General features: G+C 41.0%; 3 protein-coding genes across 6 annotated transcripts; 2 read left to right on the top strand and 1 right to left on the bottom strand.

Moving 5' to 3' along the window:
* The first annotated feature begins 14,624 nt into the window (after nt 1-14,624).
* LOC121972977 lies at nt 14,625-31,010 on the top strand. Its single transcript, XM_042524583.1, has 3 exons — nt 14,625-14,801; nt 29,326-29,529; nt 29,635-31,010. Exons 1-3 carry the CDS (start codon nt 14,625-14,627, stop codon nt 30,778-30,780), a joined length of 1,527 nt encoding a protein of 508 aa, XP_042380517.1. The 3' UTR covers nt 30,781-31,010.
* Nucleotides 31,011-33,062: 2,052 nt separating this feature from the next.
* On the top strand, nt 33,063-41,163 carry LOC121971907. Of its 4 annotated transcripts, none has more exons than XM_042523420.1 (19): nt 33,063-33,377; nt 33,445-33,510; nt 33,612-33,785; nt 36,450-36,524; nt 36,591-36,717; nt 36,810-36,874; nt 36,978-37,048; nt 37,196-37,305; nt 37,442-37,479; nt 37,942-38,092; nt 38,167-38,364; nt 38,519-38,599; nt 38,685-38,749; nt 39,070-39,157; nt 39,251-39,297; nt 39,997-40,071; nt 40,150-40,327; nt 40,596-40,647; nt 40,951-41,163. In XM_042523420.1, the coding sequence occupies exons 1-17, from the start codon at nt 33,165-33,167 to the stop codon at nt 40,285-40,287; spliced, it is 1,782 nt and encodes a 593-aa protein (XP_042379354.1). In that variant the 5' UTR covers nt 33,063-33,164; the 3' UTR covers nt 40,288-40,327; nt 40,596-40,647; nt 40,951-41,163. The 4 variants fall into 4 exon arrangements, with proteins under 4 accessions (XP_042379354.1, XP_042379357.1, XP_042379358.1 ...); XM_042523423.1 differs by having other exon boundaries at nt 38,519-38,584; XM_042523424.1 differs by having other exon boundaries at nt 33,612-33,764.
* Nucleotides 41,164-41,821: 658 nt separating this feature from the next.
* On the bottom strand, nt 41,822-43,941 carry LOC121971906 (DELLA protein RHT-1-like). The gene has a single exon (XM_042523419.1). The coding sequence runs from the start codon at nt 43,924-43,926 to the stop codon at nt 42,055-42,057; it is 1,872 nt and encodes a 623-aa protein (XP_042379353.1). The 5' UTR covers nt 43,927-43,941; the 3' UTR covers nt 41,822-42,054.
* Nucleotides 43,942-71,807: the final 27,866 nt, after the last annotated feature.

The following is a 71,807-nucleotide window of genomic DNA, read 5'->3' on the forward strand; positions in this document are numbered from 1 at the left end:
CAGAACAGATAATCACTTTATTTCTTTTAATAACTACATCGTTACTGAAAGAAACTGAATATCCATCTAAAAACAGTTTAGAAACTGAAATTAAATTCTTTCTAAAACTGGGTACATAAAGACAATTTCTTAAAATCAAATTTCTATTTCTATTAAAAGATAAGTAGACGTCTCCCACTGCAACAGCTGCCACCTTAGTAGCATTGCCCATGTAGACGGTAATTTCTCCTTCAAATAGTCGTCGGGTTTCCTGGAACCCCTGCAAGGAATTGCAGACATGATCAGTGGCTCCCGTATCTACACACCAGGTGCTGGTAGATAACACCGCTAAACATGTTTCAACAACTAGAGTATGAGATATACCTTTGTTTTGGTTCCTACGAGGACAGTCCGCCTTCCAATGTCCTGCCTGCTTACAGATGAAGCACTTGCCCTTCGGCTTATTCAGCTTTAAATCCCGTACTCTGAGATTTATTCACTTTCTTTCTGAACCAGATTGTTTCTTCTTCTTCTTTCCTTTCGGTTTAGAAGTAGAACCATTTTCAGATAGTGAATTTGAGCATTGTGACGAAATAATCCTTCTTGAAGTTCCGTCAGGAGTTCCGCTAATGAATAAACCCTCATATTCATATTATAGTTCAGGCGAACTGCTCAAAACTTCTAGGTAGCGTTTGGAGGATCATATCGATCTGGTTTCCCATCAATTTCTCCTCCAAGGATCTGTATCTCGTTTAGATAAGCCATCATCTTTAGGATATGATCCCTCACAGGAGTACCCTCTTGCATGGTGGCTGTCATTATCTTTCTCATGGCTTCTTGCCTAGAAGCCTTATCCTGATGACCAAAGAGTTCCTTGAGATTGTTCATAATATCATAGGTTGTTGGTAAATCTTGATGCTGATGTTGCAATACATTTGACATTGAAGCCAAAATGTAACACCGCGTCATCTCATCTGCTTTTACCCATTTCCTATGATATTCAATCTCCTCTTAGGTAGATTCACCAGTAGGTGCATCTCAGTCAGTACAAATTTATAGCTTTCAGCAGTAAGAACAATGTCCAGGTTTCTTTTCCAATCTATGTAGTTTGGTCCAGTAAGTCTATTCTGTTGTAGTATGATGGACAGTGGGTTGAAAGACATCATAAGAATCAAAAATAACTTTTGGTCAGAACTCTAAATTTAGAATAATATTGATTCCTCAAACAATACTATTTTAAATTAACCAACACCTCAAAACACCGTGAATATTGTATGCCACGTTAGTGTGGACGTATACAAATTCAACATTTGTAAAAGGAGGGTTTTAACCCATTAATTTTATTATCTTGTCAACCTAACTTTTTGACAAATAAAATTAATAGTTGGTATCTTTTGGTCACACAAATAATAGCAGTGACTCCGATGGGGAGGATACTATTAGGTGTGTCTAAGTGTATACCATTACTTGACACTAAGTCCATTAATAAGATTATGCCTCTTCCGTTGGGGAAGATCACACGCTCTTAATTAACTTCCTATAGTCCTCCAAAATGGAAGTTTTCTAGTGATACACAAACAAGCTCATCCGTTATGGAGGAAGGCACTCAGAGCCAACGCGCAAGCTTGTTTGCATCACTTACAAACCAGTAATGGAGACCATGGGATTTATTTAAAAATCCCTCTCCCACTTAGTTATTTATAAATGAGGAATTTTAACTATGCTAGCCTACTAAGCATGTAAACTAACACATACACACAGCACAATATAAAAGCAATAAATAGAAAATCTAATTTTCAACTATTATGGCTTTTATCTCTAGTTGTCCTCCGTGTGTTGTCATCCCAAGCTGCTGCCATATTTGGCCACCGCTAAGCTGTCGCATCCATCTTGCTTCTAGTTTCGCTGCGCCTCTGGTCCTTAGAAGGTTCCACGCTTTGCAAGATTCGATCCGCGACATAAATAGAATTTTACATTTTGATCCTATATTCCATAAAAGGAATGTACATGTATCTAGATCAAAAATAAAACCCTAATAAAACTAAATACAGCTTCTGCTGTATTTTAATACAATCATGCACACACATATAAATGCCCTTGACATGTCCAAGGGTCCAATCACACACATAATAACTAAAAGCCATAATAGTTGGATCCTGCATCCACAAAGTTAGCACATCCTACTATTAACCTGCCTAAATTATGTATGACATGTGCATAATTAAACTAATACCAAATACTCAGAGGCAAAACCCTAGCTCTGATACCAATTGTTGGTTGCTACTCGGAAAACCTATAGGTTCCACTGTACAAAAATTTTGTACAAAGGTCTGAACCTTTTCCTAGCTACCATGTGTTCTTTTAAATTAAATTTTGGATCGCCTGCGGAACTTAACACATTTGATCCAAAACTTAATCTATTTGTTCTTTTAGGTTTTGACTTGGATCTCCTGCGGAACTTTACACGTTCGACCCAAGTCTCCTTCAGTTATTAATTCCATTAAATATTAATTTCCATAATTGGTTCCCAGTACTGACGTGGCGAGGCACATGACCTTCTTGGATATAGGAGCAACCACCACCGACTAGACAAAACCTTTTATAGAAAGCTAATATTTAATTTCCTAAAATAACTTTAGGTTAACCAAAGAGAACAATCAAATCACAAGGAAAAGAAAAAACAAAAGAACACAGCATCGAAAAAACATATTCGAAATTCTAGAACGTAAGCCTCTTGTATTTGGTATTATTTCCATAAATAACTAGTATGATGCGGAAATAAAAATTACTAGTTATACCTTGTAGAAAAATCTCTTGATCTTCTATCGTATTCCTCTTCTAACCTCGGACGTTGTGTGGGCAACGATCTACCGAGATGAGAAACCACCAACCACCTTCTTCTCCTCCAAGCAAGGTTCGGCCACAAAGGAAAAACTTCACCAAAGAAGAAAACCAAAATACTAACCAAGCTCCAAGAGATGCTAGCTTTCTCTCCTTCTTCTTCTTCTTCTCCAAGTAGTATCCGGCCACCACAAGAACTCCAAGAGGGATGAAGTATTCGGCCACCACAAGAGGAAGAGAGGGAGAGGATGATGGCCGGCCACAACACCAAGGAAAAGAGGGAGAGAAAATAATAGAGGTTGTGTCTCATGAAGGCACCCTCACCCCTTCTTTTATATTCCTTGGCCTAGGCAATTTAGGAAATTTAATTACAATAAAATTTCCTTAATTTTCCTTTACACGAATTAATTGAGAAAAATAAAATAAAATTTCCCAATCAACTTGTGATGGCCGGCCACAATCAAAAGAGCAAATTAGGAGAGTTTCAATCAACAAATTAAAACTTCCTAATTTGTTTCCGGAAATTTTAAAAAATAAAATTTCTCTTTAAAAATCTCTTCATGGTTAATAAAAAGAATTTTCTATAATTTTAATTTTATTATCATGTGAATAATTTTAAAGAGAAAATAAAATATCTCACCAATCTACAAATAAGGAAAGAGATCTAATCTCTTTCTTTAATCTTTTGTAGATCTTTTATAAGAGAGATATTTTTAATTTAAATTCTCTTTAATAAATTATTTCTTTCACATAATAAAAATTAAAATTAAAATTCCTTTTTAATTTAATTTGGCCGGCCCCCACTAGCTTGGGTTCAAGCTAGGGCCGACCACCCAAATTCATACCTAGGCCGGCCCTAGCTTGTTCCCAAGCTAGCTTGGCCGGCCCCAATTGGGTGGGTATAGAAGGTGGGTATAGAACTCTATAAATAAGAGGCTACGATAGGGACCGAGAGGAGGAATTGGTTTTGGTCTCCCGATAAAATTAAGCATCCCGTGTTCGCCCCGAACACACAACTTAATTCTATCAATGACAATTCATTCCACTAGAGAACTATCATTGAACTACCGCACCAATCCCAAATTACATTTTTGGGCTCCTTCTTATTATGAGTGTGTTAGTCTCCCTGTGTTTAAGATATCGAATGTCCACTAATTAAGTGAGTTACTGACAACTCATTTAATTAATATCTAAGTCCAAGAGTAGTACCACTCAACCTTATCATCATGTCGGACTAAGTCCACCTGCAGGGTTTAACATGACAATCCTTATGAGCTCCTCTTGAGGACATTATCAACCTAGTATCTCTAGGACATAGTTTCCTTCTATAATCAACAACACACACTATAAGTGCTATCATTTCCCAATTTATCGGGCTTATTGATTTATCGAACTAAATCTCACCCATTGATAAATTAAAGAAATAAATATCAAATATATGTGCTTGTTATTATATTAGGATTAAGAGCACACACTTCCATAATAACCGAGGTCTTTGTTTCTTTATAAAGTCAGTACAAAAGAAACGACCTCAAATGGTCCTACTCAATACACTCTGAGTGTACTAGTGTAATTATACAGTCAAGATAAACTGATACCTAATTACACTACGACCTTCTAATGGTTTGTTCCTTTCCATTTTGGTCGTGAGCTACTGTTTATAATTTATAAGGTACTGATAATATCATCTTCTGTATGTGACACCACATACTATATTATCTACAATATAAATTAATTGAACAACTACAACTAATTGTAGAAAATTTGACCAAATGTGATCCTTTATTCATAATGAATGTTTACAAAGCTTAGGCTTTCAGTATACACTCCAACAGCAGCTGCTAAGGCTTCAGGGGCATCCTGAGTCCCCTCACCTAATTCGCCGGTCGGATCGGCTGGATCAAGGCCCCGCTCGGCGACCTCCTTGTTCTTCACCGCCTCAATCTGAGCGGCTTTCAATTTGAGCTTCTCGGTCGCCTTAGCGCGCCACATAACTTCAGCTGCAGAAACAAAGATTAAATCAATTAGAACAAAAGAAAAAGGAGGGATGAGAATCGCTTACTCATGCTGCAGGGCAGATCGGCCGGGGTAGAAGATAGGCCAAATATATACATTACTCCCGGAAGGAGCAGCTTGTCAATGTGATAGCGTTGACCCACCAACCGCTCTGCCGCATGAAGGTAGGCCGCATCGCCTCTAAATTTGTCGAGCTCCGGTTGCGCCGGCATCGCCGTCTGCCACTTGGTACGAAAAGTTGGCAGCTCGGGAAAACGCACATAGAAAAAGTGCTCCTTCCAATGTTTGTTGGAGCTCAGCATACTATCAAAAAGGACGAAACCTATCCTAAACTAGAAAATAAAGGTACCCCACTCGGCTTGCTTAGGATAAAAAAAGTAGTGAAAAATCTTAGGGTCAAGGGGGATGTTGTTCAGTTTAAAAAGGACTATCACTCCGCTCAACAGCCTAATGGAGTTAGGGACTACTTGGCCGAGCGGAATGCGAAAATAATTGCAGACTTGTAAGAAGAACTTGTGGGGTGGAAAACGCAGCCCGGCCAAAAATTGGTCTCGGAAAAAAAGAACTGTGCCGGACGGCGGTTCATGAGGCCGATCGGCCGGTATGGCTAATACTATTTGGTGGTAGGAAGGAATGTCTTAAGTCCGAGCGAGACGCAACGCGTCCTCCTCGTCGAACCGGCTTTCCATGGTCGAATACCAAAGACCCGGAGCACCGCCGGTCGGCTGTGAGGTGTTGGTCATGGTATAAGGCTAGGGATGGACGCGCGATGGAAGGAGGTAGAAATAAAGACAGGGAAAGAATGCGGGATGATGAAAGAAATAGCTAATAGAGAGAAAAAAGGAGAGACAGCAAGGAAAAGGAATCCTTACGGGCAAAGAAGATGATCGAAGGAGGCTGTAGAGTCGTCGAAGAGCTGAAACGCAAGGTCGCCGGAAAAAAGGAACAGAGGGATGGCTGGAGACGATAAGGTCGAAATGCGGCGAAGAGCTGGGGTCGGGAGCTTTATAAGGGCGGCCGCGATCAATTTACACCGTCCGATCCAGGTCGTCGGTAACGAGGTCATCATCCAACCGTTCATTTCAAACGGCGGATGTCCCATCGGAAGTGACGTCACCGCCATACTCTAACAAACGCACGATCGCCATGTGTCAACAGAAGACTGGTCGCATTTAATGAGCGCCCCTTACTGTGCGCAGCACACTTGATGGGCAGTAGGGGAGAGCATTGGTCATGGAGTCCAGAAGAATACAAGGCACGGACAAGATACAGCCGAACGGATGAGCACTCCTAAACCTGGCCGAGCGGACTAATGTAGCGGTCGTTACTCAATCAGATTGGCGGTCCAGTCAGTCGGACTTCGCCTCCTTCGACTAGACTTGAGGGGGAGGCAAGTGATCCGGCGGTTAGAACGGGGGACCCCCATTCTGAGGGGTCCATGCCACGCTAGAGTCAAAAGGCCAAGTGGCCGACCGGATAGGCAGACCGACCAGCCTAGGCAGACCGACCGGTGAATAGCTGAGGCAATAGGCGCCCCGACTAAAGTTGGGGTTCCGACGCTCAATGGAACAGTAGCAAAGAGCCGAGCGGAAGGCCTAAGAGAAGGTGATGTACTGCTAACAGTTCTTACATAGCACCCTACCGAAATTCTCCCCAGCATACCGCTGCAAACGGCAGTCCGGACGTGAGGAGAGTGCCGCCCGGACTGGCATGAGATGAGATCCGTCCGACTGGCGCGTGAACTCCCCGTTCAGCCGAGCGGACAGACGTCCCGACCGGCAGTGGGTAAAGGAGAACAGGAACATCTTCTGACAGCCGTCAAGTCCTAGGGCTAGGTCATACTCCAAGTCTGACAACGAGGTGTTCTGCTGTCTCATCGAAGACGTGATTGGACTGTAGCAGTATGGCGTCAGGTAAGCGTTCTGATAGACACATACCGAAGTATGGGCTACGGACATGTATGTGCCTCGGTGGACGCACAGGAACCTTTTCACCATCCTATATAACGAGCCTCATACTTCGCCGGAGGTACGCGTTCAAGGCCTTTGGAGCTGCTTTTTCCACCACTTGCTTGCCTGACTTGAGCGTCGGAGGGTCGCCGCCGGGAACCCCTTCCCGACCCGACTTCTGTGCAGGTTCGCCGGAGGTTCGTGCGACCAGTCGAAAATCCACGCCAGCGGCCGGAAGCGCCACGTGCCCAGCGTTCATTGATTCGGCATTCGGACAGGATCAGTGCATAAAGATAGGGTCGGATAAGGCCAGACAGTTAGAAGTTAAGGAGACGTGGCAATCAAGGACAGTCTAAAGTCAAGGAGATGTGACGGTCAAAAGTCAAAGAGGCATGATAGTCAATGATTAGAAGAAAGGAGTTAGACTGCCTCATGTCACCAGCCGCATAATTTTTGGTCGGGTACACACAAAGCAGGGTCCGAGATCTGAGACATAAGACGTAGCCTGGAGTGGCGCTAGACCTTCCCTGACTGGTCGGGCTTCCTTAGCTCGGGTCGCGTAGCAAGGCCTGGTACTTTCAGTAAGACAACTCCTGGTCGGCCCTTCAATGATCCAAGCATGAAAGATGGGGCCCTCGCTACAACTCGCCCCCTCATCAAGACTCAAGTCAGGTGACTCACCCAAACGGTCATCCTAAGCTGTCCGTAGCTGAACCAGGGCAGGACAGAAAGAGCTAAGCGACAAACAATGCCAAGGAATCGTAACCTCCTGTTAGAGAATAATTGTCATGTGTCAAGGAATATTCTAGTGGTATGTTATTGCTTGCGAATGGAACCTTCCTTCCACCAATAGGAGGCCACTATACACCTTCTCTAACAACACGCATGCTCTGAAGGTACGTAGCGTCATATAAAAAGGGAGGTCCTCTCCCTTAGCCAAGTACGTGCACATACGCACTCATCTTCTATAATTCTCTTTCTTTTATACAATGTTTTTCTGGGGAAAAAAGACCTAACTTGAGCGTCGGAGGGCCTGCGGCGGGGTATTTTTCTCTGGTTTTTGGTCTCTAATGTTCCGTGTGCTTGTCTGAGTGTGCACAAAGCCAAAGTACCGCCGATCTCATTACCACTGTCCAGGAGTACCACATGGGGGTTTAGGTGTGCTCAAGTCACCTCTCCGTCAATGCCAGCACCATCTCAACCGGCCTTCGTCTAATTTAGATTCTGACAAGATCAATTTGGTGTCGTCTATGGGAATCTCTTTCACTTGTTCTGAAACGTGATGATGGAGGGCGCCGACAAAATCAACGTCACCATGACAGATGGAGAGTACCAGCTGTTCAAGGAAGCTAAGAGGCGAGCGACTTTCGAAAGGCACACCACCGCTTCACAACCGCACAAGATGCCTGCCATTTCAAAAAACTAGACCCACACTTTAGATAGAGGATCTAAAAGAAAACAGCTTGAGGATTTCTCCCAAGATTTCTATTGCGACCCCTGCCCGGAGTATTACCACAAGAAAGAGCAACATCAGGCCTCCACAACCTAGAGTTCCCTACCCAGATATTCGAAGAAGGGGAAAGCTATAGTCCTCCGGGAGGAGCCGAGGGAGACGCCCGAGGAGAAAGTGTCCTTCTCTCTAAGGGTACTTGAGGAGAAGCTACCGAAGGGGTACAAACCCCCAACTATTGGAGAATATGATGGTAGTAAGGACCCAAAGGATCATCTCCAAAAATTTTAGAACGCTACATTGTTGCACCAATACAGCAATGCCATCAAGTGTCGAGTGTTCTTAAACACTCTGTCTGGCTCGGCACAAAAGTGGTTCGATGGATTACCAAACGGATCTATCACCTGCTTTTAGAATTTTAGGAACGCTTTCCTATTCCATTTCACCAGCAGCAGGAAATATCAGAAGACAAACTACTATCTCTTCGCCCTCAAGAAAGGGTCTGCAGAGCCCTTGAGAAGTTACATAAAACACTTCAACCAGGTAGCTCAGGATGTCCCGTCTGCTACCTTTGAGATCTTGATGAGCGACCCTCATGGCCTGGTGAAAGGAGAGTTCTTTCGAGCCCTCATTCGAGAGCCTATAAAGAACTCTGTTGAGATGCTGAGAAAGGCAGTAAGCTACATTAATGTAGAAGAAGCCCAGGCTGCCCAAAGGAAAGCAAACAAGACGCCTACTCCTGCCATCGCTCCTGCCAACAAGTCGAAGAGAAAGTCGCCCCAACCTCCAGCTCGACCCTTTCCCCTCTCCAAGGATGCCCGACCAGGATTTCCACCTGGTCAGGAATCCAGGGCGATGCAACAGGTCGAAGATGTTCAAGCTCCCAGACTTGGTTAGTGGGGGCCCTGTTATTACAGCTACCATAGGTTCTACACCCATTCCACAGGAGACTACATCCAATTCGCTCATGACTCTCGGTGGGAAGCTGAACTGAGCCTGGCTCTACCCGAGATTGCGCCCAAGCTTCAGAAGCTGCTGGCCAACCCACAAATTGCAGCAAGACAGTCTAGTAAAGCCTTGCCCAAAAGCGGAGGCCAGGGAACTCAGCAGCCAGGCTGGGGCAAGGAGCCAATGGAATCCTCTGAGGAAGAGAATAGGAGAAATATCGCCATCCAGGAGATCAACATAATCTTTGAGGGGCCCACTAATGGAGACTCCATCAGAGCCTGAAAGTCCCATGAACACCGCTTGGAGATACATGCGGTGCGGTGTAGCTGGGAACAAGCTGTAGGGCCCACAATCAGCTTCGGGCAACAAGACCTGGAGGGAGTGGAGCTCCCTCATGATAATGCGCTCATAATCAAAACTGTCATTGCCAACAATCACATGACCAGGGTTTTCGTTGACACCGAAGCTCTGTCAACGTGTTGTTCAAGAATGCATTCGAGGGCATGAAGATCAATGCTAGTGAGCTCTAACCCATAGCTACTTCCTTGTACGGGTTCACTGCAACAAGGTACGACCAATGGGTCAAATTAAGCTAGTCAAATCTTTGGATAGCGAACCATTGGTGAGGACACGGAGGAGCACCTTCATCGTAGTGGATTCTCCATCCTCCTATAATATTAACCTAGGAATACCCGCACTACACGAGTTCCGAGCGGCAGTCTCTACCTTTCATCAGAAGATGAAATTTCCTTTGGGCGACCAAGTCGAGGAAGTCAAAGGTGAGCAACTGGTCTCCGGCATGTGTTATATCGACATGGTGAAGGTCGAGGCCTGCAAAGCTCGAAGAAGCTATCGGGAGGAGGTCCAGCTCTATCATGATCATCCTGAGAGCATGACTGGCATATCAGGCGACCTGCCGATCAAAATCAAGACAGATCTAGTTGAATGTCTGACATGCAATAGGGACGTCTTCGCCTGGTCCCCAGAGGAGCTACCGGGAGTCAAGCTCGAGGTAGTTGAGCACAAGCTGCATCTCCTGTCTGATTCTTGACTGGTCAAGCAGAAGAAGTAAAACTTCTCGGCCGAACAAAATAAGATCATCCGAGCTGAAGTTGATCAACTCTTGAAAGCAAGACATGGTAGAGAAATATAATTTCCGCCCTGGTTCTCTAATGTGGTCCTGGTGTCCAAGCCTAACAATAAGTGGAGGGTCTGCATCGACTTTCAAGACCTCAACCGAGCTAGCCTTAAGGACTGCTACCCACTGCCACCAGATGGTGGACTCAACCTCGGGTTGCGAGAGGATCTGCATGCTTGATGATTATCAAGGATACCACCAGATCCCTCTCGTCAGGAAGATCAGGAGAAAGTTATCTTCATCACAGCCGACAGCACTTTTTGTTAGACAGTTATGTTCGATCTATGCAACGCAGGAGCTACTTATCAGTAGATTATTGACAAGATCTTCTGGGAGAAAATCGGGCGGAATGTGAAAGTTTATGTAGACGACATACTGATCAAGTCTATTAGGGTAATAAACTTGATTGTTGATGTGGAAGAGACTTGCGGCACGCTGAGGTAGTACGATCAAAGGTTAAAACCCTCGAAATGCTTGTTTGGGGCTCGAGGAGGAAAATTCTTAGGATACCTCATTACTGAGTGGGGAATTAAAACCAACCCAGAGAAGGTTCAAGCACTCCGAGACATGTAAGCACCTCAAAATCTGAAAGAAGCCTAGAAGTTGGTGGGCAAAATCACGGCACTCTCCAAGTTCATATCTTGATCAGCAGACCGAGCGTACCCCTTCTTTAAGGTACTCCGAAGAGCTGCTAAGTTTCAATGGGACGAAGAGTGCAGCAAAGCTTTCAAGGAACTGAAGAAGCACCTGGAGACCCTGCTCTCACTGTTTAAACCTATTGCCGGAGAGCCGCTCTGGGTATATTTATCAGCTACTCCTGAGGCTGTAGGGGCAGTGTTAGTGAAAGAATAAGATGATATACAACGACCAGTGTACTTTTTCAGTCACCTATTAAAAGAGGTCGAGTCTCGATACTTGACCCTCGAGAAGTTGGTTTATGGTTGGTTCGCATGGGTCGCTGCTTAAGATCCTACTTCTTAGCACACCCAATTACTATCCTGACTAATAGTACCATGGGGAAGTCCCTTACCAACATGGAGATAGCTGACCATCTCATCAAGTGGGCAACCAAGCTGAAAGAGTACGATATACAGTATTAGCCTCGAACAACAATCAAAGCACAAGCCCTGACAAACTTTTTGACGGAGGCCCATTAGTATGACTCTAAGAAAATATGGAAGATATACGTGGATGAGTCATCTACTCAGCAAGGAAGTGGAGTGGGAATACTCCTTATATCCTCTTAAGAAGACATCATGTAACTAGCTGTTAGGCTAAATTTCAGAGCTACCAATAACGATACGAAATGTGAGGCACTACTGGTTGGATTGCAGCCAGCTTGGCATGTAGGGATAACCCGAGTAATCATTTACTCAGATTCTCAGTTGGTGGCTCAGCAAGTGGCTGGTAATTTTGAAGTCAACAATGAGAAGTTACAGCTTTATAGGGAGGCGTATGAGAAAATGAAGGAAGGCTTCAAGGAAGTCACAGTAATCAAGATTCTCAGGGTAGACAATCAGAGAGCAGATGAGTTAGCCAAAATGGCCAGCTCTTTGACCACTTGGGTGTTAGATAAGTCGATAGGCCAGAGCTTCTTGATAGCTCAGATTGACCTACAAAACAATTTGGAAGAACTAATCAACTAGAGAGCTCCAATGATCATTTATCTTCAACAAGGTGTTTTACCTGCTGATGCTAAAGAAGCCAGATCGATTAGAAAGAGAGCCCATGCGTATACATTGATCGGAGATCAATTATACAAGCGAGCATTCTCTCGACCACTGCTCAAATGCTTAGGTGAAAGTCGAGACTTCGTATGCATGATAATATGATAATATGCATGGTCGTGGATACTTCGTACGAAGATCATCCAGATTTATACCAGTGAAAGTCGAGACTCCGGGAGCATACTTAGGCGTTAGGGAATCTATGGAGAAGTCACAAAAAGAAGGCAAGGAAGCAGAAGCGCGAAAGAAGGAAGAGAAGGGAGGATGACTCTAGCTAGTAGTGAGAAGTCCTAGTGAGAGATCAAAGCAGACTATTTATAGTTGTCTGGGAAGAACGCCTAAACATCAGCGCTAATCATACGATCCGTAGACGAGGTAGTTGGCGTCAGCCATAGGCATAGAAGCGATGTTGGCCATTGGATCGTCTTGGAATATTGTGCAGAAGTGGGCTTACCAGAAAAAGCTAGATCAAAGGACACATGATAAAAATAGAGTGGAAGTCTTTAGGACATTGGAAACAGATGAGGCTACAGTAAACCTCGCTCGAGTAGGAGGGATGACTCTGGAATCGATGTGGCCTGCAACCGAGCGGGTAGTTGGTATAGATACGGGGTGACCCTTCTTTTAGCAATGCCTGCTCGGGAGATAAGCCGACTAGGCATCCACGAAGGGGTCAAGCACTTAACCTATCACTTATCCATGTAGGAGGATATCTCAAAGGGTCCCGAGCGGACCCAATAAACACTTAGGCATGACACTGCACATGAGTAGCATGTTCATAAGCACAACATTTTTGAGAACTACAGGTTCAAAGTTCAAAAGAAGGTTGGTGGCATTGCATTGTTATCCCAAATAAAGATAGTTACAAGACATCACAGATTAGTTAAAGGAGGGAAGGCTTCATCAAGGAGCTCGTTGAGTAGACGGGTCCGGTCTAGGAAGTTTTCAAGGGGAGTCAACCCGAGCAAACTTTTCTCTTGCAACTGCAACAAAGCTCCTTCGCCACCATAACACAACATCTGGTCGATAAGGTGGCCTACCTTAGCTCCAAAATCCTTGGAACATAAGAAGGAGGCCTTGTGCGTTGTAAGGCGAGAGCCCTCCCCCGCCCGATAGTCCTTCAGCTCTTCTCGGGCCTTGTGTGCATCGTCCTGTGCCTTAGCCAACTCCTGGTGAGCAGTCGTTGTTTTTTCCTTTGCTGTCGAGAGCTCTGCTTGCCCAGACTTGAGAGATGCCTAAGTAGCATCCAGTTTCTTTTGTAGAGCGACTTCCCAATCAATGCTGGCAGGCAGATCTGTTGTTTTAGCCGCCAGGTCTGTCTACAGGGAGGCATGTGGCTTTTGGAGGTCCTGTAGTTGGGAAGATAGGTTGGTAACCTCTGTGTCTCTCGCCTCCAAGTTTACCAGGGTTTGAACGCGCCTCAGGCCCTCGGACTTAAGGTTGGACACACTGGTCTTCAGGGCGACCTCTAGGGACTTCACTTTCTCAAACTCTGTATGGGCCAAGTCCCGGGTGGTTTGAGTCTGATCTTCCGCCATCCGCAAGTGGGATTGAATCAGGCTCTTGAGGGTCACCATATCAAAAGCATGACTCGCGGTCGCAGGGGATGCCAATTCCTGAATTCGAGCCCTCAAGGACTCATTCTCCCAATGTAGACCGACCACGTACTGGGACAGGCTCAGGTCCATGACACAGTTTTGTAAAGAGTGCAAGATTAGTGATGTCTAGAGGGTATGAAAAAAAGCAGATAAGACTTATCGACATTATTCGTTGGGAGAACTGGTCGGCCAAGCCTAGTTGAGGATATTCCAAAATCTAGTCGGCGGTGCTCTTCCACGAATCAACCAGGGTACCATGAAGTTGCACCTGACCACAGTTGGGAGAAGTGTTGGAAGAGGGGATTCGACCCGGCACTGAAGGGACGGTAGCTAAAACGAAGAGGTGAAAAGCATACCATCCCTTGGATCGCTCCTTGGGGCGAAAAGGGAGCTTAAAGGTAGGGGCGATCATTGGCTCGAAGAAGGAGGAACAGGAGCTACAGAAGTCCCGGGCTAACCATTTTCTCGGGAGGACGTCTGCTCCTAGACTGAGGAAGGAACAGGAGAGGAGGCCGCAGCTTCCGAGGAAACTGGAGTACTATCCCGGGTGGGATTTTTGGCCTTATCAGACACCCGTGATAGAGGCAACCTTTGGGGGGAGGACTGGACCGAGGGAGTCATGCGCCGCCTCTTGCGTTCAAGACGCAAGGGATGCTCGGTCGCTGGAGAAGAAGTCCTCTCACCAGACGCAGTTGCGGCCAAAGGTTCTGCTATGGGGTGAGATTCTTCTTCAAGAATCTCGTGTCCTCTTGTCTGTTGGAAAGAGGCTCCCGCTGAAGCGTTGGCCGGGGGAGCCTCCTGGTCAGCCATAATCTCTCTCCCATGTTTCCTCAGGATGTCGCTGGGCATTGCAGAGGAGTCAAGGGCGAAAGCTCTAAACATGATAACTTCTGCAGGCAAAAGAAAATACCTCAGTTAGTGAATATATGAAAGGAGAGTTGTTTGATCTTTCCAAACGACGTAGTCAGAGGCGTCCGGATGGGGCTCATCCCAAAGGTGTACGACACACTCTCCCATAGCAAGGAGGGGAGTCAAAACTGCACCTCGACCAATTTCTCAAAAGTAATGAAGCAATCTGACTGGTGCGATGGTCACTTAACTGAAAAGGAGAAGGAAGACTGCGATGTCATTCAACAGGCCAGGTCACAGACTCAGGCAATTATACGTAAAAGAAACAGGACTTCCAACCTTTGTGGGAAGAATGCCTTCGAAAAACTTGTACCCAGTCCTAGATTACACCATAAACACACCCAGCTCTAATTGCTTGAGGGAATAGAAATGGTGAAAGAGTTGAGTTAAAGGAATCTTATACAAATGACACAGACTTACTATTTCTTACATGACACGAAAGGTATTTGGGGCAAATTGAGATAAAAGGATACTAAAATACCGACTCAAGGATGAAAAGAAGGAAGGGATAGGAAAGCGTAGACCGCCAAGAAGCTGGTCCTTGAAGAAAATCACGAAGTCGTGGGGAGGAGGACAAGGATGGTTGTCAGGACTAGGAAGGTAAAACGTGTATGCTTCGAAAAGTTGTAGGCTAGAGTGTATTGACTTAAGGTCACTCTTATCCAAATCGGAACGGAAGTATGTGTACCAGGGGACTATCATTTCTCCAGCCATTACCAAATCAAAAAACGCAGGAGCAGAAGACGAGGGAGGAAAAGCACTTACAAAAGACATGCACGAGGGGCAAGCAGGAACAAGCAGAGAAGGAAAAGTTAAAGGAAGAAGAAGCACTGATGAATAGCCGCTTGAGGCATTTAGGGTTTTTAAACAAAAACCCTTAAGAGACATCCGAATTTGAGTCGGTGTTCGAAATGGTGTGATGCACGGTAGTTGTCAGATCAAGGGAAGAGAAGCGCCATTGGGTTGCGTGCGAAAAGTGTGCGCTGGGTGTCGAATCGATGGGAGTAAGCGGGACACATGACAGTTTTATATGAAATGACATTTATGATGGACAAGATAAGGAAATCATAGTGTTGATATGGGAGCAGTGGCACCATGCCTCGAGAATCGAAAATTCCATGCGACTACCTCGGGAAAAGGAATAGAAGGCAGTGGGAGTCGTTGATCAAAGTTTGGTGCCTTACCCCAACCTCAGAATCAAAGAGAGATTCAAATTTGGCCAAGGCCTAATGGCAAGGTAGGAGGTAGGAGTCATGATCACGGATTACTTCAAGGGCCACAGAGGTAGGTCTATGGGTTCATTTCTCCTGATCATCAACGACCTCTCAGTCGGCATTCCAAACTCTTGCCCAGCACAAGTTATAAGTGAGCATGCTATCACGACCAACGACCTCTCGGTGGAGGTTCCAGACCCTCGCCCCAATGCGAGTTATAAGTGAGCATGCTCTCATGACCGACGACCTCTCAGTCGGTGTTCCAGACTCTCGCCCCAGCGCAAGTTATAAGTGAGCATGCTCTCATGACCAACGACCTCTCGGTCAGAGTTTCAGACTCTCGTCCCAGCGCAAGTTATAAGTGAGTATTCTCTCATGACCAACGACCTCTCGGTCAGAGTCCCAGACTCTCTCCCTAGAGTGAGTTATAAGTGAGCGTGATCTCACGACTAATGACCTCTCAGTCAGCGTTCCAGACTTTCGTCTCAGCACGAGTTATAAGTGTTAGATCGCGGCGGCCAGCTAGAAGGGGGGTTGAATAGCCTGCAAAAACAAAAAGCACAACCCTTCTCGACTTCTTAAACTAACACTTGCATATAAAGAGTAAGTAAATAAAACAGAAAGGACGAGGCTCACAATTTACTTGGTTACAACTAGGGAGGTTGTTAATCCAAGGCGGATGAAAAGCGTACTAACAAATCTCCTCTAGGCGGAGAAGCCTCTTAATTACAGCATTGATGCACAAAAAAACAGAAGCTTAACTCTAAAAAGAAGCGCACAAGTGTCTGAAATGAATTGCTTGGAATTGTTGAAAAGCTTTTGGACCAAGGCTGTATTTATAGCCTTGGTCGAGGCTCTCCGAAGGGATTCCGGGCGCCCTGGGGAGATAAAACTTTATCCCCTAATGTTCAGATCACGATTGACATGTTCTGGTCAAGAAGTTAATTTCGAGCGCCCGGAAGGGTTCCGGGCGCCTCGGAGGGGTCCAAGCGCCCCAGATAGTTTCGGGCGCCCTGGACTGTTCCGAGCGCCCCGGACAGTTCCGGGCGCCCTGACTGGGAAAGTCAACCCCGTTGACTTTTTCAGCCTAGGTCTTTTGCTCCGGCTCCATTCACCTCAAACCGAGTCTTCTGCTCGCTTGGGTGATCTCTGCCATCTGGAATAGAGCTCACTCGAATCCAACTTCTGGTTTTCTCGAACAGGCTTCCACTCCTGCTTCTCCTCCCTCGGAATCGCCGCGTGCTTCCTTCTCGTCCGCCAGCGTACTCATCCGCAATTTTCGTCCCTCGGTCGTACCTCGTGCCGACCTTCCCGCTAGCTGCGTCTCTTGCTCCTCGAGCAGTCTTCCGCTCCATCTTCTCATCCCTCGGAACCACCGAACACTTCCTTCTCGTCCCCCGGTGTACTCTTTCGCAGTGCCTCATCCCTCGGATGCACTGCGTGCCATCCTTCTCGCTAGTTGCGTCTTCCGCTCGACTACCTGTGCTCCTAAGCTCCCGCACACTTAGACACAAGGTTAAAAACACGCAGGACCTAACTTAATTTGTTGATCACACTAAAACAACCTCGGGTTCCAATAATCTCTCCCTTTTTGATGTGAGTAACCCAAGTTAAGGTAGGGTAAAAATAGACATAATAATGAACTAACTAATTTTGCAATTAAGTGTAAAAAGATAAAAAATTTGTCTACCGCCCCCTAGACTTATACTTTTCCTTCTCCCCCTTTAATCACAAACAAAAATGGGGTTCTGAAAAGTCTAAGGTTAAAAAAAATTCTAACTTTCTTAAAAAATTCCAAGTTGAATAAGCTCTAAGTTAGAGAATTTGCAAAATAAATATTTTTGAAAAAAAAATTCTAACAAAAAAAAATTTCGAAACAATTTATAATTTTCAGAAGAATTTTTTAACTTAGGCAAAAAATATTCTAAGTTAAACAATTTCTAAGTAAAACTTTTTAGGTAAGAAAATTTTCCAAAAAAAAATTATAAGTAAACCTTTAAGTAAGAGAATTTTTTAAAAATTCTAACTTAAAAAAAAATTTTAAAATTTTTCTAAGTAAAGATTTTAAGTAGAAATTTCAGAAAAAACTTTTAGCTTTTATGTAAAAGTTTTATGAACAAATATTTCTAAGAAAAAAAATTTGGCAATTTTTAAAAAATGTTTTAAAATTTTTTTAAAAAACATTATTAAGTTTCCACCTTAATGCTTTTATCAGAAAGTTAATTAAATATTTTATTTCAATATTTTGGCTTCTAGGTCATGGCGAGGCACTAGGCTTTTTTGGTTATTGGAGCAACAACCACTTCCTTAGACAAAGCCTCATAAAGAAATTTTAATATCTAATTTTCTCGATGAAAGCTCTAAGTCTGATTAATTCAAGTTCAAGTCAGACAGGACTTTAGAACCCAATATAGGTTCCAGCATACTGGATTGACTAAAAATTTCTTAGAGACATATTTGTTTGAAATATTTCTAATCTGTCCCTTATGATATCGAAAATACCAATTTAAATTATTAAATCTTCTAAAATTTGTATTAGATGAGCATGCACGATTTTTCAAGTTATCTACTTGAATTTTCATATTTTCATTTTCTGATTTCAAATTTTCATTTTCTAATTTTGATTTGTCTAAATCTTCTAGAGGGCAAGATTTAACTAGTATTACTTTTAAACTTTTATTTTGTTTCTAATTTACAACAATCTTTTGTTAACAATTTAACAAATTTAAAGAGTTTATCGGGAGGAAGAGATCGTACCTGACTTACCTTATCGATCTCGTTGTTCGTGTCTCCCCCTGAAGTGCTTCTTTCTTCCGACGTAACTCCCCCTTCATCGATGCTCTCGATGCTCATTTCGAAAGAGCTTGAATCGCAGTCGTTGTCTTGATGACTTGCCATTAATGCAAGCCCGGAGAACGCCTCGACTTCCGATTCAGACAACGTATCATCCCACGTCACCTTTAGGGTCTTGCGCTTTTGGACAGGCTTCTTACCTTTATCCTTGTCCTTGTTCTTTAGCTTGGGGCAGTTGTCCTTGACGTGCCCTTCTTCATCACAGTGGTAGCAGCGGATGGTCCTTTTCTTTTTCCCCTGCGGATGGTTAGATTTCCTAGATTTACAAAGATTCTTAAACTGTCTTACCATCATTACCATTTCCTTGTCGTCGAGAGAAGATTCTGACTCAGGTTCGTCTCTCGATGCTTTGAGGGCGACGTTGTTCTTGGGCTCCTTCGTACCTGCACATCTTGATTCGTGCACTTCAAATGTAGAGAATAATTCTTCTAATGAAATTTTTTCTAAATCTTTCGAAATGTAAAAGGCATCTACTAGTGACGCCCATTTTGAATTTCTCGAGAAAGAATTTAGCGCGTACCTGAGTGAATCTTGGTTACTTACCTTTTCTCCGAGATTCGAAAGTCCGGTGACGATTTCTTTAATTCTCGAATGCAAATGTGCAACTGTCTCATCTTCCCCAAGTCGCAGACCGGTGAGCTGATTGCGAAGTAGATATCGTCTAGCGAGCTTGGCTTCGGACGTCCCTTCGTGCAGCTCAAAGAACTTCTCCCAAAGTTCCTTCGTGGAGTTGCAGTTGCCGATTCGGTTGACTTCTTATGACGGAAGAACGCTTAGCAGATGATATTCTCCTTTTCTGTTCGCCACATAGTCGCCCTGCTCCTTTTTCGTCAATTGATATTTTTCTTTGCTCTCTGGAGCTACAAAACCAAATTTCATTATTAGAATTAACTCAAAATCTATTGTAAAAAATACCTGCATTCGCTTTTTCTAGGTAGCGAAACCCCCTTCGAACTTCAGCGGCTAGATGCTCGGTCCGAGCATCGTCTTTGCTTCGATCGATGATTAGTCCTCCTGAAGTGCCTTGGCTCTGATACCACTTGTTGGATCGCGATGGCCGACTAGAAGGGGGGTTGAATAACCTTTAAAATAAAAAAGCACAACCCTTCTCGACTTCTTAAACTAACACTTGCATATAAAAAGTAAGTAAATAAAACAGAAAGGACGAGGCTCACAATTTACTTGGTTACAACCGGGGAGGTAGATAATCCAAGGCGGATGAAAAGCGTACTAACAAATCTTCTCTAGGTGGAGAAGCCTCTTACAGCGTTGACGTACAAAAAACAGAAGCTTAACTCTAAAAAGAAGCGCACAAGTGTCTGAAATGAATTGCTTGGAATTGTTGAAAAGCTTCTGGACCAAAGCTGTATTTATAGCCTTGGTCAGGGCACCCCGAAGGGATTCCGGGCACCCTGGGGGGATAAAACTTTATCCCCCAACGTTCAGATCGCGATTGACGCATTTTGGTCAAGAAGTCAATTTCGGGCGCCCGGAAGGGTTCCGGGCGCCCTGGCTATGAAAGTCAACCCCGTTGACTTTTTCCAGCCCGCCTCTTCTGCTCCAGCTCCGTTCGCCTCAGACCGAGTCTTCCGCTCGCTTGGGTGACCTCTGTCATCCGGAATAGGGCTCACCCGAACCCAACTTCCGGTCTTCTCGAACAGGCTTCCGCTCTGGCTTCTCGTCCCTCGGAATCGTCGTGTGCTTGCTTCTCGTTCGCCAACGTACTCATCTGTAGTCTGTTGGTGCAATATCCCTCATGTCAAGGTTGACCTGGGTAACCAAGCTGAGTCTTGGTTTGGATTTAGATGTTTGACAATAAGATATTGATTGAAGAAGAGTCAAGTAGGTCAAGGTTGACCGGATACTTGACTGGGAAGTCCTAACTGGGATGTTAGGCAAAATGAAAGACCTAGTGAGTGAAGCTAGGCAGATGGAAGTCCTGGTGAGTGAAGCCAGGCAGAAGGAAAGTCCTGGTAAGTGAAGCCAGGCAGAAGAAAAGTCCTGGTGAGTGAAGCCAGGCAGAAGGAAGTCCTAGTGAGTGAAGCTAGGCAGATGGAAATCCTGGTGAGTGAAGCCAGGTGAAAGTCCTAGTGAGTGAAGCTAGGCAGATGGAAATCCTGGTGAGTGAAGCCAGGTGAAAGTCCTAGTGAGTGAAGCTAGGCAGATGGAAAACCCTAGTGAGTGAAGCTAGGTGAAAGTCCTGGTGAGTGAAGCCAGGCAAGGGAAAATCCAGATGGATCAAGGATGATCGGACATCTGGTGCTGGGAAGTCCAAGTAGGTCAAAGGATTGACTAGATACTTGGCATGAAAGAAAAGTCCAAGTAGGTCAAAGGGATTGACCGGATACTTGGCACAGAGAAAAGTCCAAGTAGGTCAAAGGGATTGACCGGATACTTGGCACAGAGAAAAGTCCAAGTGGGTCAAAGGGATTGACCGGACACTTGGTAAGGGAGTCCTAGCAGGTCAAGGGAGTGACTAGATGCTAGGCATGACATACCAACAGGTCAAGGTTGACCGGATGTTGGTTTGGGAGGTTTGGGACTTGGTTTTGGACAAAAATCAAGTGCTGGATCGATCAGTGGATCGATCCAGGCTCTGGATCGATCAGTGGATCGATCCAGACCTGTCCCAGCGAACAGAGAGCCTCTGGATCGATCCGTGGATCGATCCAGAGGTCCCAATCGATCAGTGGATCGATTGGGACGCGGCTGCTTCGCGCGATAAGCGCTGGATCGATCCAGGCGCTTTTCCAGAGCACAGAGGCGCTCTGGATCGATCCGTGGATCGATCCAAAGCCTCCCCGATCGATTGGGAATATTTGAATCGATCGGGATCCGACCGTTGGCGTCGTTTATAGCTGCAGGCGTGTGATGGCTGCGGGATCTTCTTCTCCGATTCACTCCAGATTTCTCGCTAGCTCCTCCACAGCACTCACAAAGCTCAGATCGCCAGTTCTTGAAGGATCTTGGAAGTTTTCCAAGTCAAGAGGCGGATCAAAGCCAAGAAGAGAAGCTAGGGTTAGGGTTTATACTCATTGTAAGCTTGTAAGCTTGTATTTCTTGTATCCTTTCCCTCTCTTCTTGTATTGAGTCTTGTAGGGCTTCTCCGCCCTTGATAGTTACCATAAAGGAGAGTTTTATTTAGTGGAGGGTGTGTGTGTTGGTGTGGATCCTTGGATTAGTCACCTCTTGTGAGGTGGATACCAAGTAAAACCAACCGTGTTAGCGTTGTGTGTTTGTTTCTGTATTTTCCGCTGCACATCTTTGAAGGAACAAGCAACGCCGAGCAACGAGCGAACGCGACGAGCTATTCACCCCCCCTCTAGCTACTTTTGGTCCTAACATAGTCTTCGTCCCTTGGTCACACCCTGTGCCTGTTAGAGTGTATACTGAAAGCCTAAGCTTTTGTAGATATTTATTTTGAATAAAAATCACATTTGGTCAAATTATCTACATTTATTTGTAGTTGTTCAATTAATTTATATTGTAGATAACATAGTATATGGTGTCACATACAGAAGATAATGTTATCAGTATCTTATAAATTATAAACAGTAGGTCACGACCAAGATGGAAAGGAACAAACCGTTGGAAGGTCATAGTGTAATTAGGAATTAGTTTATCTTAACTATATAATTACACTAGTACACTAAGAGTGTATTGAGTAGGACCATTAGAGGTCGTTTCTTTTATACTGACTTCATAAAGGAACAAAGACCTCAGTTATTATGGAAGTGTGTACTCTTAATCCTAATATAATAACAAGCACATATATTTGATATTTATTTTTTTAATTTATCAATGGGTGAGATTTAGTTCGATAAATCAATAAGCCTGATAAGTTGGGAAATGATATCACTTATAGTGTGTGTTGTTGATTATAGAAGGAAACTGTGTCCTAGTGATCTAGGTTGATAATGTCCCCAAGAGGAGCTCATAAGGATTGTTATGTTAAACCCTGCAGGTGGATTTAGTCCGACATGACGATAAGGTTGAGTGGTACTACTCTTGGACTAAGATATTAATTAAATGAGTTGTCAGTAACTCACTTAATTAGTGGACATTCGACATCTTAAACACAGGGAGACTAACACACTCATAATAAGAAGGAACCCAAAAAATGTAATTTGGATTGGTGCGGTAGTTCAATAATAGTTCTCTAGTTGAATGAATTATTATTGATAAAATTAAGTTGTGTGTTCGGGGCGAATACGGGATGCTTAATTTTATCGGGAGACCAAAACTAATTTCTCCTCTCGGTCCCTATCGTAGCCTCTTAGTTATAGAGTACTATACCCACCTATACACACCTTCATACCCATGTTGTAGGGGTCGGCCAAGCTAGCTTGAGAACCAAGCTAGGGTCGGCCAAGCCTTGGTCCATGGGTGGCCCGCCCTAGCTTGAACCCAAGCTTAGGTGGTCGACCCTATTAAAATAGAAAAGAATTTTAATTTTAAATTTTTCTTATGTGGAAGATATAATTTAAAAGAGAGATTAAAAATTAAAATATCTCTTTTATAAGTTTCTACAAAAGATTAAGGAAAGAGATTAAATCTCTTTCCTTATTTGTAGATTGAAAGGATATTTTATTTTTCTTCTTTGTAAAATATTCACATGTTGAAAAATTAAAATTATAGAAATTTCTTTTTATCAACCATGAAGGGATTTTAAAGGGAAATTTTATTTTTTAAAATTTCTAGAAACAAATAAGGAATTTTAATTGGTTGATTGAAAATTGCCTTATTTGCTCTTCCATGAGGTGGCCGGCCATGACATGGGTTATTAGGAAATTTTATTTAATTTTTCTTAATTAATTCATGTCAAGGAAAGTTAAGGAAATTTTATTGTAATTAAATTTCCTTATTTGCCAAAGCTAAGGATTATAAAAGAGGGGGTTTGGGTGCCTTCAAGGTGAACAACCTCTATTCTATTTTCTCCCTCTTTTCTTCCTTGGTGTGGCCGGCCCCTTCAAGATCTCTTCTCTCCTTTGGTGTGGCCGAACCTCTCATCCTTCTTGGAGATCAAGTGGTGGCCGGATCTTAGCTTGGAGAAGAAGAAGAGAAAGCTTGCATCCCTTGGAGCTTCGTTTGTGGAAAAAGTTCTTCATCTTTTGAGTTGTTTTGTGCTTGGCTGAAACTTGAAGGAAGGAGAAGAAGGTGCTAGGTGGTCCTCGTCTCGGAAGATCGTTGCCCACACAACGTCCGAGATTAGAAGAGGAATACGGTAGAAGATCAAGAAGTCATTATTCACAAAGAAATGTATAACTAATAATAGTTTTCCGCATCATGTTAGTTTTGTTTCTTTGTAAAAATACCAAATACAAAAGGCATGTGATTCTAGTTTTTCGAATTAGTTTTCGAAGTTGTGTTCTTTTATTTTTTTTCTTTTCTTTGTGATTTGATTGTTCTTTGTCTAGTCGGTGGTGGTTGCTCCCATATCCAAGAAGGCCATGTGCCTCGCCATGTAATACTGGAAGCCGATTTTGGAAATAGATATTTAATTGTCTTTGTGACCTAGGTGATTTGGATCGAACGTGTTAAGTTCCGCAGGAGATCCAAGTCTAAACCTAAAAGAACAAATAAATTAAACTTAGGATCAAACGTGTTAAGTTCCGCAGGCGATCCAAGTTTAATTTAAAAAGAACACATGGTAACTAGGAAAAAGTTCAGAACTTTGTACAAAATTTTTGTATAGTGGAACCAATAGGTTTTTCAAATAGCAACCAACAGTGCCGACCTTCTCGCTAGCTGCGTCTCTTGCTCCTTGAGCAGTCTTCCACTCCAGCTTCTCGTCCCTCGGAACCACCGTACGCTTCCTTCTCGTCCGCTGGTATACTCTTCCACAACGCCTCGTCCCTTGGACGCACCACGTACTGTCCTTCTCACTAGCTGCGTCTTCTGCTCGACTACCTGTGCTCCTAAACTCCTGCACACTTAGACACAAGGTTAAAAGCACACAGGACCTAACTTAACTTGTTGATCACACCAAAACAACCTTAGAGTTCCAACAATAAGTGAGTATGCTCTCACGACCAACGACCTCTCAATCAGAGTCCCAGACTCTTGCCCCAGCATGAGTTATAAATGAGCATGCTCTTACGACCAACGACCTCTCGGTCGACATCCTAGACTCTCACCCAATGCGAGTTATAAGTGAGCATTCTCTCACGACCAACGACCTCTCGGTCGGCGTTCCAGACTCTCGCCCTAGCGTGAGTTATAAGTGAGCATGCTCTCACGACCAATGACCTCTCGGTCAGCATTCCAGACTCTCACCCCAGCGCGAGTTATAAGTGAGAATACTCTCACGGCCAACGACCTCTCGATCGGAATTTCAGACTCTCACCCCAGTGCGAGTTATAAGTGAACATGCTCTCACGACCAACGACCTCTCAATCGGCGTCCCAGACTCTCACCCTAGTGCGAGTTATAAGTGAGGTCGGCATTTCAGACTCTCGTCCCAGCGCGAGTTATAAGTGAGCATGCTCTCACGACTAACGACCCCTCGATCGGCGCTCTATACTCTCATTCCAGTGCGGGTTATAAGCAAGCAATGCCTCCACCAACTACCTCTCAGTCAGTATTTTAAACTCACCACAACAGGGGTGATAGACGAGCAGGGCTCTTGCCATGACTTAGAGAAGTAGTTTTTCTAGGGGCAATTAGCGTTGTTATCGTCACGTAATTCGAGGAGCATCCTCTATTCAAAAATATATTTTTTGCTAAAGACGTCTGCATGAAGCAAGGAAGTTTTAGTGGGAAAAGGGTAAAAGGACAAGAATAAAGACTAAAACACGATCATATTTGCATTTAATTGATAAATTACAGGGGAGCGCCATCAAAATCTCATTCTTAAATCAGTAAAAATATTGAGGTCAACTAAGTGTTTATGATTCTCTTCCGATGCCAACTGGGAGTTGGCACCCCAGGCAAAAGCGTTCTACTTGACTTTCTTTTTCGAGATGGATTCGAGCCTGTTCTAGCTCAGCTCGAGTCAACTGAAGAATACGTCGTTGTTGAGCGATTGTTTCATCTTTAATCTTTGCTTCTTCCTGCATTAGGGACATGGAAGAGACTTGTTTCTCTTTCAAATAGATCATGAATTGAGCTTGACTCTCTAGGTCTGAATAGACTTTCTATTTCAGTGCTACCTCAGCACGTGCCCGCGATTTAGCAACTAGCCAAAGTTCTTCAATTTCCCTACGAAGGGAAGACTGAAGGTCCCTCTCGTGCATCATCTCGGCTAAAGTTGTATCCTTCTGGGCAAACAGTTGGGTTATATGAGCCAGTTGCTGGCGAAGGTGTTGTAGTTCACCAAACTCAGAGTTCAACACCATGATTAGTGGGCGCCAATTAAAGGAAAGTATGTATCTGTGGGTAGGGGTCAACCCCTTTTAAAGAGGAAGATGGGAAAAGTCGACTTTTGCAAAGATTAAAGTGACCCTTCGCCCGAGGTTGATTGAGCAATTAAACATGTTACAATACCGACGGTCTGGAAAAAGAAGCAGCATTTATAGTCATAAAGGCAAAGTAAATGAAACTCGAGTTTGGGTCTAGTCAGTCGGACTTGAGCCTCTTTCGACTAGACTTGGAGGGAAGGCCTGTGATACGATGCATAAAGGTGGGGTACGATAAGGCCAGACAGTCAGAAGTTAAGGGGATGTGGTAGTGTCAAGGACAATCCAAAGTAAAGGAGACGTGGTGATCAGAAGTCAAAGGAACGTGACAGTCAACAGTTAGGAGAAAGAAGGAGTTAGACCACCTCATGTCACCAACCACATAATTCTTGGTCGGGTACAGACAAAGCAGAGTCCCGGATCTGAGACATAAGACGCATCTTGGAGTGGTGCAAGATTTGCCCCGATTGGTCAGACTTCCTCAGCTCGGACCGCATAGCCAAGCCTGGTACTTTCAGTAAGATAACTCCTGGTAGACCCTTCAGCGATCCAAGCGTGAAAGATGGGCCCTCGCTACAGCTCATCCCCTCATCAAGACTCAAGTCAGGTGGCTCACCCGAACGGTCATCCCAAGCTATCCATAGCTGAACCATGGCAGGACAAAAAGTGCTAAGCAACAAACAATATTAAAAAATCATAATCTTCTGTTAGAGAATAACTGCTATGCATCCGAAAATATTCCAATGATCTACCATTGCATACTGATCCCGTCCGGAAGCTGAGTCGGACAGAGGCTGGCTGCGTTGTCCTTGATGCTGACGAAAAGTCGTTGAGACGCCTGGTTGACCTGGTACCTCCTAGAAAGGTCCTCACGGGTGGATGACGGGGGGTGATGACAGGGACGACGAGGCGAGGGCTCTGCACACACTCAGATAAGCCCCCTTCACGTTAGAGACCAAGAACCAGGGAAAAAGTCCCCGGGTCAGACCATCCGACACTCAAGTCAGGTACTTTTTCCCCAGAAGCACAGTGAAAGGACGAAAAGTAAAAGACAAGTGTGAAAAGACGAGTGAGTGTACCTGCGTAGAGACAAAGCCTCCCTTTTTATATGGCAGTGGGTACTTCTGGAGTTTGGCGAGTGTCAGGATTTGTCTGGCAGTAAATGACGCATGACATCTTCTTATAGGCCTAAGGAGGGATCAATGTGTAATGGGCCCTAGACCGTTAGCATATTCCGGCATGCGATGATTATTCTCTGACAGATTGTTACGATTCTCTGGCTCGATTGTCGTGTAGTGTGTGCCTGCCCCGATCTATTAACCCTGGACTAGATCCTTATACCCACAGATCTTGACTTGTGGGCACAGACATGCGTTTCCTGGCGAATTCCCTGGCTTGTGTTTGTCACCCCGTAAGTCCAGATCTGTACGTTCAACCCTCCATTTGCCACTCGATAGATCCCGATAAATCCAGACCTCCGCTTGTCGCCCTGCCAGTCGAGGCCTTCACTTATCGTTCTTTAAGTCTCGTTCCGTACGCACAACCCTGCTCTGTATTTTATCTTATAAGTCTGGAACTGTATCCTATAAGCCCTGACCTGTACGCCTTCCTCCTATCCTGACCTGTGCGCCTTGATCCGTGTGTGTAAGCCTTAGCCCGCTTACCTTAAACTGAAAGCCTTAGTCCTCATGTCCTGTCCTGTAAATTCCGACCTGTAAGCCTTAGTCCGCATATCCCAACCTGTATGTCTTTGGTCCACGTATCCTATTTTGCGAATCTCGTTCTATAAATCCTGACCTATAAGCCTTAATCCGCATATCCCAATCTGTACGCCTTTGGCCCGCATATCCTGTTCTGCGAATCTCGTCCTGTAAATCTCGACCTGCAAGCCTTAGTTCGCATATCTCAATCTGTACGCCTTTGGTCCGCGTATCCTGTTCTGCGAATCTCGTCCTGTAAATCCCGACCTGTAAGCCGTAATCCGCCTATCCCAACCTGTACGTTCTACCTTCCGCGTTCCTACTCACTAGGGGTGATCGCGGATCGGGTTGGTTCGGTTATTGGGATAAAAAACTATCCGGCCCTACTAGATCGGATAATGTAATATCATGGCCCTACATCCGGCCCTATATCCGTCGGTTATTATGTATTAAATATCCGACGGGTTGTCAGTTATTTGGATATCCGACCCTATATCCAATGAAATATAAAATATAAATATAAAATAATAAAAAATAAAATATTTTAAAATGATAATAGACATTACTCATTACACGTTGTAGTAGCTAATCGTCAATAGCTGCTACAACGTGTAACAACTTATCGACAGTAGCTACTATAACGCGTAGCAACTTATCCGCAGTAGCTACTATAACGTGTACCAACTTATCGGCAGTAGTTGCTACAAGTAGGGGTGATCGCGGATCGGGTTGGTTCAATTATTGGGATAAAAAACTATCCGGCCCTACTAGATCGGATAATGTAATATCATGACCCTACATCCGGCCCTATATCCGGCGGATTTTGTTTTTTCGGTTCGGTTCGGGTCGGTATAAGCGGGTTGGTCGGTTTGGCGGGTTGACTGATCACCCCTACTACTCACCATGTGGGCCTAACCCCTGATGCCACTTATGCCCGATCGGGACCATCCTGTAACCTAGACCTTGGACCCCCACGTAAGCCAGACTCTTGACCCCCACGTAGGCTGGACTTTTGACTCTCACGTAGGCTTGACTTCTGACCGCCACGTGAGATTGACTTCTGACCGTCATATGGATTTGATTTTTGACTACCACATGAGCTTGACTTCTGACTATATCAACTATCCGATCTTACTATCATGCATCGTATCACATACAATAGCAGGTTATTAAGTAATTTCTTTCTTTCAAAATATATATATCTATATGATTCAAATTGAAGATATTATTTAAGTAACTTCAACTTGCATAGAACCGAACAAAGATAATTTCTCGAGTAGATATTTTTGGATTGCAGTCATATGGCACACTATCCTAGAATGATCCCTAGTAACTTTAGAACGATAGATATCTCAATTATTTAAATCTATTATCTCGATTTTAAATTTTAAAATTTGATTAAACCTGATTGAATAATTAGTTTTAAATCAGTTCATTTATTCAATTTTAGAGATAAATTTTAATATATTTGGTTGGGTTAAAAACGGCTTGATTTGGTAAAAAAAATAATAATAATTCGATTAATATGATTCGGTTCATTCGATTATTTTAAACGAATACTGGGTCCTTTTCAATTTACCACACGTCTAGACCAACCTGTGCGTAGGGCGAGGAAACGGACAATTTATACAAAGCTGGAAAGCAGAATCGGAGTTGTGACTGCGAAAGCAATGGCGTTGATATTGATGAGGGCCCTCAGCGACGCTTCCTCCGCCCCTACAAATACGGTCCCCCTCTCCGAACTTCCAGAGAAGCACGGCGAGCACTCAGCACTCCTTCGCGACTCCGGCCGCTCTTTTTCTTGCTTGAGGTATCACGAGTCAAGATTATACGGAGTTTAATGGTGCCGTTGAATCTTTAGCTAGTTTTGTTCAGTCCAATTGAAAAGGAAACCTTGTTTTTCATCTATGCTCAGTTGAGGGGGCCGAAGATGTCAGTTGTTGTGAAGCAAATCTCGCCGGCAGCTGCTTGTTCAAACTTCACCCGGCCGGAGGACTTCGAGAGTGAGGAGCGTCCCGTCCGATCTGGCGTCTGGAGCTTGAGCCAGTCGCATAAGAGGAAGGCAGCTGCTGATGGCGAGATGCGGGCAGAGGTTCCTTATGTTCACCCCCTCGTCCGGCGATCTTCCAGCTCGCTGAGCCAGCAGAGCCTTGAGGTATGTACGGAGAGTCTCGGCTCGGAGACCGGCTCCGACGAGTTCTCCCCCGCCATCGACGGCTTCGGCCTCGAGGAAGCAAAAGGGGGAAATAACGTTGTTGGAGATGAAGAGGCGGTGCTGGCGCCTGTGAGCTACCACGGGCGGAAGTCGCCGCCGAGGTCGTTCCCCCCGCCGTTGCCGTCGATCTCGCAACGCCACGTGCCGTGCCTGCACATGCGGCCCCACCGCGTCGGCGGCCGCCTCGTCGTCGAGGCTGTCGCCGTCCCTTCCACCAACTATCTCCAGGCCCATCGGGCAGATGGCCGTCTCGTGATTTCCCTCACTAAAGTCTCCGTCGACGACTCTGGCGCCGTCGACGCAAAGGTAGAAGGAAACAGAGTAGGAACCCAAGACGAGGAAATAGTGAAAACAGAGGATCAATACGAAGAGGAGGAGGAGGAGGCGGAAGAAGAAGAGGAAGAGGAGGAGGAGGAGGTCGAAGTCGTCGACCGAGGAACCGTCGTCGAGGTAAAAGTGAGCACCCAGCCTCAGCAGCAGAGCGGCGCCGCGAAGACTCACCGCTCGTCGCTCGTCATCAACAAATTCCTCGGCGGAACGCCGCTGAGCGCCAGCGCCGCCGCGAACGAGAGGCCAAGGGGGGCTGCGCCGATGAATTCCACCGCGGCGGCGGCAGCTGTGGTGGCGGCTTCCAGCACTGTCTCGGAGGGCTACAATTACAACTCCGGACCACTGGACGGTAGCAACGGCGGCGGCCACCACCATCCAATATTGGACAACGTGTTGCTGTTCACCTCCAAACACCGGAACCGCGACGAGCTGCTGCACAGCGTGAGGAGGTGCAGCCAGCTCCGTCGCCGGCGCATGTTCATATGGGAGCCCTGCTGCTTCGTCACCTCCACGTAAGCGTCTACTTCACTGGGAGCGCCGATACCCTACTAATAATAGTATATATATCGTTAAGCTATTAATTAAGAGTGACTGATATTATTATTATTATTATTATTATTACGTACGGTGAAAGAGTCACTGTTTGGTTTAGCTTCCAGCACTAGTGTTGGGCTTGTCTCCTTGTCTTTTTTCCAAACCGTGATTAGATTTGAGAGCATAATTGATATAACTTGAGATCCATGTGATGGGACTTGTGTAAGATTGTTCTTTGGTTTGTCTTCGATCAGATTGGGATAGTTGATGCATGGGAAGCCACTTCTGTTTTTGTATTTGATAAGTTGAATTGATTTTGTACGTGGCACGAATCATGCTTAGCTGTGGACTTATTTTATGCGGCCCTGCGCGATTCGGGCCCCGTATTATCGGGTGTATTTAATGTTAAATTTTTAATTATTTTAAATATTTTTTTATGGATTTTAAAAATTTAGATGTATTTAATCTAAATTTTATAAAAATCTAATAGTATTCAAATTAAATTTTTATAGAGTTTTAAACCAATGTATTAAATTTAACTTTTTAAAATTCTATAAAAAATTTTTAGTATATAAAATTTCAATATATTTTCATGAATTCTTTTAAAAATATTTGGATATAAATTTTAATTAATAAAAATTCTCCAAAATACTTGTACAATTTTAAAAATAAAATAAAAAATCTTTTCCTCATCTATCTTTAAGATTTCAAATTCTATAATTTTTTATAAATAAATTTTTTCTCTTTCCGTTTCTCGATTTTTTATTATTTCTTTAATTTTAAAGGTTATGTCCTTATTCAACTTCTCGGCGACCAACACCAACCTCTCAGCATGTATTTCATGCGAAACTGAAAGTCTTCTGAAATGTCATTTTCTAACATTATAACGGTAAAAGAATGGATAGGAACGGCTGGAACGGAACAGCAGCTGCTTGCAACCTTTTCTCTGGCGGCGACTCATGGCGGCACGCTGCAGGCAGAGATTTTTTCTCCGATTACTCGTGATGGGAAATAATGAGTGTCATGAAATCCGCGGTGCGCCGGAAAGGAGGAAAACAAATAGAAAATTTATTTTAGGCGGTCGGTGATTCTTCCGTCGACTACTTATGAGTAGGTCGAAGTTGAAGTCAATTTGTACGGCGCGCTGTGTATAGAGGGAAGAGAAACTTGAAACTGTAGATTTGAATATAAAATATATATTAATAAATCAAATTAATTCTCAACTTAATTAATAGATAATTTAATAAAAATATAATGAAATTCGATCTAAAAATATTCTATTAAATTTATTAAATTTTGAAAATTTCTAAATAAATTTTTTATATTTATATTTATTTATTTTAATAATATTATTACTAATCAAATTAATAATATTATTATTAATTTTATTACTAATCAAATTTATCAATTTAACATTTTATTAAAAGTTTGACCAAATTAAAGGGTTGACTAATATTTCAGGTTGATTTGGATCACAATTATAAATAAAAATATTTAAAATTATTATAATATTGTTGAATTTAAAATTATATTATTAAAATCTTTTTTAAGTGAGACGTTATCTTCGCCAAAACAAAATAAAAGTATAAAAAGTTGAAAAAAAATTTTATGGACAAGTATGTTATTTATTATTTTATTAAAAAAATAAATTTAATTAGGTATTTTAGGTTTTGTTTGAAAATAAATATCATACGAGATCATGACCGTCTATGCTTTTTCAAGATTGAATATATCTTCTTAAATCCACAAATTTCCGTGAAATTTACAAATATATATAAAAATCTTGTAAAAAAAGTCTATAAAACTCTATGAAATTTTTTTCACAACTATATGAGATTTTATAGCTATATGCCAACAAATGGTGCTAGAATTAGCACAAAGTGCCTTTTCCTTTTTTATAAAGATGGCTGATACTGCTTTAGCTATAACATCACAAAGGTTCTGTTAGCTTTTTCTTAAGAAGAAAGAGCTGAGTGCTGAACGCACACTTTCATCTCGCCTTGCTCTGTGATTTGAGAGATTCCATTGCTTGGCTTTCATAGCTTTTGCGATGGCCAAATGTTTGTTAGCTCCGATCGTTCTTCCCCTTCTACACGTGAAGAATATATTGCGGGTCGGATTGAGGTAATTTTATTTTTTTTATCCCGGTTCAATATGCTTCCGGATCGGATGATATGCTTTAGGCGGACTACGGAGCGATTCCAAATTGTCAAATACGGATTCGGATCCACAAAACTCGAAGAATCTTCTAGAAGTAAAAGCCGTTCCATTATTCCCGCCCGCCTCCTGCGCCTAGTCCGCGAGACAGGGCAGACTGCCCTATAGAAAACTAGCGAGCAGTAGCGGAGTGGTGTTGCAGTTTCGAGATGTTTCGCAACACAGTGGTTTTGCGAACGCATCCGCCGTCGAACTTATCCTCGCCCTTCCTGCTACGCCAGCTCTCCCTCCTCCGCCGCCCCGATCCGTCTCCGACTCCGTCTTCTCTCGCTGTCGACGTCGAAATACTCTGCTGGAAGATCTGTCGCCGGTGGAGCCTCGCGTGTTTCCTTCAGCCTCCCGACGTCTTCCTTATCTACCAGGTTCGAACCCTAGTGAATCCGGGCACTGTCTGTGTTTCCTTCTAAATCTCATCCTCTACTGAGGCAGAGGGCTCAATACGAGTCTGTTGATCGTGCATTGGAAGAGCTTCTCCGGGCAATGCCGGATTTCACTGTAAGTTAAATCATCCAATCTAGAATTTTCAGTTTCCTCTTAATAGAGAACTAAGATGTACCCTGTGACGAGCGAGACTAATCTTAAATATTGGATGGTAGATTGGGCTGGAAGAAGAGGTAGCATCAGCGGCATTGGTTGCAAAAGCAGTCGAGATCTGGTTGAGGATTCTCATGCTGGAGCATAAATGGACATGTGTTGGCGACTGTACATTTGTAGATTCAACATTTGCGGGAACAGAAGAGAGAAGCAATGTTTGTGCCCTTAATTTGGTAGTAATCCTCTAACTTCTGCATATGCATATTTTATGACTTTTCTGTTTTAGAAAGCACATTCGTTATGATGATGAAGAACTATTTTGATTTAGTCACCTAATTACATTATTGCTTTAGATGAAACACACCTAGTTTAAGGAATTCATGAAAATAATCATTTTGAAGATACATTTGTGGATCTTGGTGATGCTACTATGATTTATAACATAATTATGATATTTCAAGCTAAAGCTCAAGCATAGCAGACTAGAGATAGAAAAAAAAATATCTGAGCAAATCTCAATAAAATTCCAAGTTGAAGTACTTACTCGGCAAAAGTTCTAGTGTAAACTAACTAACATTAAAGGGCAACCCAGTGCATGAAACTCCCACCAATGTGGGTCTCGGGGAAGGATTTATTGTACGCAACCTTACCTTGCTTTGCAAGAGGTTGTTTGGTTGTTTCTGAGACTCAAACCCGTGACCTCTAGGTCACACGGTAACTTCTTTACCGCTGCACCAAGGCTTCCGTTCAATCTCCAAAATGGTTGAAAAGAAAATAGGAAAAAACAAGTATGTGAGGGAAAGAGTGGCATAAATGATTTTGTAGAAACATTCCGAGACGAGCAGCAGTTTCCAAAGATTTCATCCTTGTTTTCTTCCTATACTTCATACATTACCACAACCATTTTGATGTCGCTATGGTGTAGATTCTCAGATGTCAGTGTTTTAAATGCATAGGCATGTAGGGCAAGTTTAATTATAGTAGTAGCAATCCTCATAGTGGTTATTGTTCAATATGAATATGAAGTTAAAAGGATTAAAGAAACTAGTCAAAGTAATAGCAGAAGTTAAGATGATGAGTGACTAATTGTTTTGTTCAGATTTAATGTTCAAGGAATTTATACAACTAAATTGAACTAACCATTTGGAAACAGTTGGTTTCCAACACTCTTAGTCGATACTTGATAATACTGTAATAGATGTCTATTCCATATAACAACTGCACAATGATGATTTTTTTTTTTTTTTTGTAGCTGTATTATACGTGGTGAGACTTCTTATAGCTGTCCTATATGCGATAGCATAGCTGTCATATTACAGTTGCTTTTCATGATACGACAGCTATGCTTTCGTGTATATTTTGTTAGGAAATCAATTTCAGAGTGTTTATTAAGTTGAATCCATATTTGTAAAATTGCAAAAAACATTTGATCAAAAGATCATATATTTGATAAAATTGAAGTTGGTAGTAGCCTTATGAGTTGATTGGTATGAAGTAGGAAAATGCCTTGATGGAAGGAATTATGTTCTTAAATTTTTTCACATTCAAACTAGATCTAAATCTCATGACAAATCTTCCTAATAAGTTTGTTATTGATCATTCCCTTAATTCTCTTCTATCCTAGTTTTCCCAATTTAAGACAATATACCTTAAATGAGTCATTGGATCTTGAATTATTTTATGTCTAAGTATTATCGAAGGAAGAAAAATTGAGAGTACAGTTATTGTATATCAACCCAAACTGAACTAAGTACAGTTCATCCCAGGAAAGTTATATTTAAAGGTCCCAAACAAACGGAAAATAACAAGCATGGTAATAGTAAGAATCCCAAGGTGAATTACTATAAAAAAGGAGTATCAAGGGTTTCTTTTACAAAAAGAAGTGCCACAAGGGGAGTGCTTGCCTAAGATTTAAATCTTGATTAAAAAAATGAAGAGGATGGATAAAGTAATTAAATTCATTTGCCCATATTTCTTATGAATCCAGTTTAGTTCAAGTACCTTCAAATACACGGAGCTTAGGTTGTATTGCAACCTTATACATTGCTATAATTTTAAAGTGGTTTATAAACAAATAGAGACCAAATTAAGGAGAAGCTTGATTTGAGATTGGGAATTGTGCTGATGAAGATGTCAAACTTGTGGGAACTATTAAGTTAAATTTATAGTCTTATTTCGATTTCATACTAGATAAGGCCTTTTCTTACCGTCATTTATCATTTAGATGAAACTTCTGCTTTGGATGAGCTTGATAATAATTTTGATATTGGGCGCGGATTAATCAAGTTGGTCTTTGATTCTAACTTTGTTGGTAATTTTGCTTTGACCGATAATCTTTACAAATTATGTTTAGTTCCTAGTAACAATCAATATTGCTTGGTATCCAAAAGATCCAAAATTAAAGGAAAAACCTTTACCGAGTAAGATAGTATAAATACATTCAAGGTGTACCCTCTTCTACTAATTAGTGTTCTCTGCTGAGTTTAAGCTCACCTAATGAAGGAAGATAGGAGAAAGACTAGCTACAGTAAATTAACATTCAATCCATCATTTTCTATGGCACAGACAGGTAGTACTAAACTTATCTATTGTCTAAATTCATGTGCTGATGTTATGAATGTTCTGACAATAAATACTATATTGGATGATTCTTGGGTTGAAAGAAACTACAGAAGTTAGCTATGAGACACCCAAAATTGGCAAATAAGAGAAACTGCTAATCATAAAAGAGACAAATTAGTAAGATAACTTTCAGCATTCATGTTCAGAAAGTTTCTCCATTTTGTGCATTAAACAGTTTCTAGCTCATTCCTTTAAACTTGTATCTCCTGAATTGTACCAATCATATGCTCTACAAAGCTGGCGATTATCTTGATTTGAGTCAACATTCAATGTTACAGAGGGTACAACCAGAGATGGGGGATGACTTGGTTTTCCTTGTGTCACCTGAAGTGGTTAGGTTCAACAGATGCAAGGTATCGCCTTAATCTAAAACCACAAAAGAGGCATCTCATTACAGCACTTGCTGTTCTGCAAATTAGGTAACAGATTTAGTTAATTCTAAAGCATGGGAGAGATTTGTCAATGGTGTTCAAGCACTGCTCGAAGATTGTGATTTATTACGGGCCTGTACCATTATTCCTTCATTATACCAAGCGTATATAATTGGTACTTGTTGTCCTTCATTCGTAGGTTGTACATTTTCAACCTTTCTCTAATATTATCGTTATTGATTACTAAGAACGGCAGAAATTGAATAGGAGTTTGTAAACTACTTCCAGATGATGAAAGTTTTGAGAAGCTGACATGTCTTTGGTCATTAAAGGTGGCACTAATTATGAAGTTCCAATTTATCTTCTATTCAACACTTTTTATCAAGATAGAAAATCATCATAAGATTCTGTTTGTCACTAAACTATGTCCTGCAGCATGGTCTAGAATTAAAGAGTGATTACTTCATTTGCGTTCAACTCAGACATGGAAGCCATCCAAATAAATGGTATTTCTTTTCCTAGGAGTAGCCTCTGCATGAATTGACGAACAATATTTACAATTATATTGCATTAGATCATTTCATTCGGTTTTTCCTACCTTTATGATGCTATTGTTATTTATCTATTCTCTGTACAAAATTGTTCAAATCCAGGTTCCCATCAGCTTATATTCTTCAAGATCCTGTGTTTTCTCCAGCCCTGAATAGTATTAGAAGCTTAAAAGCTCTGGATGCTCTAGAATCATTCGTGAAACTAATTGAAGGTTGGTAGCATTTTCTATTTCAGTGTGCCTACATATACAAATTTTATGAATATCTTCTGCTTACATGATCTTTTAATAGTCTTTATCTGCGCTTTTCCTCTGGGTCTTTTGTACTGAAAAATCATTCTGAATGCAGCTTGGAATTTCTTCAGCCTGGGACAGCTTAAAGTCAAGGCATGTCCATACTGGATTTATTTTTTTGTTATTGATTTGTCATTTTTTTTCCATCCTCTGCCCCTTCAGGCTTCATCCATCCTCTAATACTCTGGTACTCATGCTATATGGTTCCGAATTTCTACAGCTTATGTGCTCCTATTATTGAACATGTTGAATATACAGCTTCTAAGAAGCCTGTCCAACTTCTCACTACCTGTGTGTTGCTTTCTATAACACTTGATAGTTGATACCTCATGTTTTTGCTACTATTATTTTTCCACAAATGTGATAGTGGTTCAATTGGAATACTTGATGTTTTGTTTTTGTATAAACTATATCAGTGGTAGCTTTATATGTTCTATGGTTGAAATGCTTCGTATTACTCGTTGGCTAGCATAACTCTGACCATTATCCACATATAAGAACAGGATGGTCTCTTTTTTATCAAGAGACTTATCAACTTGGATCTTGACAATACAGGAAGTGTCAACACTTGGTACTGGAACAAATATACCCTCCTGGATAAAGGCTACAAATCATTTGGCATGTCATATTGAAAAAAAGGACACTTCTTATAGTGAGGAATTTTTAAAAAAATATTTGATTTTCAGGGACCTAAAGTCATCGTTAGGTATATCTACACTTTAAAACTTCCATTTAGCTTATATTTTATACCAACTGTCTATAACTACGCTCTAATATTAGACTTCCACACTCCCAAGCCTTCAATATGTGGCAAAAGAGAGTTGCAGTACAAATATGCCCAAAAGAATTCTACAGTTATATGCAGGAGTCTAGGCACCAGGAAAGACTATACTGGAAATATTGGCAATATATGTTCAACTACTGATAGTGTACCAGCAGCAGTCATGAAAGTTCCACCTTCTGCTTCCATTGATTCAGGTAATTTGCATCTCGAATTTTCTTATAGTAACTTTAACAAACTAAAAGGAACAAATTCAAACTTCATACCAGTCCCAGTGTATTATTAAAAAACATTTCAATTTGATAGCAATGAATTCTTGTTATATGATTGTTATATTCCTTTTTGTAAAAGCTGTTACTCCAGAGAAGCCTCGGCAACCTACATTCGGAAAAAGGAAAATGGTTAAAGTTCAGAAAGGCATAATCTCCTCAAGTATTGAAATATAATTGCCTTCAGATAATACAGTTTCACGTACTATTCTTTACTCAATCTTATATTGTGTTCTTTCTGAGATTAGGTCAGATGACTCGTAGTTTTCTTGCTGAAGAAAAGCACATTTCTGCTGGATCTGGCGTAAGCAAAGTAAGTCAAAATTGGTTTGCTAAAAAACATTTTGGAATTAGTAGGTAAATAATAAGAATAATTGAGTTTTACTAGAACCTTGTGTCTTGTTGAAATATAAGGAATGCAAATCACTCAGCAAGTAGTCACATTAGTTTCTTATTGGAAATATGCTATATAACTGACGCCTATTCTGAAGCTGTCGCGAGAATGTCCACAGGTAGTTATTATTCATATTTTCTCAAGTGATATCTACGTGAAACAAAGGATCATATGAACTCATTGAAGCTTGGTACTTGAACATCTGGGAATATGAACTTGATGTATGACTTCATCTCCAGGATCCTCCTCAAAGATCAAAACAACTTGGTAACAAGAAAGAAAAAACTATAGTTCCTGGAACTAAATCTCTAGAAAAATCTGGAAAAGGTACATTTTTTTTTTACTTTCAATATGTATCTTCCAAAGTTATTATGTATTGTCTTTGATTATATTTCCCATGGTTGATTCATTTTTATCCAGAGGTAGCAGTAGAGATTTCTCAAAAGAAGGCTCGTAACAATGAGAAGATAAGTTCAGCTTTACAATATCTTTCACTAGGTCATTTATTGACGAACCAGTGATAATATAGAGCATTCCAGTTTATAATTCTTCAATTTAAAAACAATTTATTAGATAATCTTAGTTGTACTGTTTTAGTTCCATAACTTGAGAATCTTTATTTTGTTGTTGTCTGTCTATTTATATTTGGGAATCAAGAATTATCTTGATTTAAAGCAACTTAAACGTTAGGTTTAGGTCATAATTATCAATATTGGTTTCGATATCAGATGTTCCAAAAACTTAGGTGTTATTGTATCCGATCAGAATTCACAAGACAAAATTCAAAAAAAAGAGAAAAAAAATCTGATATTATATTCTTAGATTAATAAGTATTTATCACATGTAAATTAGTATTATATGCATTGTGTAGATTAGTATGCATATCATATTATGTATATTACATTATCGTAAACTATTACTTTTGTTATTATATTATCATTATACTCTTTGTAAGATTATCATATAATATTGATTGAATATAACTAAAAATAATAATACTATTAGTAAGAAGATTTTTTAAATTATTATTAATACAATTTAAATAATTGGATATATATATGATTTGATTACTTCTATGTTATTTTTATTCATTATAATTAGATATTAATTTCTAAATAATTATAGAATTGTTGTTATCTTACACTGTACCTTCTTATTTTTTTCACAAGAAAGATAACTTAGCAGAGGACTCCAAGATGAGGCCCAAACAATGTACAGACCAATCTGCCATAAGTGAAAAGGTTGTGTGGTTCTCCGCGTAATGATAATAATAATAACTTTTTGTCTGCATAGATAGTTATGTAAATTGTTCGTTTCAGGTTGCAAATTGTTATATCAGAGGGGAGCTACAATCCCTCACTGTAGCGGACCTGAAATGCTTCCTTGCATTTAAAAAGGCCAAAGTAGGAGGAAAGAAGGAAGAGCTCATCAAACGAGTTGCTTCCTTGCTTACCTGACTGAAGAAGTGACATCCATCACTATTGTTTGGGATAAATGGTAAAAGATTTAGATTCAGCAGCCTGTTTTTGTTTTTATTTATCCGAAAATGATTTGAAAAAAATGGACTAGTCAAATTTTTTTGTTAAATTTATGTTCATATAATCAACCAGTGTTTAATTACGGTATATTTACTTCGCAGAATAACTATTTTATCCTTTGCTAATTCCCATAGAATTTCTATATTTTGTCCAAAATTAAACTTGAAGTATTAGTTCTCTAGCTTTGTTATTCCTTAATGATTCTTCATAACTATTCTTTCTACCAGGTTGGAGATGAAGCAAATGTTGTGCGCCAAGTGAGTTTAAATCTGGTGACTGGTGAGCTAATAATCTGATTTTGTTAGGAACACCCATTAATTATCCCTAATCCGTGACGACAAAGTTCATCTACCTGAGTCATCTAATTTAGTTTATACTGAGTTGAGCATTAAATATATGTTACGCATAATTGATGGCAGATTTGGTTCAACGAAATGACTATTTTGTTCCCAAATGAATTTGCATGAAATAATTATTTTTTTTATTTAGTTAAAAAATAAATTTGAAATATATCAATTCTTTTAAATTTGTTATTCCCTCAAGATCCCTCTATTTTATTATGATTTTTTTGTTATCTTATAGAATGCTTATTCTTTGCGAGCTACATGAGACGCATGGATAGTGAGCGGCCAAGCAAATTCGGTGAAGCAAACAACGTAGGTGGTAGACACTGGATTTTTATTTTTCAATTTTGATCTTTGAATCTCATCCGTCAACTTTTTGGATTTTGATGGTGACTTTTTGTTTAAATTGCCTATACCTATTAGATATTTCCTTTGGTGATTGTCTTTTAAATAGCACAACGAGCAAAGGAAGAATTCTACAACCTACTTTATTGTAATAAAATCATCATATTAAAATAATTTGGGGATAAGTAAATCAAACTAGAGGTAGACAGTGCAGTTGTATTAGATATAACAAATGATGTCTGTTGTGTTCTTTATTTTCCAAATTTGGTTCATCTATGTTGAATGTTTTAAAATCTTTGACAAGGACACAAGAAGAGAGCAAGATGTTTTCCCTTCAAATGCCATATGCAGTGACTATAGACTTGGACTTGCTAGTTAGCAACATAATATATTCACCTCACTAAACTTGTGACGTTTATGATTTGGGAACTTAGAATTCAAATGATTTAAGGCTATTAAACTAGAATGCAATATTGATTAGGCTCTTAAGCTAGAAAACAGACACGGAAATCATTTCCATTAAAAAAATCATTTCTGTTAGAACACTAGAGGGAAGGATTAGAGTGGATCGACAATAGGGAGGAATCCAGATTGGCGCGAATGCGAAGGTCTTTATCAAAGTTCATCTTTGATTCCATCTTAACATTAGATTTTGATAAGTCAGATTTGTTAATATGATGTAAATCTTAAATTAGTAAAATAATAATAATAATAATTTTAAAATGAGAAATTAAGATATTCTTTTATGTTAGACTCGTTCTTAATTAATCTACTTCTAATTTAAACTTATTTCACACCATTAAGAAAAAGGTCTAATTTCTCTTTGAACATAAGGGGTGGTTGTGTTCGCTTATTTAAGAAACTTGGAGATTCGTGCATCGATGGTTAGCCTACTTGTCCGTCGATTTTACGAAAACACTCTCTCTAGATCGTGCGGCTAGGAGTTACCCGTGAGTCGATCTAACGGCTGAGGTGCGTGCCCTAGCAGGGAAGTGATTCAGCTGGATGCGGAGGTTCTCAGGGGATCGCCGGCAGCCCGCCAGGCGGAGGTGGCGATTAGGGGGCGCGTGTGCCAGCCTAGGCTGAGGCACCCGTCGTTCTCCTCCACCCGGAATCCTTCTCCGCCGTCGAAGAGGGCAAGGAGCATGCTCGCTTGCTTGAAGGCGTTGGATCCGATTGGGACGGACTCAAATCCGGCACGGCACATGCGCGCGCGCCACTGCGCCAGCGCCTCGTGACGCTCCGTCCGCTCCGCCCCTTCGCACGCCACCACGTTGTAGATCTGACGGCCCAGGTACATCTCCGACATCGCCTGGCCATGCCGCCTCGCTTCGGGGGACGAGGGCGGCGAGGTGCTGCCCTCCAGTGAATCGAACATGGTCGAGTAGTAGTGCAGCGCCTCCGTGAACCGATCCAGGAACGTCCTTCCATTATGGTTCGCCTCCTGCTCCACCACAGTCACAATCCGCGGTCGTACCGCAAGGATCGTCCCTAGCACCTTCTCCAGTGCCCCTGACCGCGCGAGCAACCGATGCAGCTCAAAGACCGAGTTCACCGCCACCACCTCCGGCTCGTCGTCCTCTACGCCTCTGCCGTCGGTTTCCGCACCGAGCAGCAGGTAGGGTTCCAGATCCGCGAGGCTAGTGGCCACAAAGCCGCGGTAGCGGAAGTCGACGCGGATGGTCTCAGCGAGCTGGGCGAGCTTCCAGCCTACCTCCTGTAGAGAGTCCGAGTTGTCGGGCTGTGGCGGGCCGATTCCAGTGAGGCGAAACGACGGCGGACCTCCTGGGCGGAGAGCGAGCGCTTGGAGGAGAGCCGGCCACTGCAGTCCCTGCCGCATCCCAAAATCAACAACGTGGACGCGGCGGCAGCCGGCGAAGGCTTCCAGAATCGCCTGGTTCGCTGTGAAATGGCCGAACTTGAGGTAGGGGCAACTCTCGTAGAAGTGCTGGTGAAGCATGTCGTCGAAGGCGGTGGATTCGTGAGTACTCGAGCAGCTCACGCCACGAGGGGACTGCGGCCGGTAGATCCGATGGGCAAGGGCCTCCGCGAAGTATCCAGCGACCTTGCGCATCGCGCCGCCTTGCGATGCGGCGAGGACGGATATCTGCTTCACGATGGCGCCCGCCGCCTTCAAGTTATCCTTCTGCACCGCCTCTGCACACGCCATCAGAGCGTGTACCAGACGGATACCGGCCTCCTGCGAGTCCACGACGACCACTTGCTGCGCCGCCACATCCGTGGGGGTCGACGACGATGGAAATGCGCTGCAGACTTTTAACCTCTTCCGATCTCTCAGGGAGGCCGTAGAAGATTGTGGCTTAAGCTCGTAAACATCGGCCGGGCTGTAGTGGTCAACTGTGCCGATGCTGTATTGCTCTGTGCCAGCGGGGGAAAGGTCGAACTGGTGGCGGAGCGAGGCAGCAGGCGGCGGCGGCGGCTGTTGGGGAAGAGGCGGAGGGGCATTGAGCTCCGAGAGAATGTTGTCGACCCAGGCAGAGATATCGGACGGATTATAGTGGACACTATCGAAGGCGGGGTGAGCGAAGAGGACGTCGTCGTTAGCGGCAGCACTGCTCTCCATGGCCATCTCCAGCTGCTCCAGTTTCTGCGCCACGTCGGCCATGTCGGACGACCGGACCTTGTAGCCCAACGCAGCCAGCAGCTCGTCGACGCCGTCATCCGTTCCCATCGACGCTTTGCCCTTTTCTTGCTCCGCCACAGCATACCAATCTCCTCGTCCGCCGCCGCCTGCATCTTGATGGTCTCTTTTCATCTCCTTCTCTTCTTGAGGGACGCCCGAGAGGGGAACTGAGAAGCCGAATATAACGAAGGGATAAGCAGAGCAGACGCGGATTTGGGTAAACATACTATTTATCGACAAACACGATCAATTTAAATTAATTATATTCGATAATTTTTATCTGAGAAGAGGTTTATCGTAATCTATTAACAATCCGCCTTTATATTGTTTGCTGATTAAATTAAGTTTATGCATTATGCTCTATACCCACTGCGAGGCCAGACCAAGAAAAAGGCACCAGCGCTGCGACACGCTGTACGACGAGTACAACCCTTCAGACCCGGCCATCGGCATCCGTCCATCTCCTTACACGCCTCTTGAACTCCACGTGTCACCAATCTCTTGGCCCCTTTTCTATGAGCAGCATAGGGCTCCCACACACGAGGGCGAGGCCAGCTGTCGCTGTCAGAACGCATTCTCGGGGTGGGCCCAGCCAACAGCTCACAGGGTCCCTCACGCCCGCAGCGCCGGTCGCGTGGGCCTTTCCTTCCTCGCCTCCCCGTTACGAGTCGCCGTTTTAGCTGACGGCATCCGTAACGGCCTCCACCTCTCGCTGTCCGGAGTCCAAACGCTTTCCCCGCGTTGTTTTCTGCCGCGGACTCCTCGATGACGATTGCCGACGACCTGATAGAGTTCAGGATGTTTTTTTTATTATCAGAGTAAAAGTTAAAATCAAGAGGGTCAATATTTGAGTGTCAGATAGTTAAATAGAGGATAATAATAATGGTCAGTCGAATAGTCAGAGTTCGATCGATGGAAGGCATATCCAAATAAATCATCCGTTCAACTTAAGATAACACGTAAGACAGACGACGCTCAATACAATGTAGTATGACGTCAAGGGAGATCGGATAACTAGTCCGAATGAGGTAAGGCAAGTGCAACAAAGTCATCGCATAGAAGAGCCATCGAGATCGATAAAACGGAGGGGTTCCGGTCGAGTGACTACCCTGCTCGGTCAAGTAGCGAGACCTGGTCATGGACGAAGTAGAGTTCTGGCCGAGCGACTATTCACTCGGTCAAGCAACGAGACTACTGTAGTATTTCTTGACATTCTTTTGGGAGATAGTGTCGTTGACGCAAGGCATGGTCGACAGACGGATTGTTTGGTGAAAGTTTCTACTGTTTTGTCAGGGATATGCATGCCCTGTTAAGGTATGGTGTCAAAGGTACTTTCCTGACAAACCCTTTCATGGGACCCATTGGAGAGTGTTCATGCCTCATGTTGTCCATCAGGATTCTATATAAATGGGGGGTCCATCACCGGTGGAGATACACATTATATATTCTTGAGCTCTATTGTTGCTACTGTTGCTCTGTTTTTCTCCACATTCCGATGATTGACTTGAGCATCGGAGAGCCAATTCCGGGAAGCCCTGATCCCCTGATCCAGCACTGACATTATTTGTTTTGTAGAGCGGAACGAAATCCACGTCCAATTGTAAAGCTGCCACCTCCCAACTTTTCAGCTTCACACTTTCAAACAAGATCATTCCCTAACAAAAAAAAAATACGACCGATGAGTTAGTCATTCATCGATGAGCTACTTTTTATGTTGATGGAGTCATCAAATATCGAGAAAGGTCTGATCACATTGAAAGATTGTAAATCGGGAAAGAGAGATAGAGGCTGGGATATCCTGACTCAGTAATTTCGACCTTAAGTCATTCTTCAATGTAGATAATGGAGAAGACACTTTCACGTACATATCTTTATTCGTTCGTAGGAGCGGATCCCTTTTATATTACTACTAAAGGAGTGAAATAATATATTTCTCCTTTAGATTTTGATTGAATCACACTATGTCGATTAGGTCGTTCCACGTGTTATGATAGTCTACGTGCTATCCCACATGACATGCTAATCTACGTGCAGTTGTTCTAGAGGATTTGACGTGTTAGGTGAACAAGTGCCATATCGGTATAGCTGAGTTGACTAAGTAAAAGTGTCAGTTTGACAGACTTGAATTGATTAGGTAAGAATGTCAGTTCAATAAAATTGGACTGACTAGGGAGTCAGTCTTTGTGGGAAATATTGGAGAGTTGATTTTCATCATGAAGACTAGAGAGTTAGCCATCGGAAGACTCCTCGGGAGAATCGGCTATTATATGAAAGAGTCCTTGGGAAAGTCGTCTATATGTATTGGGGATATAATTAAAATTTCATATTAGAAATATATGAAAAATATTATAATTTTAAAATGATATAAGATTTTAAGATAGAATTTAAAAATAAAATTGTAAAAGGTTAAATTAAAAATAAATAATATCATATTATTATAAAAATATATAAATTCCTTTAAAACATAATAAGATGTATGACTCCTCTAGAAATTCATATAGGAAAGCTCGAGCGTTTACCGGAAAGAACCCTCGCGGGTTGTAAAATATATCTTGATTAAGAATCTATTAAAAAACTATGTTGACTAAGTATCCATCATGTGACTCAACCTTCGCATCGTTAACCATAATCAAATCACAGAAAGTGTGTTTTTAACCTTCCTCATTAGCCTTTTTTTTTTTTTTTTCTAGAAATCCGGAAACGGCGTCGCCTCGTGGCTATCCTCACCCGCGATCCGTTTCCCGATGCGTCTTCAGTTGATGATGATGATGACAACGACAGGAGCGCCAGCGCGGCATCTTATCCTCCTCCCACGTGTCTAGATTCTCTCCTTGCGTGGTCCCTACCTAAGGGTCAGTCTTTTTTTTCAGTTGCCTTTCTCTTTGTCGACCCAGAGTCACCACGTTTCTGTTTATAGAGATTGAGGTGGGCCCGGGCAGACTTGGCTAGGTCTGTTTTGGGGGCGGCGTGGGTCCCGATGTTGGTAAAAGTATGGGCACGGAAAGTTGCAGTTTAGAAAGGCTAAATTTGATCTCACTCACTCAGGCGTAGCTCTTCTGGATGCGCGCACCAAGATGCAGAGTGCGGCTATTTCTTACGATAAGCCTCGATTTCTTTTCGAGCATTTTACCATATCTATTCGATTTTTTTTAATCAATTTGATTTATTTAATCGCCATCAAAGTAAAAGAAAATACTCTGATAATGATGGCGATGGTGAAATTAGTCATCTTGAAGGTAAATCAAGAAATTATAATTATAATTTTTTTTAATTTAAATTCTTACTCTAAGATAATAATTCTATCTTACATTAACCAATTTAATCTTATCTAGGGGATAGAGAATCCTTCGATAATGGTACAACGATGAAGTATTTAATAGATTACACTTATGATTTTAATCTCAATTACAATATATGGTAGGATATTTTTTTATTTTAATAATTTTTAAAAAGATTTGTTTAACTTTTTGAATTGATCAAAAGATAAACTATATTTAATTATCAAAGTACTAATTTATTAAGTCTTTCCATTCAACATCTCTCTTCCTCTCTCCACTCTCTCACTCTCTCTCCATTCTTGGAAGGTAAATTTCTCTCCCCCTCTCTCTCAGCTATCAATTTATTCGACTCGAATTCAATTTTTCAAAATACCACCATCAAGAAAGATCGAAAATAATAATGAAATACATATTTAAACTTATTGCAATATGAGAAATCCATAAAACCTGAAATAAATACAATTGGAGCTCTCTAGGTCAATTAGTGGATTTCAATTGAAATCTACTAATTCACCTAGAAAGTTTCGACTGCATCAATTTTAAATCTTGTGGATTTCTAAGGCTACAAGAAGTTTAAATATGACATCCATTATTTATTTTGGCTTCTCCATAAGTGTTAAAATGTTATTAAAAGAATTAGTTGACATCTAACATTGGACCTAATGTTGGACTTGATATGAACTCATGTTAGGTCCAACATGAGATTTCAACTGATTTTGGTCGAAATACAGTAATTGACCTGGAGAGTTCGGATTGTATTCATTTTAGGTACTGTAAATTTCTGAGGTTGTAAGGAGTCTAAATATATCATTCATTGTTTATTTCAGTTTCTTCGAATGCGTTAAAATGTTATTGAAAGAATCAGCTGAAATCCCATATTGGACGGGAGAAGATGAAATAAACAATAAAAAGACATATTTAGACAACTTGTAACCTTAGAAATTTATAGGACATGAAATGAGTATAATCAGAGCTCTTTAGGTTAATTAATTGATTTCGATCGAAATCTGTTGAAATCCGAAACCCACTAATTGACCTAGAGATCTCCGATTGCACCCATTTCAGGTCTTGTGAATTTATGAGGTAGCAAGGAATTTAAATATACTATCCATTATTTATTTCAGCTTCTCAAAAGGTATTAAAGTATTATTGAAAGAATTAGTAGGAATCCCACATTAGGCCTGATATAGGTTCAGATCAAGCCCAACGATTATGCCTGATATGAGTTCATATCATGCCTACGATGGACCTCATATGAACTCATATCATGCCCATATTGGACCTAATATAAACTCATATAAAGCTCAACGTGGGGTTTCATCTGATTTGGGTCAAAATCCATTAATATCTAGATATTTCCAATTGTATCCATTTCAGATCTTGTGTGGATTTCTGATATTGTAATAAGTCCAAATTTGCCCTCCATTATTTATTTAGATTTCTTCGGAGATGTTAAAATGTTATTAAAAGAATCAGCTGAAATTCTACGTTAGACCGAGAAATCGAAATAAATAATGAAGGATATATTTGAATTCCTTACAATCTCAAAAATCCATAGAACCTGAAATAAATGCAATCGGAGCTTTCTAGGCCAATCAATGGATTTCGACTGAAACCTACATTGGGCTTGATATGAACTCATATTAGGTTAAATGTTAGATTTCATTCAATTCTTTTAATAATATTTTAACACATACAGAGAAGCCGAAATAAATAATGGATAACATATTTGAACTGATTGCAACCTCAAAAATTCATAGGTCCTGAAATAGATGTAATCAGAGCTCTGTAGATTAATCAGTAGGTTTTGACCGAAATTCACTAATTAACTTAGAGAGCTTCAATTGTATACATTTCAAATCTTATATATATTTAAGGTTACAAGAAGTTCAAATATGTTATATATTGTTTATTTCAATTTCTCCAGAGGTGTTAAATTGTTATTGAAAAAATCAGCCGAAATCCCACATTGGGTTTGATATGAACTCATATCGAGAGTTTATATTAGGCCAATGTGGGGCTTCAGTCAATTTTTGTTGAAATCTATTAATTTACCTAGAGAGTTTCAATTGCACTCATTTCATGTCTTGTAGATTTCTAAGGTTGTAAGGAGTCCAAATACGTCCTCCATTATTTATTTTGGCTTCTTCGGATGTATTAAAATGTTATTGGAAGAATCATTGAAATCTCACGTTGGATCGGAGAGGCCAAAATAAACAATTGAGGACATCTTTGGACTCCTTGCAACATCATAAATCTATAAAACTTGAAATAATAGCGATCAGAGCTCTAGGTTAATTAGTGGATTTTGACCGAAATCGATTGGGTTTGATATGAACTCATATTAGGTCCAATGTGAAATTTGATCGATTCTTTTAATAACAATTTACCACTTCGAGAAGTTGAAATAAACAATGGACAATATATTGTAACGTAACTCCTTACAGCCTCAAAAATCTACAGGACTTGAAATTAAGGCAATTAGAACTCTCTAGGTTAATCAGTAGACAATATTATTTTCGATCTTCCTTGATGGTGGTGTTTTGAAAAAATGAATTTGAATAGAATAATTTGATAGGTGAGATAAAGGTAGAGAATTCGAAATATTTATTTTTCACGAGTGGAAAGGGAGTGGGAGTGGAGAGAGGCAGACCAGATCTTTCGATCCACAAAAAAGTGGGCCAAGGGATAGTCCACTCCCAATTACGGTCGGATCGCAACTGAGATCCAGCCACAATTAGTTGCGATCCCTTCCTGGGTTCACTGTCCTTACCAGGTTATAGTTTGGGTCGGAGCGGGCGGCCACCCCCTGCTCAATGCCTGACAACCTGGACACTTGTCTACTTTCGATAGCCTCCGAGCGGCCTCCGACCGCTCGCTCCGACCCAAACTATAACTTGGTGGGGACGGTGAACCCAGGGAGGGATCACAACTAATTGTGACTGGATTGCAGTTGCGATCCGACCGTAATTGGGAGTGGACCATCCCCAGGTCTACTTTTTATAGACCAGGAGATCTGCTCTCGGAGAGAGGAGGGAGGAGGGAGGGATGTTGGTTGGTCTTAGGAAGATCGTACCGGTTCCACTGTACAAAAATTTTATACAAGTGGCCAACCTTTCCTAACAACCTATTTTGTTCTTTAGAAATTAAATTAGGAATCGCAAACGGAACTTAACATTATTGATTCCAAATTTAACTTATCTGTTCTTAATGGTTTAGACTTGGATGGCAAACGATGCTTAACATTATTGATCCAAATCAACCTACGTTATAAATTCAATTAAATATTAATTTTAGAAATCAGCTTCCAGGTTAAACATGGTGAGGCACTAGGCCTTCTTGGATATGGGAGCAACTACCACTTCATAGACAAAGTCTTTTAATGAAATCTAATATTTAATTTCCTTATATAACTCTAGGTTTAACCAAAAAGAACAATCGAATCACAAATTCTAAAAACAAAAAAAATACAAACTCGAATCACAAATTCGAAATCTAGAATTATATGCCTCTTGTGTTTAGAATTCATACAAAGAAAAACTAGTATGATGTGGAAAATAATTACTAGTTATACCTTTCTTTGTAAACAATAACCTCTTGATCTTCTACTTCTTATCTCAAACGTTGTGTGGGCAACGATCTACCGAGATGAGAACTACCCAAGTCCTTCTTTCTTCTTCACCAAGTTCCGGCCACCAAAACTCCTCCAAGGATGTAGAGGTTCGACCACCACCACCAAGCTCTAAGGGATGTAAGAAACTCCTTCCTCTTCTTCTTCTCCAAGTAGGATCCGGCCACCACAAGAGTCTCCTTGAGAGTGATGAGGTTTGGCCACCAAAAGGAAGAGAAGAAGAGAAGAGGATGGCCGACCACACTAAGGAAGAAAAGAGAGAAAAATAGAATAGAGTTGTGTGCCATGAAGACAACCCTACCCCCTCTTTTATAATCCTTGGTCTTGGAAAATAAGGAAAAATTAAATAAAACCTTCCTTATTATCTTTGCCATGAAAAGGAAAATTTAATTGATTAAAATCAATTTCCTTTTCTTAAATATCATAGTCGGCCACCTCATTGCTCCAAGCAAGGAAAGTTTTAACACAAAATTAAAACTTCCTAATTTGTTTCCGGAAATTTTAAAATAAAAATTTTTCTAATAATTTTTTCCTTCATGGTTGGTTATAAAAGGAATTTTATAAATTAAAATCTCTCTATTAAAACATGTGGATGATTTCCAAAAAGGAAAGTTATCTTTTAAAATTAAAATCTTCCTCTCAATCTACAAATAAGGAAAGATATCAAATCTTTTCTTAATCTTTTGTAGAAACTTATAAAAGGAAATATATAGTTTTAAAACTCTCTTTTTAAAATATAAACATGGTTACAAAAAAGGAAAGTTCTATCAAAAATTTAAATCTTCCTTTTAACTACAAATAAGAAAAGATATCAAATCTTTCACTTAAACTTTTGTAGAAAATTATAAAAGGAAATATTTAAATTTTAAACTCTCTCTTTTAAAACTATGATATCCACATAAGAAAAGATTTTAAAAAATTAAAATCATTTTAATATGATGTGGCCGGTCACACCAAGCTTGAGTTCAAGCTAGGGCCGACCACACCACTTAACTCATCCTCTTTACTTGGTCGACCCAAGCTTGCTTGGTCGGCCCCCTTTAAGATGGGTATAAAGGTGGGTAAGAAGTGGGTATGTGTTGGGTATAAATCTCTATATACAAGAGGCTACGATAGGGACCGAGAGGAGAAATTGATTTTGGTCTCCCGATGAAATTAAGCTTCCCGTGTTCGCCCCGAACACCCAACTTAATTTCATCAATAATAATTCATACCACTAAAAAATTATTATTGAACTACCGCATCATTCCCAAATTACATTTTGGGCTCCTTCTTATTATGAGTGTGTTAGTAGAGCTATCAGACGGGCCAACCCGTGGCGGGCTAACCATTTGGCGGGGTGGGGCGGGCCAACCCGCCAACTTGGCCGGTTGGGAAATTTCCAACCCAACCCATTCTAAGGCAGGTTGCGGGTTTGGCGGGCCAACCCGTGAGCCCATAAAAATTTTTTAAAAAAATTAAAAAATATTTCATATATTCAACATTTTACTTTGAAAAAGTTTTCTACAATTAAATGTATATGTAAACATGTATTTTAAATATAAATAAACACAAATGAGTACTTATGTTGGATGAAAAGTACTATTTTTATTTCAAAATTATAACAAAGAAAGATAATAAATTGGCCTAAAACTTAGCTTACATGTGTTTTTCAACCCGCAGGCCAACCCAAGCCCGAGCGGACCGACCCATGTGGGCCGCGGGCCTAGGCGGGTCAGCCCAAGACGGACTTGTGTTGATAAAATTTCAACCCAACCCGCTTAAATTGGTTAACGGGGTGGACCAACCCGACGGGCCCAACCCAAATTGACGACTCTATGTGTTAGTCTCCCTGTGTTTAAGATGTCGAATGCCCACTAATTAAATAAGTTACTGACAACTCTCTTTGATTAATATCTTAGTCCAAGAGTAGTACTACTCAACCTTATCGTCATGTCGGACTAAGTCCACCTGTAGGGTATAACATGACAATCCTTATGAGCTCCTCTTGGGGACGTTATCAACCTAGATTTCTAGGACACAGTTTCCTTCTATAATCAACAACACACACTATAAGTAATATTATTTTCCAACTTATCAGGTCTATTGATTTATCGAGCTAAATCTCACCCTTTGATGAGTCAAAGAAATAAATATTAAATATATGTGCTTGTTATTATATTAGGATTAAGAGCACACACTTCCATAATAACTAAAGTCTTGTTCTTTTATTAAGTCAGTATAAAAAGAATTTACCTTAAATGATCCTGCTTAATATACTTAGAGTGTACTAGTGTAATTTATTAGCCAAGATAAACTAATACATAATTACACTACAACTATTCCAATGGTTTGTTCTGTTCCATCTTAGTTGTGAACTACTGTTTATAATTTATAAAGAACCGATAACATGATCTTCTGTGTGTGACACCACACACCATGTTATCTACAATATAAATTAATTGAACAACTACACTTAGCATAAATGTAGACATTTTTGTTGGAACCCCAAGATTATTTTGGTGTGATCAATAAGTTAAGTTAGGTCTTGTGTGTTTCTAACCTTGTGTCTAAGTGTGCAGGAGCTTAGGAGCACAAGTAGTCAAGTGGAAGACGCAGCTAGCGAGAAGGACGACACACGGTGCGTCCGAGGTACGAGGCACTGCGGAAGAATACACCGACGGACAAGAAGGAAGCATGCAGTGGTTCCGAGGGATGAAAGCCGGAGCGGGAGATTGCTCAGGGAGTTAGAGACGCAGCTAGCAAGAAGGTCGGCATCGGGTACGATCGAGGGACGAAGACTGCGGATAAGTACGTTGGCGGACGAGAAGGAAGTACACAACGATTCCGAGGGACGAGAAGCCGGAGCGGAAGTCCGCTCGAGAAGACTGGAACTTGGGTTTGGGTGAGCTCTTTTCCGGATGACAGAGATCGCTTGTCCGGAGTAGAAGACCCGGATCGAGGCGAGCAGAGCTGGAGCAAAGAACCCGGACTGAAAAAGTCAACCAGAGTTGAGTTCGGGGTCCGGGGCGCCCGGAACAGTCCGGGGCGCTCGGACCTGCCCGGGGCGCCCGAAACCTTTCCGGGCACCCGGACCTGAAAAGTTGACTAGATCACATTAAATGTGATCTAGACGTTGGGGGATAAAGTTTTATCCCCCCAGGGCGCCTGGAACCCTCAGGGCACCCCGACCAAAGCTATAAATATAGCCTTGATCCAGAAGATTTTTCAACAACTCAGAAATTGTAATTCCAACACTTATGCGCTCTCAGTTGTAGTTTAGCTTCTTTCCTTTGTGCTTCATCATTGTACGAGGCTTCTCCGCCTGAAGGAGTTTTTTTTAAGTACGATCATCTTCCTTGGATTAACAATCTCCCCGGCTGTAACCAACTCAATCCCAGTGTGCCTCATTTTTTTATTTATTTACTTTTTGCTATTACTTTTATGCAAGTGTTCTGTTGAGAGTTCGAGAAGGGTGTTCTTTTATTTTGTAGGTTGTTTAACCCCCCTTCTAGCCGGCCGCAACGGTCCTACAAGTGGTATCAGAGCCGAGGCGCTTCAGGAGGACTAACCGCCAATCGAAGCAAAGATAATGGCCGAACCAAGCATCCACACGCCGAAATATGAAGGGGATTTCGCAACCTGGAAAAACCTGATGCAGGTATTTTTCACAACAGATTTTGAATTAATTTTAACAATGGAGCTTTGCTTTGTAGCTCCAGAGGGTAAAGAAAAAAATCAATGGACGAAAAAGGAGCAGGCTGAGTACGTAGCGAACGACAAAGCAGAATACCATCTGTTAAGTGTTCTTCCATCACAAGAAGTCAATCAAATCGGAAACTATGACTCGTTAAAGGAACTTTGGGAGAAGTTCCTCGAGTTGCACGAAGGAACGTTCGAAGTCAAGCTCGCCAGAAGAGATCTACTTCGCAATCAGCTCACCAGCCTGCGACTTGGGGAAGATGAGACAGTTGCGCATCTGCACTCAAGAATCAAAGAGATCATCACTGGACTGTCGAATCTCAGAGAAATAGTAAGTAACTGAGATTTGCTAAGGTACGTATTAAATTCATTTCCGAGAAATTCAAAATGGGCATCACTAGTAGATGCCTTTTACATTTCGAAAGATTTAGAAAAAATTTTATTAGAAGAATTCTTTTCAACATTTGAAGTGCATGAGTCTAGATGTGCAGGAATGAAGGAGCCCAAGAACAATGTCACCCTCAAAGCTTCGAGAGATGAACGTAAGTCGGAATCTTCTCTCGACGATGAGGAAATGGTAATGATGGTAAGAAGATTCAAGAAACTTGTAAATCTAGATCTACTCACCATCCACAGGGGGGAAAAGAAAAGGACGATCCGTTGCTACCACTGCGACGAAGAAGGGCACGTCAAGGACAACTGCCCCAAGCTGAAGAACAAGGACAAGGAGAAGGGTAAGAAGACTATCCAAAAGCGAAAGACCCTAAAGGTGACGTGGGACGATACGTTGTCAGAGTCGGAAGTCGAGGCATTCTCCGGACTTGCTCTAATGGCAAGTCATCAAGACGACGACTGCGAGTCAAGCTCTTCTGAAATGAGCATCGAAAGCATCGATGAAGGGGGAGCCATGTCGGAAGAATGCAGCAATTCAGGGAGAGAAACAAACAACGAGACCGATAAGGTAAGTCAGGTACGATCTCTTCCTCCCAACAAAATGTATAAGTTCGTTAAACTTCTAACAAAAGATTCTTGCAAATTAGGAAATGAAAATAAAAATTTAAAAGTAATTCTAGTTAAGTCCTGTCCCTTAGAAGAATTAGACAAATCAAAATTAGAAAATCAGAAATTGAAATCAGAAAATAAAGATTTGAAAATTCAAGTAGATAATTTGACAAATCATGCATGCTCATCTACCTTTAGAAAATTAAAAAAATTTGAATTGGTATTATAGATATCACCAGAGACAGATTAAAAATATTTCAAGAAAATATGTCCCTAAGAAATATTTGATTAACTCAGTAGGCTGAAACCTTTATTGGGTTTCCAAATCTTGCTTAGCCTAAATTTTAAATCGAAATTAGCGCTTTCAGCGAGAAAATTAAACAGTGAATTTCTTTATGAGGCTTTATCTAAAGAAGTGGTTGTTGCTCCAATAACCAAGAAGGCCTAGTGCCTCGCCACGACCTGGAAGCCAAAATATCAAAATAAATTGTTTAATTAACTTTCTGATAAAAAGCATTAAGGTTGAATTTAAATAATGCTTTAAAAAGTTATTCAAATAATTTTTAAAAAAAAATTCTTACAAAAATAATTTTTTAAAGATTTTTTTAACTTGAAAAAAAATTCTCAAAAATCATTTTTTTAAAAAGCTTTTCCGAAGTTAGAAATTTATGGTTAAAATTTTATTCTTAGAAAAATCTTCAAAAATAATTTTTAACAAATCTCTCAAAATTTTTGTGAAAATTTTTTTAACTTAGAAAACTTCTCTGATATTTCTTACTTAGAATTTTAAAAAATATTTTTTACAAAGTTGCCTAAGTCAGAAAATTTTTAAAAATTCTTTTACTTATAATTTCACTTAAAAAGTTGTTTTTACTTAGAGATGGTTTATGTGAAATTTTTTTAAGCCTCAAAATTTTCTAAGAATTACCCTTAGATTTTTCTTGCAAACCCCATTTTTTTTATGTGATCAAAGGGGGAGAGGAAAAGTATAAATCTAGGGGGAGGTAGACCAAAAATAATTTTTTTTCTATCCTTTTGCACTTAAATTGCAAATTAAGTTAGTTTTATTTTTTGTCTATTTTTTACCCTATCTTAACTTGGGTTGCTCACATCAAAAAGGGAGAAATTGTTGGAACCCCAAGGTTGTTTTGGTGTGATCAACAAGTTAAGTTAGGTCCTGTGTGTTTCTAACCTTGTGTCTAAGTGTGCAGGAGCTTAGGAGCACAGGTAGTCGAGCGGAAAACGCAGCTAGCGAGAAGGACGGCACGCGGTGCGTCTGAGGTACGAGGCGCTGCGGAAGAGTACACCGACGGACGAGAAGGAAGCATGCAGTGGTTCCGAGGGACGAAAGCCGGAGCGGAAGATTACTCGGGGAGCAAGAGACGCAGCTAGCGAGAAGGTCGACACGGGGTGCGACCGAGGGATGAAGACTGCGGATGAGTACGTTGGCGGACGAGAAGGAAGTACGCAGCGATTCCGAGGGACAAGAAGTCGGAGAGGAAGCCCGCTCGAGAAGACCGAAACTTGGGTTCGGGTGATCCCTTTTCCGGATGGCAGAGATCACCCAAGCGAGCGAATCCGGAGTAGAAGACCCGGATCGAGGTGAGCAGAGCCGGAGCAGAGGACCCGGACCGAAAAAGTCAACCAGAGTTGACTTCGGGGTCTAGGCGCCCGAAACAGTCCGGGGCGCCAGGACCTGCCCGGGGCGCCAGGACCTGCCCGGGGCGCCCGGAACCCTTCCGGGTGTCCGGACCTGAAAAGTTGACCAGATCGCGTCAAACGCGATCTGAACGTTGGGGGGATAATGTTTTATCCCCCCAGGGCGCCCGGAATCCTCAGGGCATCCCGACCAAGGCTATAAATATAACCTTGGTCTAGAATCTTTTTCAACAACTCAGAAATTGTAATTCCAACATTTGTGCACTCTCAGTTGTAGTTTAGCTTCTTTCCTTTGTGCTTCATCGTTGTATGAGGCTTCTCCGCCTGAAGAAATTTTTTTTAAGTACGATCATCTTCCTTGGATTAACAACCTCCCCGGTTGTAACCAAGTCAATCCTGGTGTGCCTCATTTTTTTATTTATTTACTTTCTGCTATTACTTTTATGCAAGTGTTCTGTTGAGAGTTCGAGAAGGGTGTTCTTTTATTTTGCAAGCTATTCAACCCCCCTTCTAGCCGGCCGCAACGGTTCTACAATTTTGACCAATACGATTCTTTATTTCAAAATAAATATTTACAAAAGCTAGGCTTTTAGTATACACTCTAATAAGGGAGATGTTGAGATTTCATACGATTGTCAAGAGGGGTAGAATGGAATGACCAAATAAATTAATATGTCATTTGGTACTTATTAAAGTATAGTATATCTTTTAATCAATTCAGAAATTTGGGTGCATCTTATATTATTATATGATGTAGGGATGGATAAGAGCCATGTGGAGAGGGAAGATTTTTTCCTTTCTCCTTCTAAGAGGAATACTTTTTAGACTTCTCTTCCTCCTATAACAGAGAAGACCTTTTAGACTTTTCTTTCCCTTCCCCCTTAATGACATGGGATGCATCTCTTGGTCTTCCCTCCAAGAGGCACACCCCTTGTCGGGCCCCCTCTATATAAAGGTTAGGGAAGAGGAGGGGGGGGGGGGTCTCTTCGAGGTCCACGTCTTCCCTTGCGCCTCTATCGCCGCTCCGCCCTTCCTCACCCTTTCGCACCTCTGAGACTGAGGCATCGTCCTCGATATCAACGACGCGCGCATCCAATCCTACAACCATCCACCTCCGACGCAACTGCGCCGATCGTGATGTAGATGGATACACCTAGGAGCAACTGGGCGATTGGATTCAACCACCATCAGTTACCGTCATCAGTGAGAGATCGCAAGAAAGGCTGGAGCATGGATTGCTACTTTCCAGCTTCAATCGGGTCTTCTATTTTCTCGCAACCTCCTAAGTCCAGGCTTCAATCATCTCCCTCCATCGAGGATGGCAAAATTGGACGCAATCCCAGAGGAAGAAGAAGCCATAGATGGAGACCCAGCAAAGAACGATGGCTTTGAACCTCATGAAATCTCACCATCATCAACAATTTGATCGTTGAATCCACTGTTCTACGAGTTATTTGACGAGTCGTTTGAGGGGCGGTGGATCGTTTCCGACAAGGCGGACTACCGAGGAAAAGAGGTGTTTTCTTCTTGGAAGAGGCCCGTCGACGTCGCCTTTACCAACTCCGACGCCGATCGTACCCATTGCCAGCAGCCCCTAGCTCTTACGCACGAGGCCTACTGCACGTTGGCGACACTCGCCTCACTCGCTGGATCCTCACTCGTCGCCAGCAAGATCTATTGGGGGAGGCCTCCCTTTTTTTTTTGACAGAAGCCCCTTTTTCGCCGGACCTTGATACCTCCGGCAACTGCTGCCCCCAGGCCCAAACATCCCACACATCGCCTCTGATGCCACCGCGCCGCCTTTCCCTCTCCCTCGATGTGCCAACATCCCAAGCGCTGCCTCCCCTTTTCCGGCATCTACAGCCATTTCTGGCAGCTTTATTTCCTCTTGACGCCACTATAGATGGCACCTCTACAGTAGCGACCACCACTTTAGGGGCAGATCTGACCATTTCTATGCGCCGACCATCGGGCTGCTGTGTCTTGCACTTCTCACCACTATTATAATTGTTAGCTACTGGTATTATCTGACCTGCGTACCATGTTCTGGCTTGCAAGCCGCTGTGGTATTCCGGCTTAGGTGTCGTTGTCGTATTTCGGCCTACGTGTCGCCTTTTGGATCCATGCTGCACCTGACTTTGTGTCGTCGCCCCCAGATCTGGCTCCTCAGCTGGCTCACATTCATCTACTCTTCACCGGTCTACCCGAGGGCGCCCCCTTGGTCAGGGTACGTCACCATACTCATCCTTTATTTACTTCATTATTCCACTATTCATTTGGCCTGTTTCTTATATATTATTGGAACCTATATCGAGCATCGGGGTGCCAGAGATTAGGGAAACTCGATCGTTGTCTACAGGTAGCATTGACCAGAGGATTTCTGACTACCCTCCGGGTCATGGTGACTTGGTCAACATTCCAGCCATGCCATTTTGGCAGTTCCATCTTCTAAGATTCCCGACAGGATCATATTGACGTCGTCTGTGGGAACTCCGCCTGATTTGGAACGTAAAAATGGACGACATCGGAAAATTCTGCTATCCTCATGACCTCGGTGGGTTTCAGCGAACATATGATATTCTTCTCACTCCACGGGTATTCGGGAGTCGAGGAACTGAGTCAAAGCCTCTGCTGGTCGGCAGGTCAATTTTTTCCGTTATATTTTCTCTTTCGATCATAGGATCTATCACAGTTCCCCGATCGAAGACTCCCGTGCTGATCGGCCGAGTTTAAATTATATTTGAGTCACAGGCTTAATATCGAAGAATCCCATGCCGATCGGCTGGGTTTAAATTATATTCAAGCTGTGAGCTCAATATAGAAAACTCCCGTATCGATCGGCCGAGTTTAAATTATATTCGAACCATGTGCTCAATATCGAAGACTCCTGTGTCAATTGGCCGAGCTTAAATTATATTCAAGCCACGGGTCCAATATTAAATTTTACCGGTAGTCATGTTTTAGTCTATCCAGATTCTTTTATCTATTGTTGCTCATATGGACTATGAGATTTGGCAAATGGATGACAAGACAGTTTTCCTTAATGGAAGTCTTGAAGGAAACATCCATATAAAGCAACCAGTAAGGTTTATTGCAAAAGGCAAAGAACATCTTGTGTGCAAGCTCAATCAGTCTATGGACTGAAGCATAGCTTCAAGGTCTTGGACATCTGGTCTAATGAAGTAATCCAGACCTATGGATTTATTCAGTGTCCAGATGAGTCTTGTGTATACAAGTAGTGTGATGGAAGCGTGGTGGCATTTCTTGTATTATACGTAGATGATATTTTTGGTAGTTGGAAACAATATCAAAGTGTTGTCGGAAGTAAGGGTATGGTTGTCCAAACAATTTGGTATGAAGGACTTGGGAGAATGCATATATTCTTGGGATCAAAGGGATCGCAAGAAAAGAATATATTTTACTTATCTCAAGCTTCATAAATCGAAACAATCTTAGCTCGTTTTAACATGCAGAACTCCAAGAAAGGTTTCTTACCTTTTAGACATGGAGTAGCTTTATCTAAAGAGATGTCTCAGAAGACATCAAAGGAAATAAAGGACATGAAGGCAGTTCCTTATGCTTCAGCTGTAGGAAGTCTAATGTATGCAATGCTATGTACGAGACTGGATATCTGTTTTTTCGTGGGCATGGTTAGCAGATATCAAAGTAACTCTGGACAAAGACATTTGTCTGCGGTAAACCATATATTGAAGTACCTTAGAGGCACTAGAGATTATATGCTAGCTTACAAGGCAGATAATTTGGTCCCTGTGGGTTGCACGGATTTTAACCTCCAATCAGATAGGGACAATAGTAAGTCGACCTCGGGGTTTTGTGTTGGTGCGGGAAGCATCCGACGATTAAACCCGAGTTTTGATAATGGCAAAGGATTCAAAGTTAAGGGGTTTTGTGATCTGACAGCTTTGTTGAGTGTTTCAGGAAAGTCCTAACTGCGGTTAGGCAGGTGAAAACCCTAGGGGGTGGTAACCCTAGGTGGAGAAAAGTCCTAGCTGCGGTTAGGCAAAGGGAAAACCCCTAGGGGATGGGAACCCTAGGTCATAGGGGGTGGTAACCCTATGCGGAAAGTCTTGGCAGGTCGATGGCTTCAGGCAAAAGTCCTAGGGGGTGGTAACCCTAGGTGGAAAGTCCTGGTGTCGCGAACCAGGTGAAAAGACTGGACTAGCCGGGAAGCGGATGTCCAGCAGAAATTCCGGAAGTATCGAGTGCTGAGCAAAAGTCCAGTCGATCTGGAGGATCACACTGGCAGCAGGTAAATCTCCTAAGTGGAGTAGGTGAGGACGTGTTCTCCGTAGAGGGAACAGTAGGCGTCGGGTCGACCTAGGGTTTCCGGTCAGAAATTCGAAGTCAGACCCGGACAGTCCGGAGACTGTCATAATTTCATATTCACACTATTATTTTGTGTTAACTTTGTGTTGCAGGTATTTTTGGATTAACATAGTTGCAGGTACCAAAAACACAAAGAAGAACTCGGATGAACAGTGTCCGAGGCGCCTCCATGAGGCTTGGAGGCGCCTCGGGTTCAAAATCCTGAGCTGGCGCGAGGAGGAGGCTTAAGGCGCCTTGGAGGGGTTTAAGGCGCCTTAGACAGCTTGGAGGCGCCTTGAATGGGTTTAAGGCGCCTTCAGGTCGCGGCAGTCAAAGAATTATCCCAGCGAGCAGAACGGGATAAGATTCAGGCTTAAGGCGCCTTGAAAGGGTTTAAGACGCCTTGAACACTGTTTATAAAGGGGGTTCGACCAGCAGCTCAGAACAACAAGTTCCAAGCCTTCTTTACTCAACGTGCTGCTCCGAAAGACTCCCGGAAGTGCTGCTACACGTCTACGACGACCCAGAGCTCCAAGATTCCTCTTTTTCGTCGTCGGTATAAATTTCTTTTATCGCATCTCTTGTAATACTTAGTCTGTAATAATCGAGCTTATAGTTGTTGCCCACCGGAAGCGATCAAGGATCGCGGGCCTTCGAGTAGGAGTCGCCTTAGGCTCCGAACGAAGTAAATTCCTCTGTGTTTGTGTGTTTGCTTTTTATTCCGCTACGTCTTAATTAATCGAGTGTTTTACAAATCGAACGATTTAGCCACGAGTGCTATTCACCCCCCCCCCCCCTCTAGCACGTCTCGATCCAACAATTGGTATCAGAGCGGGGTCGCTTCGAATAGGTGAAACCACCATTCAAGCATTTCTTTTGTGGCTTTGTCGTGTTTATAGGGTAAAATATTGAATTTGACAAAATTTGAAATAATGTTTTTAAATATTTTTTAATATTATTTTATTATTTTTTCTTGAAACTCGTAAATTTCTTTTTCTATCCTTCTACCACACTACTAATCCAGGATTAAGTCCTGGGACAAGTTTTTTGCTCATTTTTTCGTGCAAGATTCAATAGCTCTCCAAGAAGGCTATAGCACCACTCGACCACCGCTCTTCTCCGGAGAAGACTTCGGCTACTGGAAAGGCCGAATGGAGTCGTACCTACAAACCGAGTTTGATGTCTGGATGATCACCAAGACCGGGCTCGAAATACCAACTGACGGCGCTGGCAAGCCACTACCATACGAGAACTGGGACGCGAACCTTATCAAAAAGGTAGAAGCAAACGCAAAAGCAACGTATACACTTCTGTGCGACTTAACGAATAAGGAGCTGAATCGCGCCGGCCCATTCTCAAGCGCCAGGGAGCTGTGGGAGAATCTGATTCAGTTACACGAAGGTACCGAAGTAAGTAAGCATAATTTAATAGACGATTTATTTGAATTAGATGAACAGTATGATACTACTTCGGTCGAGGAAGGTATTACATTGGTTGCAGGTACAAGCAAGACAGAGGAAGCTAGAAAGAAAAAGACAAAGAAAGTGTTAAAGGCAACATGGTCCGAGTCATCAGACGAATCTGAATCCGATGAAGAAGAACAAGCAAGCCTCCTCGCTCTACCAGTACTAGCACATGTTGTTGAAACAGAGTCCGAGTTCGAGTCCGATTCAGAGACCGAGAGCGAATCAGACACCGAGTCCAAGCGAAGCCACGGATCCGCATTCGTTTCCGAAGGACCAAAACCCACAGTAAGTGCTTTAATGTCTAGTATTAACTTAGATGACTCGCAAAATTTAATTCCATACTTGCTTAAGAAGTTGGCTAAATCCAACGTCTGGGTTAAGTCGCTCCAAAAGGAGGTAACAACCCTTAAGGAAGCGACTGACTCGAGTTCTTTAACTGAGTCAGTTCAAATTGGAAGTTCAACTCAAGTCCAACAACTTGAGGAAGAAAATTCCAATCTGAAAGCTCAAATTAGAGAACTCAAGAACACGTTGGAACGGTTCACCTTGGGTTCCAAGAATCTGGATCTGATTCTTGGAAAACAGCGAGTCGTTTACAACAAAGCCGGACTTGGATTTAAGACCAAAACGAAATACAAATCGTATTTATCATTAGTTAATAGAAATAATATAAAGGTAGTCCAAGCATGGGTCCCCAAGTCCAAATTGATCAATCAAGTTGGACTTGGCCAATACTGGGTTCCAAAGGATCAAATACACTACCTCGATAGACCATATCGAGGCCATGATCCAGGGGGAGCAAAAAGAAAAACGATATTAATCAAACCAACTTAACTCAAAATTAAAATTAAATTCAAAATTCAAATTACAAATTCTAAATTCTAAATTCAAAATTAAATTCAAAAATCAAATTACAAATTCTAAATTCGAAATTAAATTCAAAATTCAAAAATCAAATTACAAATTCTAAATTCGAAATTAAAACAAAATTCTAAATCAAATTCGAAATTCTAAATTGAAATTCTAAATCAAAATTCAAATTCAAAATTCAAATTTAATTTAAATTCAAATTCAAATCAAAAAGAAAAATGAAATTAATCAAATGAATTTAATTCAAAATTCAAAATTAAAAAATTCAAATTCAAAATTCAAAATTAAATTCAAAAATCAAATTAAATTCTAAATTTGAAATTAAATTAAAATTCAAAATTCAAATTACAAATTTAAATTTTGAAATTAAATTAAATCAAAATTCAAAAATTCAATTTAAATCAAACAAAAATAGATGGTGGATCCAAACTAGCTGGCACCTCCAACTGAACTACCCGACAGGGTAATCGAACCTAATTTGAAATGGGTAAAACAAGAGTAGATTACCGGCAGGTAAATAAGGATAGTTTAAAAGGAGTTTAACTTTAACCACAGTACCGGTGAAGTTTTTGGATGATAGTACGTTAGGGAAACTTGGGCATCGCATGTCTAGGAAGATATGGCTTCGACCTGATGCATTTGGCCAAGTGGAACTGACCGAAGCTACCCTTAAATGGATCCTAACTAGTTAGACAAGGGTTTAGTATTAAGTTTAATGGGTAGGACTATTTGGGAAATCTCGAAGGCATGGTTACTTTAATGAGTTCCTTGTGACTCACCATAGCCCAGAAGTTTATCCAAAGAATGCTTACTTGTTGAACCCAAAGCTAAACCTGAATCTAACACAAAGTTAAACCTTACCCCAAAATTCAACCATAATTCATCTCACAACAATTATAGGGTTCCCTGATTGACAATTTAGATCGAGTGAGATGACTAAGGAATTAAAAGTTCAAATTCAAAATTAAATTCGTAATTAATATCATGTTTGTTTTAATGAAATCAATTTTAAAATTATTTCAAAATCTTTTTCAAAAATCTTTTAAAATTATTTCAAAATCTTTTAAAAAACATTTCAAAATCTTTTAAAATTTATTTGTAAATTCTTTTAAAATTTATTTCAAAAATTATTCAAAATCATTTTAAAATCTATTTCAAAAATCTTTCAAAATCATTTCAAAATCATTTTAAAATTATTTCAAAATCTTTTAAAAATCTATTTCAAAAATCTTTCAAAATTATTTCAAAATCTTTTAAAAATCTATTTTAAAAATCTTTCAAAATTATTTCAAAATCAATTTAAAATCTTTTAAAATCATTTTAAAAATCTTTTCAAAATTCTTTTAAAATCTTTTCAAAATCATTTTAAAATCTTTTAAAATATTTGAAAAATTATTTCAAAATCATTTTAAAATTATTCAAAATCTTTTAAAAATTTATTTCAAAAATCTTTGAAAAATCATTTCAAAATCATTTTAAACTTAATTTCAAAAATCTTTGAAAAATCATTTCTAAATCATTTTAAAATTATTTCAAAAATCTTTGAAAAATCATTTGAAAATCATTTAAACTTTTTCAAAATATTAATCAATTAATTTCAGAATATTATTCAATTAATCTCAAAATATTAAAAGGGTTTAAAAATCTTTTCTTCTCAAATCATAATATGACTGCAAATGTTAACTCCAATTAATTTTCACTATAGTTTTCAAGTTTAATATTTACTAATTTGAAATTCAAACTTATATTTTCAATAATCTTAATTGACAAAGTTTATTTTATCTAACACTTACTCATACGCCAAACATGCTTGAAAACCTAGAATGGATGAGATGAAAAATTCAACAAAATATAAAAGACCCATTATATTTTTGGACTCTAGGACACTAGGACTCATTAAAGAGATTCATGTTTGCATTAGTTAAGGGGGAGTGAACGGAGTCAAACTAATTATCTAGTTTCTATTGAAGAGCTTTTCAAATTTAATTAAATATCTTTTGAAAGAACTTTTCAAATAGAAATATTTAGATTTAGCATGCTTGTGATTTAGGGCTCTGATACCTAATCAAATCAAATTTAAAATTTAATTAACTTGACTCATGCTTGGACTTAACGACAAACTGAATTTAACTTAACTAAACATTTAGGTACTCCCTCTTTGCTAACAAAAGACTTTAAACTAAATATCTTTCAAACTTGAGAATGTTTTTAAGCTAAAATACTTAAAACTTTAGCTACATTTTCTAACTTTTACATCTTTTCAAAATCACCCTTGAAGACTCCTTCAAAAGTCAAGTTTGCAAAAGGCTTAGCTAAGTGATTTCTATGAAAATTAAAAGCTAAGTCAATGTTTCAAAAGAAAAATTCTTATTTTTTGATTTTTATTTCACTTAGCAAAAAGTTAAACAATGAAAATTAATTATAACAAAGCTAAGTGTTATAAAAGCTATTTCAAATTTTTCTAAGTATTACTAGTGTTTAAAAATTTCAGATTTTAAAAAAAATAAAAAATAAAAAAATAAAAAATTTTCAAATCTTGTCTACTCTTATCCCTCTTTAAAAAGTTAAACATCAAACTAACTTGCTCTTCTGAAAAATTTAGACTTCCCTCACACTGGTATATTTTGATATATGGCAAAGGGGGAGAGTAGGAAAATTCAAAAGTAGGAAAATTCAAAAAACAAAAAGGAGGGTTTTTATTAAGGGGGAGTTTAGTATTACAAAGTTAAAAGTTTCCAGCTTAACTATGCTTGCATTTAAAGTTTACTTACTTAAGCTTGATGCATCTATTTGTTATCGCATGTTTTTTTCTTAACTTTGAATTTGGGTTGCTATAATCAAAAAGGGGGAGATTGTTGGTGCGGGAAGTATCCGACGATTAAACCCGAGTTTTGATAATGGCAAAGGATTCAAAGTTAAGGGGTTTTGTGATCTGACAGCTTTGTTGAGTGTTTCAGGAAAGTCCTAACTGCGGTTAGGCAGGTGAAAACTCTAGGGGGTGGTAACCCTAGGTCCTAGGGGGTGGTAACCCTAGGTGGAGAAAAGTCCTAGCTGCGGTTAGGCAAAGGGAAAAACCCTAGGGGGTGGGAACCCTAGGTCATAGGGGGTGGTAACCCTATGCGGAAAGTCTTGGCAGGTCGATGGCTTCAGGCAAAAGTCCTAGGGGGTGGTAACCCTAGGTGGAAAGTCCTGGTGTCGCGAACCAGGTGAAAAGACTGGACTAGCCGGGAAGCGGATGTCCAGCAGAAAGTCCGGAAGTATCGAGTGCTGAGCACCAGACTGGCAGCAGGTAAATCTCCTGAGTGGAGTAGGTGAGGACGCGTTCCCCATAGAGGGAATAGTAGGCGTCGGGTCGACCTAGGGTTTCCGGTAGGAAATCCGAAGTCAGACCCGGACAGTCCAGAGACTGTCATAATTTCATATTCACACTATTATTTTGTGTTAACTTTGTGTTGCAGGTATTTTTGGATTAACATAGTTGCAGGTACCAAAAACACAAAGAAGAACTCGGATGAACAGTGTCCGAGGCGCCTCCATGAGGCTTGGAGGCGCCTCGGGTTCAAAATCCTGAGCTGGCGCGAGGAGGAGGCTTAAGGCGCCTTGGAGGGGTTTAAGGCGCCTTAGACAGCTTGGAGGCGCCTTGAATGGGTTTAAGGCGCCTTCAGGTCGCGGTAGTCAAAGAATTATCCCAGCGAGCAGAACGGGATAAGATTCAGGCTTAAGGCGCCTTGAAAGGGTTTAAGACGCCTTGAACACTGTTTATAAAGGGGGTTCGACCAGCAGCTCAGAACAACAAGTTCCAAGCCTTCTTTACTCAACGTGCTGCTCCGAAAGACTCCCGGAAGTGCTGCTACACGTCTACGACGACCCAGAGCTCCAAGATTCCTCTTTTTCGTCATCGATATAGATTTCTTTTATCGCATCTCTTGTAATACTTAGTCTGTAATAATCGAGCTTATAGTTGTTGCCCACCGGAAGTGATCAAGGATCGCGGGCCTTCGAGTAGGAGTCGCCTTAGGCTCCGAACGAAGTAAATTCCTCTGTGTTTGTGTGTTTGCTTTTTATTCCGCTGCGTCTTAATTAATTGAGTGTTTTACAAATCGAACGATTTAGCCGCGAGTGCTATTCACCCCCCCCCCTCTAGCACGCCTCGATCCAACATTTTGTGTTTACTTTAGGAGGTAAAGTCATAACTATGGAAGAGTGATAAACAAAAGTATTTTTTCGGACTCAACCATAGAAGCTAAGTGGCAGCCTCTGAGGCAGTCATAGAAGCTGAATGACTCAGTAACCTCAATATGGACTTAGATATGATTTCTGGTTTGTCCAAAGATTATTACAGTTTATTGTAATAATAGTGGTGCAGTAGCAAACTCGAAGAAACCATGAGCCCATAAGGCAAGTAAACACAATAGAGCGCAAGTACCAACCAATACGAGAAATCGTATAAACGAGGAGAAGTTGTTGCTACCTAGATTGCATCAGGTGATGACCTATAGATCCTTTCACTAAGGTCCTTAAGGCAAGAGTTTTTGATGGGCATGTTGAAGGGTTGAGAATCAGATGTATGACAACATTTATGGCAGCATAGTCTTTTAGTATAAGTGGGAGATTGTTAGGATGTATACTAAAAGCCTAGCTTTTGGTATAAACATTTATAAGAATCACCTTGGTCAAGTGTCTACATTTATATATACCAAATGTAGATGTTCAATTAATTTATATTGTAGATAACATAGTGTGTGGTGTCACACACAGAAAATCGTGTTATCGGCTCTTTATAAATTATAAACAGTAGCTCACGATCAAGATGGAAAGGAACAAACCATTGAAAGGTCGTAGTGTAATTAGGTATTAGTTTATCTTAACTATATAATTACACTAGTACACTTAGAGTGTATTGAGTAGGACCATTAGAGGTCGTTTCTTTTTATACTGACTTTATAAAGGAACAAAGACCTCAGTTATTATGAAAGTGTGTGCTCTTAATCCTAATATAATAACAAGCACATATATTTGATATTTATTTCTTTAATTTATCAATGGGTGAGATTTAGTTCGATAAATCAATAAGCCTGATAAGTTGGGAAATGATATCACTTATAGTGTGTATTGTTGATTATAGAAGGAAACTGTATCCTAGTGATCTAGGTTGATAATGCCCCCAAGAGGAGCTCATAAGGATTGTCATGTTAAACCCTGTAGGTGGACTTAGTTTGACATGACGATAAGGTTGAGTGGTAGTACTCTTGGACTAAGATATTAATTAAATGAGTTGTCAGTAACTCACTTAATTAGTGGGCATTCGACATCTTAAACACAGGGAGACTAACACACTCATAATAAGAAGGAGCCCAAAAATATAATTTGGGATTGGTGCGGTTGTTCAATAATAGTTCTTTAGTGGAATGAATTATTATTGATGAAATTAAGTTATGTGTTCGGGGCGAACACGGGATGCTTAATTTCATCGGGAAACCAAAACCAATTCTTCCTCTCGGTCCCTATCGTAGCCTCTTGTATATAGAGATTTATACCCACCACATACCCAGCTTCTTACCCAACCTATAGGGGCCGACCAAGCTAAGCTTGAAGCTCAAGCTTAGGCCCGGCCAAGCCTAAAGGTTGAGCCTTAAGGTGGCTTGCCAATAGCTTGGAGCCCAAGCTTAGGTGGCCGGCCACATCATATTAATAAAGGATTATTATTAAAATTATTTCTTATGTGGATATCATGGTTTTAAAAGAGAGTTTAAAATTTAAAATTTTCCTTTTATAGCTTTCTACAAAAATTAAGAAAAGATTTGAAATCTTTCCTTATTTGTAGATTGAAAGGAGATTTTATTTTTGAGAAAACTTTCCTTTTTAACCATGTTCATGATTTAAAAGCAAGTTTAAAAATTAAATATCTCTTTTATAAGTTTCTACAAGAGATTAAGAAAAGATTTGATATTTGATATCTTTCCTTATTTGTAGATTGAAAGAGATTTTTATTTTTTAGAGATAACTTTTTTTTTATCCATATGTTTAAAAGAAAGATTTTAATTTATAAAATTTCCTTTTTACTAACCAATCATGAAGGGATTAAAATTATTGGAGAAATTTTTATTTTTCCGGAAACAAATTAGGAAGTTTTAATTTTTGTTTTAATTAAAACTCTCCTTGTTTTGAGGAGAAATGTGGCCGGCCAAATAATTTGGAGAAGAGAAAATTATTTTTAATTAAATAAATTTTCCTTTTCATGGCAAAAGAATTAAGGAAGTTTTTATTAAAATTTCCTTATTTGCCAAGACCAAGGATTATAAAAGAGGGGGTAGAGGTGCCTCCATGGAGAACAACTCTATTCTATTCTTCCTCTCTTTTTCTTCTTGGTGTGGCCGGCCCTAGGGTCTTCTCTTCTTCTTCTTTTCTCTTCCTCCTTTGTGGCCGGCGGCATCTACACAAGAGCTTTCCATGGTGGCCGGTTCTAGCTAGGAGAAGAAGGAGAGAAAGGAGGCTTTGTTTCTAGCATCCCTTGGAGCTTGATGGTGGTGGATGGACCTTTACTTCTCATAGAGAATTCTTGGTGGCCGAATCTAGCTTGGAGAAGAAGGTAACTTAGGTGGATTCTCATCTCGGTAGATCGTTGCTCACACAACGTCCGGGATAAGAAGAGAAATACGGTAGAAGATCAAGAGGTTATTTTTACTTATAAAGAAAGGTATAACTAGTAATTGTTTTCCGCATCATACTAGTTTTCTTTGTATAGTTATTTATGGAAATACCAAACACAAGAGGCATATGATTCTAGAGTTTTCGAAATAGTTTTTTTTTAGTTTGTGTTTTCTTCTTTTTCGAATTTGTGATTCGATTGTTCTTTTTGGTTAACCTAGAGTTATTTAAGGAAATAAATATTAGCTTTCCTTAAAAGGCTTTGCCTAGGCGGTGGTGGTTGCTCCCATATCCAAGAAGGCCATGTGCCTCGCCATGCAGTCCTGGAAGCCAATTTTGGAAATTAATATTTATGGAATTTATAACTTAGGTAGATTTGAATCAATAGTGTTAAGTTCCGCTTGTGATTCAAATCTAAACCATTAAGAACAGATAAGTTAAATTTGGAATCAATGATGTTAAGTTCCGTCTGTGATTCCTTATTTAACTTCTAAAGAACACAATAGGTTATTTAAGGAAAGGTTCGACACTTGTACAAAAAAATTTTGTACAGTGGAACCGATACGTTTTCCTATGATTAACCAACAATTGGTATCAGAGCTAGGGTTTGCCTCTGTGTGTTTGGTTTTCAAATTACGTTATGCACATGTCATACATAATTTAGGCAGGATAATAGTAGGATGTGCTAACTTTGTGATTACAGGCTCCAACTATTATGACATATTTTTATTGTGTGTGATTGGACCCTTGGACATGTCAAGGGCATTTAATTGTGTGTGCATGATTGTAAAATTAAATACAGCAGGAGCTGTATTAGTTATTAGGATTTTACATTTTTTGTTCGATCTAGAATATATGTACATTCCTTTATGGAATATAGGATCGATGTATATAAAATTCTATATTTGTCGCGGATCGTATCCTTGCGAGGCGTGGTGCTATCGGAGGACCAGAGGCGCAGCGGAATAAGACGCAAGATAGATGCGACAACTTGACCCGATGGCGGTGGCTAAAGATGGCAGCAGCTAGGGTTGGAGCACACGGAGGACAGTGATGAAAATGCCATAATAGTTGGAAAATTAATTTTCATGTTTATTGCTTTTATTTACTGTGATGTGTGTGTATGCATGTGTTATTTGCTAACATAGGTTAAAATTCCTCACCTTAAATAACTAAGTGGGAGAGGGATTAGTATATTAATCCCACGGTCTCCATTACTGGTTTGTAAGTGATGCAACAAGCTTGCGTGTTGGCTCTGAGTGCCTCCCTCCATAACGGATGAGTTTGTTTGCGGATCACTAGATCAAACTTCCTTAATGGATGGTTATATGAAGTTATTTAGGATGTGTGTGATCTTCTCCAACTGAAGGGGCACAATTCTATTTAATGGACTTAGTATCAAGTAATGGTATACACTTAGACACATTTAATAGTATCCTCCCCAACGGAGTCACTACTATCACTTGTGTGACCAAAGGGAAACCAACTATTGATTTGTCATAAAACTAGATTGGCAAGATAATAAAATTAATAAACACCTCTTAC

The sequence above is a fragment of the Zingiber officinale genome, chromosome 4A, assembly GCF_018446385.1.
Source record: "Zingiber officinale cultivar Zhangliang chromosome 4A, Zo_v1.1, whole genome shotgun sequence".
Classification (NCBI taxonomy): domain Eukaryota; kingdom Viridiplantae; phylum Streptophyta; class Magnoliopsida; order Zingiberales; family Zingiberaceae; genus Zingiber; species Zingiber officinale.

What these genes read in the sequence shown, in the direction of transcription:
- LOC121972977 (XM_042524583.1), top strand. Translation starts at nt 14,625, where the DNA reads ATGGGGCTCATCCCAAAGGTGTACGACACACTCTCCCATAGCAAGGAG. An exon ending in AGGCCAGGTCACAGACTCAG is followed by an intron (nt 14,802 to 29,325) that starts GCAATTATACGT and finishes ACCTGTGCGTAG; the next exon opens with GGCGAGGAAACGGACAATTT. An exon ending in CGCTCTTTTTCTTGCTTGAG is followed by an intron (nt 29,530 to 29,634) that starts GTATCACGAGTC and finishes ATCTATGCTCAG; the next exon opens with TTGAGGGGGCCGAAGATGTC.
- LOC121971907 (XM_042523420.1), top strand. Translation starts at nt 33,165, where the DNA reads ATGTTTCGCAACACAGTGGTTTTGCGAACGCATCCGCCGTCGAACTTA. An exon ending in GGAAGCCATCCAAATAAATG is followed by an intron (nt 37,049 to 37,195) that starts GTATTTCTTTTC and finishes GTTCAAATCCAG; the next exon opens with GTTCCCATCAGCTTATATTC. An exon ending in GAAAGGCATAATCTCCTCAA is followed by an intron (nt 38,600 to 38,684) that starts GTATTGAAATAT and finishes TTCTGAGATTAG; the next exon opens with GTCAGATGACTCGTAGTTTT.
- LOC121971906 (XM_042523419.1), bottom strand. Translation starts at nt 43,926, where the DNA reads ATGTTTACCCAAATCCGCGTCTGCTCTGCTTATCCCTTCGTTATATTC.